The sequence below is a fragment of the Impatiens glandulifera genome, chromosome 1 (genome assembly GCF_907164915.1).
Source record: "Impatiens glandulifera chromosome 1, dImpGla2.1, whole genome shotgun sequence".
NCBI lineage: Eukaryota > Viridiplantae > Streptophyta > Magnoliopsida > Ericales > Balsaminaceae > Impatiens > Impatiens glandulifera.
This window is the reverse complement of record NC_061862.1, coordinates 4849249-4910196: the sequence shown is the minus strand read 5'-3', so window position 1 is coordinate 4910196 and position 60948 is coordinate 4849249. Positions and strand designations below refer to the sequence as shown.

General features: G+C 34.8%; 2 protein-coding genes, 6 non-coding genes and 2 pseudogenes across 8 annotated transcripts; 2 read left to right on the top strand and 8 right to left on the bottom strand.

Annotated features, from left to right (window-relative positions):
* Positions 1–522: 522 nt before the first annotated feature.
* Positions 523–1470, bottom strand: LOC124930595 (uncharacterized protein K02A2.6-like). Its single transcript, XM_047470951.1, has 2 exons — positions 1163–1470; positions 523–718 (listed from the first exon to the last, which is right to left on the bottom strand). Exons 1-2 carry the CDS (start codon positions 1468–1470, stop codon positions 523–525), a joined length of 504 nt encoding a protein of 167 aa, XP_047326907.1.
* A 4510-nt stretch (positions 1471–5980) lies between these two features.
* LOC124922915 lies at positions 5981–6096 on the bottom strand. Its single transcript, XR_007097963.1, has one exon. It is a non-coding gene; the product is annotated as a U5 spliceosomal RNA (small nuclear RNA).
* Positions 6097–7649: 1553 nt separating this feature from the next.
* On the bottom strand, positions 7650–7745 carry LOC124923042 (annotated as a pseudogene).
* An 884-nt stretch (positions 7746–8629) lies between these two features.
* LOC124922926 lies at positions 8630–8744 on the top strand. The gene has a single exon (XR_007097972.1). It is a non-coding gene; the product is annotated as a U5 spliceosomal RNA (small nuclear RNA).
* Positions 8745–11634: 2890 nt separating this feature from the next.
* On the bottom strand, positions 11635–12236 carry LOC124930498 (annotated as a pseudogene).
* A 15043-nt stretch (positions 12237–27279) lies between these two features.
* On the bottom strand, positions 27280–27391 carry LOC124922967. Its single transcript, XR_007098011.1, has one exon. It is a non-coding gene; the product is annotated as a U5 spliceosomal RNA (small nuclear RNA).
* A 5575-nt stretch (positions 27392–32966) lies between these two features.
* Positions 32967–33081, bottom strand: LOC124922961. The gene has a single exon (XR_007098005.1). It is a non-coding gene; the product is annotated as a U5 spliceosomal RNA (small nuclear RNA).
* A 923-nt stretch (positions 33082–34004) lies between these two features.
* On the top strand, positions 34005–34107 carry LOC124923023. The gene has a single exon (XR_007098064.1). It is a non-coding gene; the product is annotated as a U6 spliceosomal RNA (small nuclear RNA).
* A 515-nt stretch (positions 34108–34622) lies between these two features.
* LOC124922974 lies at positions 34623–34738 on the bottom strand. The gene has a single exon (XR_007098018.1). It is a non-coding gene; the product is annotated as a U5 spliceosomal RNA (small nuclear RNA).
* Positions 34739–59485: 24747 nt separating this feature from the next.
* Positions 59486–60433, bottom strand: LOC124930414 (uncharacterized protein K02A2.6-like). Its single transcript, XM_047470785.1, has 2 exons — positions 60126–60433; positions 59486–59681 (listed from the first exon to the last, which is right to left on the bottom strand). The coding sequence occupies exons 1-2, from the start codon at positions 60431–60433 to the stop codon at positions 59486–59488; spliced, it is 504 nt and encodes a 167-aa protein (XP_047326741.1).
* Positions 60434–60948: the final 515 nt, after the last annotated feature.

The window sequence follows — 60948 nt, the reverse complement described above, 5'->3', positions numbered from 1 at the left end:
CAACGCTCGCTTTTCAATATAAGTTTGGATGGGCTCAAAACAAGGTTTACTTGAAACATCATCATTATCGACCACTAGCTTCACATAAATTCAATTGCGTCTTTGTAGTATCTTGAGTGGCTTGATCTTGATTCCATCTGGATTTTGAGTCATTGCCGCAAGTGTAGTAAGGGCATCAACAAATCGATATTGACACCTTGGAGCATGAATGAAAGTGACACTCTCAAACTTGGCTATCAATCGCATGAGGAACGAGTGATAAGGTTGATTATCGACTTTAACTTTCCAATCTCCACTAGCTTGTGAGATTACGAGGTTTGAGTTCCTGATAACTTCCAATCTACAAACTCCTTTCTCCTCATCTAACTTAATTCAAATAATGCAGGTTTCATACTCAGCTTCGTTGTTGGTGACACTATAACCCAATTTAACAGAAGTAGGGTTATACGTGCTAGAAGGATCAATCAAAAGAATACTAATAACGTAGCCATGCTTGCCGGACGCACCATCGAACATCAGCCTCTATGCTTCAAATTGAATGGTCATAATCTCGTCATCTGGGAAAATCATCTCTTCGTCGTCATCTTCAACAGTAATTAGCTGATCATCTAGGAAATCAGCTAACACACTACCCTTGACTAATTTCTGAACGGTATATGAGATATCATATTCTGAAATCCTCATCATCCATTTGGTCAGACACGGCAAAAGAATGATTCTTTGAAACAAGAAACGAATGAGATCAAGTCTTGACACTAGCTTGATTGAGTGAGCTTGCATATAATGGTATAACCTCTTCGTTACCCAAGCTAGTGCCCAACAGACCTTCTCCACGGAATAGTAATTTAACTAATAATCAATCATCCTTTTACTGATGTAGTAGATTACCACCTCTTATTTGATTTCATTCTCCTGGACTAGCATTCTCCCCATGGATGAGTCGGTGATAGTGAGGTGAAGAATCAAAGGAACTCCTAACCTCAGAGACATAAGGATAGGAAGGGATTACAAATACGCCTTCACCTTCTCGAAGATATGTTAATAAGTATCACTCCAGACAACTTTTGATCCTTCTTCAAATCTTGAAGAGAGGATCGCAAGTGCATGTGAGCTTACTAATGTATCGACTAATTTATTGGATTTTGTCCAAAAATTCACGAACTTTCGCTCATTTCGGGGTGTTGGCATGGCTGTGATGGCTGCAATCTTGCTAGAGTCGACTTCTATTCCTCTTTGAGTAATCATAAATCCCATCATCTTACTAGTAGTAACACCGAAGGTGCACTTCATTGGATTTAAACGAAGATGGTATTTCCGAATCCTCTGAAGGAATTTCTCCAAGTTTGCGATATGTTCAACTCGATTCTTAGATTTGACGATGATATCATCAACGTAGACTTTGACTTCCTTGTGGATCAAGTTGTGGAGAATAGTTGCGACTTGTGGTTGCTTTCTGATACGTAGCTCCATTGTTCTTCAGTTCAAAAGGCATCACTCGATTGCAAAAGGTACCGACCTCTGTGATGAGAGTAGTTTTTTCCTTATCCTTAGGCACCATCGGGACCTGATTATATCCCGAGAAACCCTCCATTAATCTAAATTTTAAAAAATACATATTTGTTATTACTAAACAAATACTATTAATAAACTAATTAAAAAAAAACTTAAATATACATTGTAAAGTTATTGCAAATCATGCTATTAAATGGCTAAAATTATTGTTAAAATATAAGATATAAATTTTATATATATGACAAAATATATATCAAGTAAATTAAATATATAAATTATTTAAAAAATACCTATTAATTGCAAATGGTCTTCAAGATAAGTTTGTAAATTAAGTGTGAATATTTAAAATATATAATTGTTATGTATTGTAAAATATGTTCATTTAAAATTACTATATTTATTATTAAGATATATGAAATTATTGTAAAAATGTTGTAGAATATATGGCTAATTAAATTAATAAAATATAAAAAACATTAATTGATAAATTATTGAAATCATGTTGTAATAATAATTTTAAATATTTTTAAGAAATATTTTTACCAACATAAATGTTAATACAATTTTTGTTAAAAAAAATGAATAAGTCATTATCAAGCAAATTCTTAATAAATTATATTATAATAATTATTATAAAATAAATTATAAAATACAAAATCATAAATAAAATCTACAATGCAAATAATGTGGTAATATATATTATAATATTAATAATAGTTTTCAATAATATATGTTGAAAGTTGAAACAAAATATTTTTACTTATAAATATATTTATAAAAAAGAGTGACAATATAAATTATAAATTTTGTAACTTAAGAATAACATATTTGATTTGTGTAATACTAAATTAGTTCATAATTACTTATTTTAATACTTTTTCATTTGAAAAGAGCATTTTTGAAAACATCCTATCTTTGTAGTGTAATCTTGTACTAAGACAATCACAATTGAGAGATCTAATATTTGACTTAGAGTTGTTCATCATATTGTGATGTAATACTATTACGTTATTATCACCGAAAAATTGGTTGGCATTAAACATATTCTTTTAGTATGTTTTAAACACTAAGTCTATACCTATTTTTTTAAAACACGATATACTCAAATTTCTTTATCAAAAAATTTATTAATAAATTATAATTTAAATATTTTATTTATTTATTTTATAATAAAAGAAGACGATCAATCCAGCAAGAAGAAAGTCAGATCCTGGACCGGGTATGGCTGTTGATAATTCAAGAGCAGCTTAATTTCAATCTTTGATCTCAAAACAACTCAGTCAGAAACAACAAATAAACAACAGTTTTCAAATAAAGAAACAACCAACCTATAATAGTTCTGGCTATCCATCTGTAAATCTCTCAAGTACACTCAGGAACAATCATAAGAAAAAACAAACAGTTTATAATCTACTATTTGGGGGTGGGGTGTAAGTTAAGATATCACTTTAAGTTTTCTAGTTTCAGCTTCAGCTTCAGCTTCTTCTTCTTGCTGCTTTTGAAGAATAAGGCCATCTTGGGTTGCGGCTGGGTCAAGATCCCAACAGCATTCTGGCAGATCATCAGTCTTCTCTGCACCTCTAATTCGCCAGCAAGGAACACAATGTGAGAATCTCAACATTTACTTCTTCAAAACCCTACAAATGGAACCCTCATCTGGGTTACTCCCATTCACAGTCCTGTAACCATCTACTTTCACCGGTGGACTCATGCAAACCCCATCTTCTTCGTCATAATCCATCATAATTTCCATCATCTCATATTGATGCCTAACCTCAGAGGGGGGTCTCCCTGTTCCATTCCGATGACCAGTTCTTGTATATGGCCCATATATCTCCGCTCCTAGGATAAATTCTAAGGCATCTTCCCCGTGTTGAGAAAGACTACAATGGAGCATGTACCTATGCTTTGAGAGCTCAGATTCTTTGTCCCAGCTTGGAGGGTATAAAAGAAATGAAAGCTACATTTGATGTTTATGCTACATCTGAGACAAAATTCAAAGGGGAAATTGATTTCTATGCAATTTTGTCTAAAATCATCTGCCGTTAAGGCTAGGCTCATCAAACAGTTTACGTATATGTGTGGTCTACTTAACCCTTATTACAATAAAATTGTTGGGGCAGATGGGGGCATTTAAGCTTCTATCGAAACATGGAATATATTGTCTTTCCTCAGTGAACGAACCGAGGAGGAGAGGTGGTGGTTTCTAACCAGCCTAGCACTGCCACAATTTCTGGCACAGTGGAGCTTCAATCAGTGGTGACGAGGAGGGAATCAATGCCCATGAAGGTTCCTATCTCTGATTTTCACAATTTTGACAATGATAGGTCTAAGCAATGCTTTAAGGCGAAGCTGATATGGGCGATCTACGATGAAGAAGATGCTATGCCACGTCTGTACTGTCTGATTGATCAAGTGATTTCAGTCTCACCGTTTAAAGTTGCAATCAGTTACATATATAATTTTTATTTAATTTTTTAAGGAGATAAAAAAAGAAATAAAAAAGTTATATATATAGATGATATAATATATATATATTTAATATGAAAAAAAGATAAAAAAAAGAAAAATGATATTAATAATATAATATATAATTAATTATACTATTATATTTGAAAATTTTGAGGCCACATAAAAGTGAGCCCTATGTAACTACATAGGTTGTTTTACCCCACGGCCGACTCTGGACGTATGGGTACGAGTCACTGATTTGATTGTTGGTTCGGGTGCATGGACGCGGGTCACTAGGCATATAGTAGGAAGGGTCGCGGGTCAAGGGTGAACCGCAATTGTGGACTGATTCTGTGGGTTGAATGATCTTCTCTTTCCTCTAGGGGAACGTAAAAAACAAAGGGCTTTTCGGTAAGGATTGTTTGAAATTTTGAGAGAGAAAATAATGATTGATGATAATTTTAAGGTGATTATGATTTTTTTGGATAAAAACCTTAATGATACTGATATATATAAGTAAAAATAAATAATCATAATTTTAAATATATAATATTTTAATATTTTAGTTAATGAATTGATAAATGAGAAGGAGTAAAATAATGTTTTATTTTTTTGATTATTTAAATAACTCAAAACCGAATCAGACCAAAGAAAATATCGAACTTACCGTTTTCCTCTTTTTTTATTTGTTTTCTTGCTAGCTGAACTTCAATCTAAATGACTAGAAGTCTTCTTCACAACATACTAAACATTCCTAGACTAAGCGAAGACGTCATTCATCTTGTATGGGTATGGTCAGAGCCTTGTCGGAGAAGACACGCCCGTCACCAGAAAAAGTGCATTGTTCAAATCAAACCAAAATCGATTTGGCTCTTTGACAAATTGATCTCTAGTACATGTATGAACTTCATGCAAGCATAACATTTAGAACTCGAATCAAATAGCTAAATGAGAATTCTAAATCAATCATAACATTTCTATAACTTGATACTGAAGAATGAAGCAATATAAACGAAGCTCAAAACTTAAATGCTAAAAAATCTAGTTTAGTTTATAAAGTCAATTACAAGAAGATGGACATTTACAATTGATCGGGAATGCTTCCTAGAAGATTTTTAAAGCTTTCAGGGTGCTTGTCCTGCTTTACTCCACCTGAAAAAAAAAATATCTTGGTTGAAGCTTTAATGGAGAATTGATATCCAAGCTCTCTCGCTTTTAAACTTTCCCACCCCTGAAATAAAACTCTATGATGCTTTTTTTAAATGATTCATGCAATAATATTATGAATGGATAGTGGTTTACACATAACTACAAAAACTTTAAATTTATAAAAAAAAAATCACACAAATATTACAAAATTAACATATGCGGAGATCTTCCAAAAAGGAAATGAGCTCTCCGACTGAATCTACCGGCTTCCCACATCGAACATCATATAATGTTAGGATGATAGCATTGTGTTGGATCCGCAACGGTCATTTAAGATTGTTGAAAGATCTACGATTTCTCTCTAACCAAATTATCCACCAAATTATCCACCAGAAAATAATAGAGATATAACCTCATTGTTTCAAACCCGCAAATCTAGCTACCTCAATCCACGATTCTCAATACGCACCAATGATTCCCGACATAACCCAAAAAATACCAGTAATACTCCAAATAATACACTAAATACCAGCGACACATACTACATCGTCTCCACCTCCTTAAGACACATACTACATCGACTAACTAAGATAAGACACTTTCCTATGTATTTATCATCAGTTAAAATACCATTGTGGATCACACTTCTCTAACTAAATGATTGAGTCTTCGTGAGAGAAGGTGCAAGAGAAGATAAGGTCCCTAGTCATGCACAAAACAATTAGGCAATATGTTGTCAGATAAAGAGTGAAATACTTTTATTTATTACAACTTTTTTTTAAGTATCATTCAAATAATACATTAATAAATAATATGAATTAAATTTTCGTAGATAAGAAAAATTCAAAGTTTAAACTCAATTGTAGGGTGCCTTCGATTAGAGGACCAAACAAAAATAGGTGTATGCCACGTATTGCAAAGAACACACGGTATTCTTTAGTAAAAGGCGAAAGAATAATTCGCTTTGTGTTCAGTGCTTGTCTTCATAATTTTTTGAAATCACCAACTCCCCTCTTATAATAATATCGAATCTCTATTTTCACTTCATCTAACAATGTGGGACAACACACTTTTTTGTCATTATTGAGGCTAATGGTGTGTTTTCTTCTTTTATTTAAAGAATAAGATAATTCAATAATACTTTCAAGAATTTGGTACTTTTAACTATATATTATTTTATCAAAGGTTAATAACAAACTATTACAATGATTTATTAGTATAGCTCCAATAAAAAGAGTTTTATTTTTAACATTTGATTTTCACTAAAAACGCTTTAATTTGGATTGAAGTTATTACTATGATAGTGGTTATAACTCGTACTTTCAAACAAGGTATATGACTCGTATTTGATATTTAATAAACTTATGTTATAGTCATTATGACGAATGTTACTTAGATTAACAGAGGCATCGACACCTTCAAGGGAGTGTCTATGTACAGCTCGGGTAACTCCAAACAGTTTGTATGCGAATGTAAATAACGACGGGGAGAAATATCGTCGCTATTGAGTTCTCCGGTCGATTCAAGTGTTGATGAAGGCGATACCTGCAAATGCATTCACCCTTAGTTTTGAAATCATCATTTTGTAAAATAATAATTATTACTGAATACAAACTTTCTAGTCTGACTCTTTATTAGAATTATTGGAGAATAAGATTAGGAGAATTTATTGGAGAAAACCTACACCCACATGGATAAATGATTGTATCGTTAACTAATGTGGGAATTTTAAAATATTCGTTCAAAATATAATCCTTCTATTAAATAATCAACCTTTATATAAACCCTGGTAACATTATATGGAAAAACATAATCTACTAATGGTGCGACAACAACTGTCCATCTGATCCAACAGACACAAGTTATATTTATCCATTGGTTAAAAACTAAATTTTTTAACAATACTATGTAACCCTAGTTATGTTATAGGCCTTTCCATTGATATAATATAAGCATAATGACAAAACATAATATATTAATAGTGCGACAACTGTCCATCTGATCCAACAGACACAAGTTATATTTATCCATTGGTTAAAAACTAACTTTTTTAACAATACTATGTAACCCCAATTATGTTATAGGCCTTTCCATTGATATAATATAAGCATCAATGGTAGGATAGTTTCAAACATTCTATTCACTTTGGTGACTAGTACTCGTTTTTTGTACCCTGTATAAAATTGATTTTATAAGTTTATACATATCAAACAAAAAAATACTCAATAAAGATAAGAACGTACATTGACAGGTGATAGAAAATTAAAGGAATCCAATTAGGAAAAATTAAAGGAATCCAATTAGGAAAAACCAAAGAAGCCTTGACCGGGCATAGAGGAGCGAATGAAAAAGGGACGAAGACCCTACTAACTAGGAGCCACAACATGTCTTTTATTTTTCCATCTTAATAAGTTAGTTAGTTTGAGAAAAAAAAATCAACAAATGTCATTATGTGCAAACCGGTAAAGTACACATCAAAAAACTACACTATTTTCCCTCCGGTCGCCGGCGTACGCTTCGGAGAGGAAAAAGGGTAAAAAAAATTTGGACCATTCTTGCGTGTCATTCTTGCGCAGGGGCCATGCTAATCTTCTCTGTATCGTTCAAATTTTATCGAATGTCCCTGAAGAGACATAACCATCTCTCATTCTTAAAAAGACTTCATTCTTAAGTTAGAGGAGCGATGTGGGATCAATTTTAGAAAATGAATGGACAACTGCTATTTTTTGTGATCGACTGTTAGAGTGTTTTTCGAGGAACGCATGTGTTCTTTATAGAGAATGAGGATCTTTCAAAATATTCCCTTGATTTATAGGGTTTTTTCTTTTGAGGGAATATTGATTTTATTAGAGAAAAAGAATGGGGAGCTACCCATTATGTCATGTTGATAAGGTGTCCAAGGGCCGAGCTAGGATTTAAAATCTAGTCGGGATAAGTTATTTCCATAAAATTTACCCGGCTAGAATGATAATAATATGAAAAAAAAGTATACGTAGTTTACGGTCGTTAGGTCCCTTCATCGACGGGAGAACTCAATAGCGACGATATTTATCCCCGTCGTTATTTCCATTCGCATGCAAACTGTTTTGAGTTACCCGAGCTGTACATAGACATTCGTCATAATGACTATAACATAAGTTTATTAAATATAAAATACGAGTCATATACCTTGTTTGAAAGTACGAGTTATAACCACCATCATAGTAATAACTTCAATTCAAATTAAAGCGTTTTTAGTGAAAATCAAATGTTAAAAATAAAACTCTTTTTATTGGAGCTATACTAATAAATCATTGTAATAGTTTGTTATTAACATTTGATAAAATAATATATAGTTAAAAGTATCAAATTCTTGAAAGTATTATTGAATTATCCTATTCTTTAAATAAAAGAAGAAAAAACACCATTAACCTCAATAATGACAAAAAAAGTGTGTTGTCCCACATTGTTAGATGAAGTGAAAATAGGGATTTGATATTATTATAAGAGGGGAGTTGGTGATTACAAAAAATTACGAAGCCAAGCACTAAAAACAAAGCGAACTATTCTTTCGCCTTTTACTAAAGAATACCGTGTGTTCTTTGCAATACGTGGCATACGCCTATTTTTGTTAGGTCCTCTAATCGGAGGCACCCTACAATTGAGTTTAAACTTTGAATTTTTCTTATCTACGAAAATTTAATTCATATTATTTATTAATCTATTATTTGAATTATACTTAAAAGAAAGTTGTAATAAATAAAAGTATTTCACTCTTTATCTGACAACATACTCCCTAATTGTTTTGTGCATGACTAGGGACCTTATCTTCTCATGCACCTGTTCTCACGAAGACTCAATCATTTAGTTAGAGAAGTGTGATCCACAATGGTGGATAATTTGGTTTGAGAGAAATCGTAGATCTTTCAACATTCTTAAATGACCGTTGCGGATCCAACACAATGCTATCATTCTAATATTATATGATGTTCGATGTGGGAAGCCGATAGATTCAGTTGGAGAGCTCATTTCCGTTTTGGAAGATCTCCACACATGTTAATTTTGTAATATTTGTGTGATTTTTTTTTATAAATTTAATGTTTTTGTCGTTATGTGTAAACGACTATCCATTCATAATATTATTGCATGAATCATTTAAAAAAAGCATCATAGAGTTTTATTTCAGGGGTGGGAAAGTTTAAAAGCGAGAGAGCTTTTAAAGCTTCAACTAACATTAAAAATTTCAAAAAAATAAAATCCTTCATTTTTATAAATTAAAATATGAATTCTTTGAAAAGCTAACTCATATTTTTGCAATCTTTCCAGGTTCCTACCCTTTCTTATTCACAACTCACAAGTGCGTTTGAATTTCTCTAAAATTCAGTATTTTTTTATATCGCAAAATGACGAACCCAGACGCATGCCTTAAGAATATATGAGTACAATAATTAAATCTAGTTTAGGAAATAAGCTAGAGCCTTAGACATGTGGATATGATTTGAATAAATTATCAAATAAAAGTATAAAAATCATATTTTCAAAAAATGACAAAACGTTTGTAGTAGAGATCATTCATTTCGGTGGGAACTTGAGACATAATATTGATGACTTTTCTCACGTGTAACTAAACACCGGACCAAATCGAAATTTCTAAGTCGTGTTTGACTAAAAAAAAAATTTTTTTCCTACCTAATTTCTCGATGAGTAAATTAAGTAACAACTTTAAAAGAGTCAAAGCTAGTATAATTTTGTTTAAGTCCTATTTGTGCTTTATCATCACACACTTAGGCAAATTCGAGAGAGTCATTTCCTCGTCTCGTTTTACGAGATTCAATATAAATGTAGGCCACAAGACTTAGCAAAACATTGACAAATTAAAATTTAATTATAGTCGCACTCACTATTTTGGTTCTTATCTCATTCGAGATTCGAGAGAAAAGTGAGTTCTAGGGCGTAAATTATCGAGTCTGAACGTTTCGAAAAATGTCGATAAAAAGACATTAGAGTACCAAAGGCTAATGTGCTAATATAAGAACTGGAAATAGTTCGGGACAATGTGCTCTAATTTTTTCCCATTAATCGAATACTTTTGAGAGAAACCAAATAAGGCCAGATGAATCACTAGCAGTGAAAATCTTAAAAAATTATTGTTAAAAAGAGTAGGGTATTAATAACATTTTTTTAACTTTTTTCTCATTAACAAAGTGAAGTTTTTAAAAAACTTACAAATTAATTTAGAATGTTCAATCAATCATTATATGTACTCATTTTAAACTATCACAATAGATTATCCTTCCGTGAGGGGAAATGAAATTTGAGGAAATGACCTCACTAATAGGGTGAATAGCGGATAGTGTGAGTGCATAATTTAAATAGCGTTGTTGACCCTCTTTTTTTAATGACAATTATACCCTTGCGTAACGCAACTCCAGTTGCGTGACGCAACCGAATTTTTTTTTATTTTTTTTTCTATTTTTTTTCGTCTCGCGATTGCGTGACGCAACTGGGGTATTTTCGTTCAAAAAAATTCATAATTAAATTTTTTTGAAAAATAAAAAAATAAAATAACTGAGGTTGCATGACGCAACGGGGGCATTTTCGTCTAAAAACAGTAAAAGGGGTCACTAGCGCTTTTTTTTTAACTCTGCACTTTCCGCATTTAAGACATTATTGAGGGTCATCTCCACAAATTCCCCCCTTGAGGAGAGATTTATGTTTTATTTCGATTTATTTTTTAATTCATTTGTTTATTTTATTTTATTTTATTACAAAATATAAATTTTGATTAGAAAAATGCATTAGCTTCTTTTGAATATGCTACTTTTTATATATTTTTATTATCCTAATTATTTGTTTTATAATATTATGTTAAACATTATGAATCTATGATTAATTATAAAAGTTCATAAAAAAACATTAATCTATCCAAAATAAAAAAAAAGATTTGATTTTCAATATTAACCGTTAATTTATAGTTTAGTTGTTACATACACAATTATATCTCTTTACACACTTAAAGTATTCTCTTGAATATGATTATTAAAACAAAGCTATATATAATGTGCTCTATATAAGAGAACACAATTAATATGGTTTGAATCAAGAAATTCAAGAATAAAGACATTCACACCTCAGAAAGAGGATTTCTCTTATTTATTAGTTTTACTGCCAAGAAATTTCATTTAGCTGGAGCGGAGAAACAACAAACAAGACTATATATTAGTTGTAAGTGAAGATCAAATCTCATTGAAAGATAAAGACAAACATACATCAATTATAAAATATAAATTCATTCATATTTGTATTTTTATCCCAAATCAAGTCAACCACAGGGAAAAGGAAATTAACCCACTGTTCAACTTTAATTTGACATGTAGAATAATTCTCACATGTCAAAATCAAAAACATCATCAACAACAATGAAACAACCTATAATAGTTTTGGCCATCCATCTGTAATCACTCAAGTACACTGTCAGGAACAAACAATCATAAGAAACAACAAACAGTTCATAATCTTTTCAATTGGGGGATGGAATGTAAGTTAAGATATCACTTTATGTTTCCCAGCTTCAGCTTCTTCTTGTTCTTGCTGCTGTTGAAGGATAAGGCCATCTTGGGTGGCGGCAGGGTCCAGATCCCAACAGCATTCTGGCAGATCATCAGTCCTTTCTCCACCTCTAATTCGCCAACAAGGAACACGATGTGAGAATCTCAACATTCCCTTCTTCAAAACCCAACTAATGGAACCCTTATCTGGGTTCCTCCCATACACAGTCCTGTAACCATCTACTTTCACCAGTGGACTCATGCAAACCCCATCTTCTTCATCATAATCCATCATAACTTCCACCATCTCATATTGATGCCTAACTTCAAAGGGGGTTTCCCTGTTCCATTCCGATGACCAGTTCTTGTATATGGCCCATATATCCCCGCCCCTAGGATAAATTCTAAGGCATCCTCCTCGTTTTATTTTTTCTCTGCTCAATACATGAGAAAAGATGTTCTAAATTTTCCACAATATTTCGTAAAGCCAGATTTTATCCAATTCACTGACCCGAACTCCGCGTCAGTTTTGGAGTTCATGTAACTAATTGCAGTTTTAAACGGTGAGACTGAAATCAGACAGTACAGACGTGGCATAGCATCTTTTTCATCATAGAGCGCCCATATCTGATTCGCCTTGAAGCATTGCTCAGCCCTATCATTGTCAAAATTGTGAAAATCAGAGATAGGAACCTTCATGCACATTGATGCCCTCCTCCTCACCACTGATTGAAGTCCAACTGTGCCAGAAATTGCGGCAGTACTAGGCTTGTTAGACACCACCACCTCTCCTACTGATTTTCCTGCTGCTGCTGCTTCTTTCTGAGGTAAATTTGCTAGGTTTTTCTTCAGTGCAGCTACTTCAGCATCAGCTTTCCTTATCTCTGGCAACTTCTTTCTTAATTCAGACAATGCCCTATTAATTAATAACTTTTTTGAGTCAAAAATTGACATTGATGGTCCCATATCTGATAGATTATTTAAGACGTTTCTACGCATGTGTCATCAAGACTCTTTCTCCTTGAGGGCTTGCCCAGTTTGGAAGGCTCGTGAAGAGATCTCGTGTTTTTATTGCCATTTCCTATAGGGTGTGCCTCGAGAGGGATGGTTATATTTGTATCAACAACCTCCACTGAAGATCCAGAATACGATTTCCGCTTAGATTTAGATACAGCGACTCCATTTGTGGTTGGGATATTTGTAATAGTCCCAAGTTGATTTGCATAGAAGTTTTCAGGAGCAGGAAAATGTTGACAATCAAGAAAAGGATACGAGCCATCTGGAGGTCCTATCCCTTCGTTAATTGCCATGAAAACACCACGACAATTCTTGCAGGATAGTTTTTTTTTTCACGTACTTCAGGAGATACTTATACCGAACGTTACAAGTTGTGCATTTTGTCCAAAAGGAATCACCCCTTTCATAGAAAAAAAAGACTTTATTAATTGTCATCAACAAAGCAAATATAGCAAATATTTAGAATAATTTCATTAAAAGAAAGAAATGATTTAGAATAAGGCCTTGTATGTTTATGGGTTATTTGGATAACCAATAGACAGGGCCACTCGGGGTACCCTAGGCCGACCTTGTTTGGGAGTATCGTAAGAAAATATATGATAAATGAAAGACAACAAAAAAAAAGATAGACCAAAATAGGGGCAAAACCCTTTGACCTTGTATTTCTCCAGATATCGTACAAGGTTCGTTCACTTAGGTCGGACAATATATTCCATGCTTCCGAGAGAAGGTTAAATGCCCCCATCTACCCCAACAGTTTTGTTGCAATAAGGGTTAAGCAGACGATACATCTCCGTAAACTGTCTGATGAGCCTAGCCATAACTACATATGGTTTTAGACCAAAAATTGCATAGAAATCAGTTTCCCCTTTGAATTTTGTCTCAGATGCAGCATAGACATCAAATGTAGCTTTCATTTCTTTTATACCCTCCAAGCTTGGACAAAGAATTTGAGCTCTCAAAGCATAGCTACTTGCACCATTGTAGTCTTTCTCAACAAATCTTTTCTCAGCCTCCTCCCTTTCTGTCCTGTGAACCGACACAATTTTCCTACACCGGAGTGAGTGTCAGCTTCTTTTTTCCTTCATTTGTTTCTCAATTCATGTCAAAATGCAATTCATGAACCAATTGCGAGCTTCAGCTACAGATAGGCGATTGATTTGATTTAGATTGAAATTCATGAAACTTTGATATAGGAAGACGTGATACTTATATATCTAATTAGTTTTCATCGAACTACTGTAGGTTTATTAGCTTAGTTTTGTGTATCTGCTGTGGCCTCAGTGTGCAATTCGGATGTTTCATTTTATTTCAAAAGTTTTAATCTGAGTGTTGGATTTACAATTTTGTGGATGCTAATCTGAGTATTGGATCTACAATTTATTTGGTTCTTGTTTGATCTATGGAAATTAACGAAGAGGTGGCTCCCAGGGCGAAAGAGGAGGAGGTTCACATGACAGAAGGGGAGGCGGCTAGACTAGGGCGGAAAAGGAAGAGGCTCATATGGCTGTAGAGGAGGCTCTTATGGCGGAAGAGGAGGCTGCTAGGGAGGTAGAGGTGGCACCTATGGCGGAGGAGGCTGCTAGGGAGGAAAAGGAGGAGGCTCCTATGGTTTTAGAGGAGGCTGCTAGGGAGGTAGAGGTGGCACCTATGGCGGAAGAAGAGGCTGCTAGGGAGGAAAAGGAGGAGGCTCCTATGGCTGTAGAGGTGGCTCCTATGGCGGAAGAGAAGGCTGCTAGAGAGGTAGAGGTGGCTCCTATGGCGGAAGAGGAGTCTCCTACAGAAATTAAGGAAATTAAGGAAGAGGTGGCTACCAGGGCGATAGAGGAAGAGGCTACAATGGAAGTAGAGGAGGAGGTTTGCAGGGCAGAAAGGGAGGAGGTTCCTATGGCGGTAAAGGAGGTTCGCAGGACAGAAAGGGAGGAGGTTGAGAAAAGATTTGTTGAGAAAGACTACAATGACGCAAGTAGCTATGATTTGAGAGCTCAAATTCTTTGTCCAAGTTTGGAGGGTATAAAAGAAATGAAAGCTACATTTTATGTCTATGTTGCATCTGAGACAACATTCAAAGGGGAAAATGAATTCTATGCAATTTTTGGTCTAAAACTATTTGCTGTTAAGGCTAGGCTCATCAAACAGTATACGAAGATGTGTTGTCTATTTAACCCTTATTGCAACAAAACTGTTGGGACAGATGGGGCATTTAAGCCTCTATCGGAAGCATGGAATATATTGTCTGATCTCAGTGAACGAACCGAGAAGGAGGAGAAGGAGAGGTGGTGGTTTCTAACCAGCCTAGCACTGCCACAATTTCTGGCACAATGAAGCTTCAATCAGTGGTGAGGAGGAGGACATCAATGCGACATGACGGTTCCTGACTCTGATTTTCACAACTTTGACAATGAAAGGTCTGAGAAATGCTTGAAGGCAAAGCAGATATGGGCAATATACGACGAAGAAGATGGTATGCCACGTCTGTACTGTCTGATTCGTCAAGTGATTTCAGTCTCACCTTTTAAAATTGCAATCAATTACATGAACTCTAAAACTGTTTCGGAGTTTGGGTCTGGCTTTACGAAATCTTGTGGAAATTTTAGGACATAAAACATTGATGTGGTTGAAGAAGTGAACATCTTTTCTCATATACTGAGCAGAGAAAAAACAACACGGGGAGGATGCCTTAGAATTTATCCTAGGAGCGGAGATAAGGGTTCCATTTGTAGGGTTTTGAAGAAGGAAATTTTGTGATTCTAGCATTGTGTTCCTTGTTGGCGAATTAGAGGTGCAGAGAAGACTGATGATCTGCCAGAATGATGTTGCGATCTTGACCCAGCTGCAACCCAAGATGGCCTTATTCTTCAAAAGCAGCAAGAAGAAGAAGAAGTAAACTGTTTGTTTTTTCTTATGATTGTTCCTGAGTGTACTTGAGAGATTTACAGATGGATAACCAAAACTATTATAGGTTAGTTGTTTCTTTATTTGAAAACTGTTGATTATTTGTTGTTTTGAGATCAAAGTTTGAAATTAAGCTACTCTTGAATTATCAATAACCATACCCGGTCCAGGATCTGACTTTCTTCTTGCTGGATTGATTGTCTTATTTTGTTATAAAATAAATAAATAAAATATTTAAATTATAATTTATTAATAATTTTTTGGGATAAAGAAATTTGAGTAGATGGTGATTTTAGAAAATAGATACAGACTCAGTGTTTAAAACATACTAAAAAAAAATGTGTTTAATGTCGACCGATAATAACGTAATATTATTACATCACAATATGATGGGCAACTCTAAGTCAAATATTAGATCTCTCAATTGTGGTTGTCTTAGTACAAGATTACACTAAAAAAAATAAGATTAAAAAAAAAAATGCTCTTTTCAACTTTAAAAAGTATTAAAATAAGTGTTTATGAACTAACGTAGTATTACACAAATCAAATATTTTATTCTTAAGTTGCAAATTTTATAATTTATGTTGTCACTCTTTTATAGATATATTTATAAATAGAAGTATTTTGTTTCAACTTTCAATATATATTATTGAAAAATATTATTAATATTATAATACATATTACAACATTATTTGCATTGCAGATTTTATTTATGATATTGTATTTTATAATTTATTTTATAATAATTATTATAAATATGCTTAATTTTTAAAGTGTCCGGATTATCGAGTCAATAATTGTGGTTAATTTGAATATTTATTTGAGAGTAAATGGATACTTGAGTCGGATTGTGGGTGGACTCGCACATAAACTTAAAATGGTTAAAATAAAATTAAAAATGTTATTTGTATGTTTTGAACTTGCAACCTAACCAAATAAGTACAAACTTTTAACCAACTAGGCTAACAACACTTTATATGTTAGATTCAACACTAGATTTGATGAACACGAGACATTTTAACAATAAAAGTTCAAATTTTTAACTAACTAATCTATATATATAATGATGCTTAATTTTTAAAGTGTCTAGATTGCTGGGTCGAGAGCTATGGTTAATTTGAATGATTATTTGAGATTAAATGGATACTTGGGTCGGATTGTCGGTTGACCCGCCCATAAACTTAAAATGGTTAAAAATAGAATTAAAAATGTTATTTGTATGTTTCGAACTTGTAACCTAACAAAACAAATACAACCTTTTAACCAACTAAGCTAACAACACTTCATATTTAAGATTTAACACCAAATTTGATGAACGCGAGAGATTTTAACAATAAAAGTTCAAATTTTTAACTAACTAATATATAAATATATATATATATAATGATGCTTAATTTTTAAAGTGTCCGGATTGCCAGGTCGAGAGCTGTGGTTAATTTGGATATTAATGTAAGAGTAAATTGATATTTGGGTCGGATTGTGGGTTGACCCGTCCAAAAAACTTGAAACGGTTAAAAATAAAATTAAAAATTCTATAGTTATGGTTCGAAATTGCAACCTAACAAAACAAGTACAATTTTTTAATCAAATAGGCTAATAACACTTTATATTTTAAATTTAACACCAAATTTGATGAACGCGGTAGTTCATCAATAGTTTTTAATTGGTCATAATTCTCTTTTGACTCTGCGCTACAGATTTAAATATTATTAGTGAGCAATAATGGAAAAGTTTCATCATATTTATAGAGATAAGGGACATAATTCATATGGATATTGTAAGTCTCGTTTGGGGTATTTTAATGATAGTCTTTACATTTTTTCTTTCACTCGTAGTATGGGTAAGAAATGGACTCTAGAGGTGAAACTAAATGAGTTGAAGAATCAAACTGTATCAATTGTTTTAGAGATCGTTCTGCAATGTGAGAGTAAATGAATACTTGAGTCGAATTGTGGGTTAACCCGCCCTTAAATTTAAAACGGTTAAAAATAAAATGAAAAATGCTATCACATTTTTACTGTAATAACTTTTTCACGGGTTTATTATATTATTATTCGTACAAATGCACATAATAAATGTTAGCTTTCTTAATAATGACTTATTTATTAATGACTTGTTTAATATTAATTAATTTATTTTTTCTAACAAAAATTGTATTAATATTTATGTTGATAAAAATATTTTTTAAAAATATTTAAAATTATTATTTCAACATGATTTCATTAATTTATAAATTAAATTTTCTTTTTATATTTTACTGATTTAATTAGGCATATATTCTACAACATTTTTACAATAGTTTCATATATCTTAATAATAAATATAGTAATTTCAAATGTACATATTTTATAATAGATAACAATTATATATTTTAAATATTCACAATTAATTTACAAATTTATCTTGCAAGACCACTCGCAATTAATAGGTATTTTTTTAAAATAATTTATACATTTAATTTACTTGCTATATATTTTTTCATATATACAAAATTATATCTTAAATTTATATATAAAATAACATGATTTGAAATAACTTTACAATGTATATTTAAGTTTTTTTTTTTCAATTAGTTTATTAATAGTATTTGTTCAGTAATAGAAAATATGTATTTTTTAAATTTAAATTAATGGATGATTTCTCATGATATAATCAGGTCCTGATGGCGCCTGAAAACAAGGAGAAAACTACTTTCATCACAGAGGTCGGTATCTTTTGAAATCGAGTGATGCCCTTTGGACTGAAGAATAATGGAGCTACGTATGAGAAAGCAACCATAAGTCACAACTATTCTCCACGACATAATCCACAAGAAAGTCAAGGTCTACGTTGATGATATCATCGTCAAATCAAAGAATCGAGCTGAACATATCACGAACATGGAGAAATTCCTTTACAGGATTTGGAAATACCATCTCTGTTTAAATCGAATGAAGTGCACCTTCAGTGTCACTACTAGTAAGATGATAATATTTCTGATTACTCAAAAAGGAATAAAAGTCAACTTTAGCAAGATTGCGGCCTTCACAGCCATGACATCACCCCGAAATGAGCGAGAGGTTCGAAGATTTTTGGATAAAATTCAAAATATTAGTCGCTACATTAGTAAACTCACTTACACTTGCGATCATCTCTTCAAGCATCTTAAGAAGGGTCAAAAGTTGTCTGGAGTGATACTCATTAACATGTCCTCGAGAAGGTGAGGCATATTTGCAATCCCTTCCTATCCTCATGTCTTTGAGGCCAGGAGTTTCTTTAATTCTTCACTTCACTATCACTAAGTTATTTCTATAAAACCTACCCGACTAGAATGATAATAATATGAAAAAAAATATACACAGTTTACGGTCGTTAGGTCCCTTCATCAACCGAATAACTCAATATCGGTGGTATTTCTCCCCGTCGTTATTGCCATTCGCATGCAAACTATTTTGAGTTACCCGGGGCTGTACATAGACCCTCCCTTGAAGGTGTCGATGCCTCTATTAATATAAGTAACATTCGTCATAATGACTATAACATAAGTTTATTAAATATCAAATACGAGTTATATACCTTGTTTGAAAGTACGAGTTATAACCACTCTCATAGTAATAACTTCAATCCAATTTAAATAGTTCTTAGTGAAAATCAAATGTTTAAAATAAAACTCTTTTTATTGGAGCTATACTAATAAATCATTTTAATAGTTTGTTATTAACATTTGATAAAATTATATACTTAAAAGTATCAAATTCTTGAAAATATTATTGAATTATTCTATTCTTTAAATAAAAGAAGAAGAAAAACCATTAGCCTCAATAATGACAAAAAAGTGTGTTGTCCCACATTGTTAGATGAAGTGAAAACAGGGATTCAATATTATTATAAGAGGGGAGTTGGTGATTAAAGGAAATTAATAAGCCAAGCATTGAACACAAAGAAGCAGACGATACATCTCCGGTTTTATACCAAAAAGGGAAACTGATTTCTATGCAATTTTTGGTCTAAAACCATCTTCCGGTATGGCTAGGCTCATCAGACAGTTTATGGAGATGTATCGTCTGATCAACCCTTATTGCAACAAAACTGTTGGGGGCAGATGGGGCATTTATTCTCTTATAAGCATGGAATACATTGTCCAACCTAAGTGATCGAACCTCATACGATATCAGGAGAAATACTAGGTATGTGCATTTGCATTCTCAGTTTTGCCAAGCAAATCTTTGTTTTGATAATGACAATTATTCTAAGTCTTATTATAATTCTTTGTTTGGTTAATCACAATGAGACCTTTTGTGATACAAGGTCAAAGGATTTTAACCTATTTTGGTCTATCTTTTTTTTGTTGTCTTTCATTTATCATATATTTTCTTACCGATACTCCCAAACAAGGTCGGCCTAGGGTACCCCGAGTGACCATGTCAATTGGTTAACCAAATAACCCATAAACATAAAAGGCCTTATTCTAAATAATTTCTTTATTTTAATGAAATTATTCTAAATATTTGCTTTGTTGATGACAATTCTTTTTATCTATGAAAGGGGTGATTCCTTTTGGACAAAATGCACCGCTTGTAACGTTCAGTATTTTTTGAGACAAAATGTCATAGGATTTGACCCCTATTTTGGTCCATCTTTTTTGTTTTATTTCTTTGTTGATGTCTTGATGACAATTAATTGAGTATTTTTTTTATGAAAGGGGTGATTCCTTCTGGACAAAATGCACCACTTGTGGCGTGCAGTATGAGTATCTCCTGTAGTACGTGAACAAAAAACTATCCTGCAAGAATTGTCGTGGTGTTTTCATGGCAATTAACGAAGGGATAGGACCTCCAGATGGCTCGTATCCTTTTCGTGATTGTCAACATTTTCCTGCTCCTGAAAACGGTTATGCAGATCAACTTGGGACTATTACAAATATCCCAACCATGCACAAATGGAGTCGTTGTATCTAAATCTAATCAGAAATCGTATTCTGAATCTTCAGTGGAGGTTGTTGATACAAATATAACCATCCCTCTCGAGGCACACCCTTTAGGGAATGGAAATAAAAGCACGAGATCTCTTCACGAGCCTTCCAAACTGGGCAAGCCCTCAAGGAGAAAGAGTCTGGATGACACAGGCGTAGAAACGCCTTCAAATAATCTATCAGATATGGGACCATCAGTGTCAATTTTTGACTCAGAAAAGTTATTAATTAATAGGGCATTGTCTGAATTAAGAAAGAAGTTGCCAGAGATAAGGAAAGCTGACGCTGAAGTACCTGCACTGAAGAAAACCTAGCAAATTTACCTCAGAAAGCAGCAGCAGCAGAATCATCAGGAGGAGAGGTGGTGGTGTCTAACAAACCTAGTACACAAGACGATTCCTAACTCTGATTTTCACAATTTCAGCACAGTTGGGCTTCAATCAGTGGTGAGGAGGAGGGCATCAGTGCACAAGACGATTCCTAACTCTGATTTTCACAATTTTGACAATGATAGGTCTGAGCAATGTTTTAAGGAGAAGCAGATATGGGCGATCTACGAAGAAGAAGAAGAAAGCCGAAGCTGGAAACTTAAAGTGATATCATAACTTACACCCCACCCCCCAATAGTAGATTATAAACTGTTTTTTTTTCTTATGATTGTTCCTTATTGTGTACTTGAGAGATTTATAGATGGATGGCCAAAACTTTTATAGGTTGGTTGTTTCTTTGTCTGAAAACTGTTGTTTCTTTATTGTTGCTGGTGTTTTTAATTTTGACATGTGAGAATTATTTTACATGTCAAATTAAATTTGACTGGATAGATAGAAAATGAAAATATGAATGAATTTATATTTTATAATTGAAGTATATATTTCTTTAGTTTTCAAATGAGATCTCATTTGATCTTCAGCTTTCTAATATAGTGTTGGGATTCTTTGAAACAAGAAACGAATGAGATCAAGTCTTGACACTAGCTTGATTGGGTGAGCTTGTTGTATATAATGGTGCAAGCTCTTCTCTACCCAGGCTAGTGCCCAACAAACCTTCTCCACAAAAGAGTAATTTAACTCATAATCGGTGGTCATCATTTTGCTGATGAATGGCGCAACCTCTTCGTTACCTAGGCTAGTGCCCAATAGACCTTCTCCACAGAAGACTCATTTAACTCATAATCGGTCATCATTTTGCTGATGTAGTAGATTGCCACCTCTTCTTTGATTTCATTCTCCTAGACTAGAATGCTCCCCATGGATGACTTAGTGATAGTGAAGTGAAGAATCAAAGAAACTCCTGGCCTTAAAGACATGAGGATAGGAAGGGATTACAAATACGCCTTCACCTTCTCGAGGACATGTTAATGAGTATCACTCCAAACAACTTTTGACCCTTCTTAAGATGCTTGAAGAGATGATCGCAAGTGTAAGTGAGATTACTAATGTAGCGACTAATATATTGAATTTTGTCCAAAAATCTTCGAACATCTCGCTCATTTTGGGGTGATGTCATGGCTATGAAGGCCGCAATTTTGCTAGAGTCGACTTCTATTCCTCTTTGAGTAATCAGAAATATTATCATCTTACCAGTAGTGACACCGAAGGTGCACTTCATTTGATTTAAACAGAGATGTTATTTCCAAATCCTCTAAAGGAATTTCTCCAAGTTCGTGATATGTTCAGCTCGATTCTTGGATTTGAGAATGATATCATCAATGTAGACCTTGACTTTCTTGTGGATTATATCGTGGAGAATAGTTGTGAATTATGGTTGCTTTCTGATACGTAGCTCCATTGTTCTTCAGTCCAAAGGGCATCAATTGATTGCAAAAGACACCGACCTCTATGATGAAAGTAGTTTTCTCCTTGTTTTCAGGCGCCATCAGGACCTGATTATATCCCGAGAAACCATCCATTAATCTAAATTTAAAAAATACATATTTTCTATTACTAACAAATACTATTAATAAACTAATTGAAAAAAAAAAACTTAAATATACATTGTAAAGTTATTGCAAATCATGTTATTAAATGGCTAAAATTATTGTTAAAATTTAAGATATAAATTTTATATATATGACAAAATATATAGCAAGTAAATTAAATGTATAAATTATTTAAAAAAATACCTATTAATTGCAAATGGTCTTGCAAGATAAGTTTGTAAATTAATTGTGAATATTTAAAATATATAATTGTTATGTATTATAAAATATGTACATTTGAAATTACTATATTTATTATTAAGATATATGAAACTATTGTAAAAATGTTGTAGAATATATGGTTAATTAAATCAGTAAAATATAAAAAGAAAAATTAATTTATAAATTAATGAAATCATGTTGAAATAATAATTTTAAATATTTTTAAGAAATATTTTTACCAGCATAAATGTTAATACAATTTTTGTTAGAAAAAATAAATTAATTAATATTAAACAAGAAATTAACCCACTGTTCAACTTTAATTTGACATGTAGAATAATTCTCACATGTCAAAATCAAAAACATCATCAACAACAATGAAACAACCTATAATAGTTTTGGCCATCCATTTGTAATCACTCAAGTACACAGTCAGGAACAAACAATCATAAAAAACAATAAACAGTTCATAATCTTTTCAATTGGGGGATGGAATGTAAGTTAAGATATCACTTTATGTTTCCCAGCTTCAGCTTCTTCTTGTTCTTGCTGCTGTTGAAGGATCCAGATCCCAACAGCATTCTGGCAGATCATCAGTCCTTTCTCCACCTCTAATTCGCCAACAAGGAACACGATGTGAGAATCTCAACATTTCCTTCTTCAAAACCCAACAAATGGAACCCTTATCTAGGTTCCTCCCATACACAGTCCTGTAACCATCTACTTTCACCTGTGGACTCATGCACTCCATCTTCTTCATCATAATCCATCATAACTTCCACCATCTCATATTGATGCCTAACTTCAGAGGGGGTCTCCCTGTTCCATTCCGATCATAGTTCTTATATATGGCCCATATATCTCCGCCCCTAGGATATATTCTAAGGCATCCTCCCCGTTTTATTTTTTCTCTGCACAATACATGAGAAAAGATGTCCACTTCTTCAACCACATCAATGTTTGTTGTCCTATAATTTCCACAAGATTTCGTAAAGCCAGATTCTATCCAATTCACTGATCCGAACTCCGCATCAGTTTTGGAGTTCATGTAACTGATTGCAACTTTAAACGGTGAGACTGAAATCAGACAGTACAGCCGTGCCATAGGTGCCACCTCTACCTCCAAGTGATTTCAGTCTCACCTTTTAAAATTGCAATCAGTTACATGAACTCTAAAACTGTTTCAGAGTTTGGGTCGGTGAATTGGATAGAATCTGGCTTTACGAAATCTTGTGAAAATTTTAGGACATCAAATGTGGTTGAAAAAGTGAACATCTTTTATCATGTACTGAGCAGAGAAAAAACAACACGGGGAGGATGCCTTAGAATTTATCTTAGGAGCGAAATTGAGAACGGTAATTGTAATATTCCTTCCATAAGCTTCTAAGGCCTACCTACCTTCTGATACTTCCTATCCTATGATCAGGACCCGTCCAGACATTGTGTTTTAAATTAAGTCTCAAACTCAGAAACAAATATTCCTCAAATTCTCTATTCTATCTTGCACAATAAGGGTTGAAAAATAGATGATTCATTCTCCTGCAAAATTCAACCAGAACTGTTGTAAAGAATCATCCTTTACTCTTTTTCAATGCTAGGACAAAAGAATATTACATAATTCTGGGCCATGTTTGATGAAAGGTTATTTAGAAATAATACAAATATTTCCCACCATGAATTAATTCATTCAAATAATCAACCAAATACTTTATTTTTATAATATTTTAAACATTTAACCCAAATGACATAAGTTAAGAAGGTTTGAAAGACATCCTCATAATCACCTCCGGAAATAGGGTCTTCCTCATAAGTTGAATGTACTCTAATTCATCCTTAAAACAAAAAAGTATAACCATTTCTCACTCATAAAGATGGTTTAATCATCTAGTGCAGCGATAACAACCTAGCATCAAAATTCAACTAAAAATAACTGAGAAATCCAAAACACTACAACAAGGGGAAAATCTATGAGCCAGACATGAAAAATAAAACTAGTGACCTAAATAAATTGCATATAAACCTCGTTGCATCCTTAAAACAGATAAGTAGAACCATTTATCGCTCAAAAGACTTTCAAGACCCGCAGATGAAGGAAAACCCTAATGGTCGGAGAAGAATGTAACTAACCTCGTGGGTGCGACAATCTGGCTGCGGAGAGTCAAGGGATGATAGTGCAGATGAAGGCAAGCCCTAATGGTTGAAGAAGAATGTAACTAACCTCGTGGGTGCGACAATCTGGCTGCGGAGAGTCAATGGATGATAGTGCAGATGAAGGCAAGCCCTAATGGTTGAAGAAGAATGTAACTAACCTCGTGCGCACGACAATCTGGCTGCAGAGAGTAGAAGGATGATAGCACAGAAATCTGGCTGTAGAGAGTAGAAGGATGATAGTCTGATTAACACAGGCAGAAAGATTTTTTAGGTTAGAAAGAATTGGTCAGCGTAGAAAGAAAATGTATTAGACTTGATAATTAAAAACCGATTCTAGTTTTAAAATATATATATATATATAATTTAAAATTTTATTATTAAATATAATATTATTAAATTTTTTTATAAACATCTGTCTTTTATTTAAGTATTTAAAATTAATTAAATAAAAAATAAAAAGTAATATAAACCAAAAATAAATAAATTAAACATTATATTATATTTAATAATAAAATTTTAACTTATATATATATATATATATTTTAAAACTAGAATCAGTTTTTAATTATCAAGCCTAACTCGTTTTCCTTGGAAAATATGAGCAAATGACCCTAGAAACAGGGTGAAATGCGGAAAGTGCGGGTGAATAATTTAAATACCGTTGGTGACACCTTTTAATGTTTTTGGACAAAAATGCCCTGTTGCGTCACGCAATCTTAGGTTGCGTGATGCATTTTTTTTTTTTTTTTCAAAAAATTTTAATTATGAGTTTTTTTTGAACGAAAATGCTCAAGTTGCGTCACGCAACCCCAGTTGCGTTACGCAATCGCGTCACGCAACCCCAGTTGCGTTACGCAATCGCGTCACACAACCCCAGTTGCGTCACGCAATCGCGAGACAAAAAAAATTTAAAAAATAAAAATAAAAAATATGGTTGAGTCACGCAACTGAAGTTGCGTTACGCAAGTGTACAATTGTCATTAAAAAAAGAGGGTCACCAACGCTATTTAAATTATTCACCCGCACTTTCCGCATTTCCCCCTGTTTTTAGGGTTATCTGCTCAAATTTCCCTTTTCTTTCTACGCTGACCAATTCTTTCTAACCTAAAAAATCCTTCTTCCTGTTAATCAGACTATCATCCTTCTACTCTCTACAGCCAGATGTCCGTGCTATCACCCTTCTACTCTCTGCAGCCAAATGGTCGTGCGCACGAGGTTAGTTGCATTCTTCTTCAACCACTAGGGCTTGCCTTCATCTGCACTATCATCCCTTAACTCTCTGCAGCCAGATTGTCGCACCTACGAGGTTAGTTACATTCTTCTCCGACCGTTAGGGTTTTCCTTCATCTGGGAGTCTTGCAAGTCTTTTGAGTGATAAATGGTTCTACTTATCTGTTTTAAGGATGCAACAAGGTTTATATGCGATTTATTTAGGTCACTGGTTTTATTTTTCATGTCTGGCTCATAAATTTACCCCTTGTTGTTGTATTTTGGATTTCTTAGTTATTTTCAGTTGGATTTTGATGTTAGGTTGTTATCGCTGCACTAGATGATTAAACCATCTTTATGAGTGAGAAATGGTTATACTTCTTTGTTTTAAGGATGAATTAGAGTATATATTTGACTTATTTAGTTGAACCATCTTTATAAGTGAGTTGTTGTACTCTCCATACAAATTACAATTTACAAGCGCACTCACATGTATATAGTTTGTATAAAATCCAGATGATTAGTTCGCAACCTTTAATTTCCCAAGTCATAATATGTTTTCCCTTGATTTGTTTGTGTAATAATATTTGTGCCTGCGTTATAGTGTGATGATGAAAGTGGTCACATAATTCTAATTTAGCTACAGGGATACAACTTGAACTAATTTGAATCCCAACAAATTAGGGCTGAAGCAGTATCCTTTATCATGTGTTTGGATTCTACATCTGTTTATAAATCATACAAAATAGTATATTTGTCTTTCAATTAAACTGAGACAGAGGTTGTTTATAATCAGACAACAAACAAAAGTCCTGGTATTAGATTAGCGTCTAAGAATACATATCTTTTTCGAGGATCTCTTAACATTGTTCGTCTCTACAAGAAACGATTTATTCTTTGTTGTATGCACATGTTTGACGAATTTAGATATATATGAATTTGGTATTTTCTGGTATAGTGGTATTACCTAAATGATTGAGTCTTCTCGAGAACAGGGGCAAGAGAAGATAAGGTCTCTTAGCATGCCTAGAACAATTAGAATGTAAGAATTTATTTTTGAAGAGAATTAACTATTGTGTAAAAAATTAATTTGCGCATCTAAACGAAAATAATTTTGAAGGATTACAATTAAAAGGGAGTATGTTGTCAGATAAAGAGTGAAATACTTTTATTTATTACAATTTTATTGAATTATAATTCAAATAATACATTAATAAATATTATGGATTAAATTTTCGTAGATAAGAAAAATTCAAAGTTTAAACTCAATTATAGGGTGCATCCGATTAGAGGACCCAACAAAAAAGGCGTATGCCACATATTGCAAAGAACATGTATTCTTTAGTAAAAGGCGAAAGAATAGTTCGCTTTGTGTTCAGTGCTTGGCTTCGTAATTTTTTCTAATCACCAACTCCACTCTTATAATAATATCCGATCCTTATTTTCACTTCATCTAACAATGTGGGACATCACACTTTTTTTGTCATTATTGAGCCTAATGGTTTTTTCTTCCTTTATTTAAAGAATAGGATAATTCAATAATATTTTCAAGAATTTGATACTTTTAAGTATATTATTTATCAAACTTATATATAAAGGTTAATAACAAAAATATTACAATGATTTATTAGTTTAGCTCCAATAAAAAGAGTTTTATTTTAAATATTTGATTTTCACTAAAAACACTTTAATTTTGATTTTTTTTTTCTCAAACTAACTAACTTATTAAAATGAAAAAAATAGAAGACATATTTTGGCTTCTAGTTAGTAGGGCCTTTGTCCCTTTTTTATTCTCTCTTCTAACTAAATGACATCTCAAGAGCGGGGGCAAGAGAAGATAAGGTCCCTTGTCATGCATAGAACAATTTGGATGTAAGAATTTTATTTTGAACACAATTAACTATGATGTAAAAAATTAATCTGCGCATCTAAACGAAAATAATTTTGAAGGATTACAATTGAAAGGAAGTATGCCAAATAAAGAGTGAAATACTTTTATTTATTAAAAAAAAAAAAAAACTATAATTCAAACAATACATTAATAAATAATATGAATTAAATTTTCGTCAATAAGAAAAATTTAAAATTTAAACTCTGCTAAATTAAAAAAATATATAAATATTCCAAAACTTGATTTGATAAGATTATAGTTGTGTTTACAAATATAGATTTTATAACTTAATTTAATCATATCCTAGACCAGCAAAGTAAGGTCTTTGTATAACTCAATTTAATCATATTATAACTCTTATATAAGATACTTGAAAAAAAATTGAATATTGGTAAAACATTATTAGTTTTACAATAAGTTAAATTTAAATATATAATATTATTATAATTTTCATTAATTTATTTTATGACAAAAGAGAGGTTAATAATTAATAATTGTGAAAGAATGTAAAGAAGTCCCACATCGGTTCAAAAACAAAAAACAAGCAGAGAAAGAACACAATCTAATCGATTTTTTTTAAATCAGGTTTACCAACCGATGTTGAAGTTGCATAAACTATTTGCATTGTGCTCTTTGTTGACGAGAAACTGATTCAATTCGTAGTTCAATTCAACCTCTCATTAAAAAAGATATAACTTGGTTATATTTCATCTCTACAACAAATTTAATAATAACATAATTGTCCTATCGTTCCGGAACAGGTATTAAAAGTGATTATAGAAAAGAGAATTGAGGGTCCTAAATCAATATTGTAATTAAGAAACCATTTTTTGGAATATATATTTCGAATAAAAAAGCAACTTTGACAAAAAAAAAGTGATTAGATAAAACAAAACGAAGTAGTGTCATTGACATAACAGATGTCACAAGTCTTTGTCAAAAGATGAAAAAGTCCATTTATTCGCTTAGATAGACACTTCGAACATAAACTGAAATATTCTAGAACTACAAAGATAATTATTAAATCGTTAGCACCGCATAAAAGCATTGCTCATAAAGTATGTTTAATTGGTTATAATTCTCTTTTGAGTCTGTGCTATTGATTACACTATTATCCGTAAATAATAATAAAATAATTCTATTATATTTATAGACCATTGTTTATTTTCTCGAAAATGCACTACAACAAAACATACTTTCAGCCACCTTTATATGCCAACGCTTATTAAGTCGTGGGTAAAAATTAAAAAAGTAAAAACTTTTGCCACATTTATATTTTACAACCACCTTTATTTTTTTATATATACAAACTTTGTTAAAAACCTTAAAATTTAACTATTATAAATTTAATATTTTTTATGTTTTATTTTTAAACTTTATAAATATTTTATTTCACTATTTTAAAATTTTAAAATAAAATTTGACTTAAAATTTTATTTACACTAAAATTTAGTTAATAAAATTTAAAATTTTTATAACATTATTAATTTTTTTATTAACATCTGTCTTTTATTTAAGTATTTAAAATTAATTAAATTAAAAGTAAAAAATAATATAAACCAAAAATAAATAAATTAAACATTATATTATATTTAATAATAGAATTTTAACTTATATATATATATATATTTTAAAACTAGAATCAGTTTTTAATTATCAAGCCTAACTCATTTTTTTCTACGCTGACCAATTCTTTCTAACCTAAAAAATCCTTCTCCTATTAATCAGACTATCATCCTTCTACTCTACAGCCAGATTTCCGTGCTATCATCCTTTTACTCTCTACAGCCAGATTGTCGTGCGCACGAGGTTAGTTACATTCTTCTTCAACCATTAGGGCTTGCCTTCATCTGCACTATCATCCCTTGACTCTCCGCAGCCAGATTGTTGCACCCACGAGGTTAGTAACATTCTTTTGAGTCTTTGGGTCTTGAAAGTCTTTTGAGTGATAAATGGTTCTACTTATCTGTTTTAAGAATGCAACGAGGTTTATATGCGATTTATTTAGGTCACTGGTTTTATTTTTCATGTCTAGATCATAGATTTTCCCCTTGATGTAGTGTTTTGGATTTCTCAGTTATTTTCAGTTGGATTTTGATGCTAGGTTGTTATCGCTGCAACAGATGATTAAACCATCTTTATGAGTGAGAAATGGTTATACTTCTTTGTTTTAAGGATGAATTAGAGTATATATTTGACTTATTTAGTTGAACCATCTTTATGAGTGAGCCGTTGTACTCTCCATACAAATTACAACTTACAAGCGCACTCACATGTATACATGTATATAGTTTGTATAAAATCCAGATGATTAGCTCGCAACCTTTAATTTCCCAAGTCATAATATGTTTTCCCTTTATTTGTTTGTTTGTGTAATAATATGTGTGCCTACATTATAGTGTGATGATGAAAGTGGTCACATAATTCTGATTTAGCTACAGGGATACAACTTGAACTAATTTGAATCCCAACAAATTAGGGCTGAAACAATGTCCATTTTTGTGTGTTTGGATTCTACATCTGCTTATAAATCGTACAAAATAGTGTATTTGTCAACTGAGACAAAAGTTGTTTATAATCAAACAGCAAACAAAAGTCCTGATATTAGATTAGCGTCTAAGAATACATATCTTTTTTGAGGATCTCTTAACATTGTTCGTCTCTACAAGAAATGATTTATTCTTTGTTGTATGCACATGTTTGAAGAATTTGGATATATATGAATTTGGTATTTGCTGGTATAATGGTATTAAGAATCATCACAAGAAAGGAAAATGTGGATGAATTCCTTGTAATTTTACCTGTTTATGGTGACATTTAATATAGGTTTTATTAAGAAGGGTGTTATGAATTCCCCAATCGTTATCAAGTCTTCTTTGGTTGTTCCTAATTGGATTCCTTTAATTTTCTATCACCTGTCAATGTACTTTCTTGTCTTTATTGAGTATTTTTTTGTTTGATATGTATAAACTTATAAAATCAGTTTTATACAGGGTACAGAAAATGAGTACTAGTCACCAAAGTGAATGGAATGTTTGGAAACTATTCTACCACCGGTGCTTATATTATATAATGAAAAGGCTTATAACATAACTGGGGTTACATAGTATTGTTAAAAAAGTTAGTTTTTAACCAATGGATAAATATAACTTGTGTCTGTTGGATTAGATGGACAGTTGTTGTCGCACCATTAGTAGATTATGTTTTGCCATTATGCTTATATTATATCAATGGAAAGGCCTATAACATAACCGGGGTTATATAGTATTGTTAAAAAAGTTAGTTTTTAACCAATGGATAAATATAACTTGTGTCTATTGGATCAGATAGACAATTGTTGTCGCACCATTAGTAGATTATGTTTTTCCATATAATGTTATCAGGGTTTATATCAAGGTAGATTGTTTAACAGAAGGATTATATTTTGAACGAATAGTTTTAAAATGCCCACATTAGTTAACGATACAATCATTTATCCATGTGGGTGTAAGTTTTCTCCGATAACTTCTCCTAATCCTATTATGCAATAATTTTAAGAAAGAGTCAGAATAGAAGGTTAGTATTCAGTAATAATAATTGTTTTACAAAATGATGATTTCAAAACTAAGGGTGAATGCATTTGCAGGTATCGCCTTCATCAACACTTGAATCGTCATTTGAGTCCCTCCATGTGAAGAAATTTGATAGTATTGATATTTCTTTCGCCAAAGGTATGTTGGTTTTGATTTCATGGTGATTATGACTTTGTTTCAATGGGAAATATAAAAGAGAACTTTGTAGGGAGGAGAGTATAGATTTCCACACTATTCATTTATTGCCTATAACCTAGGGATCTATTCTCATTTTATAGGACCTGAAATAAATATAAAATAAATATAAGTTGTTTAGTATAAAGGACAAAATTGACTGGATATTGGTATGCTAATAATTACAGTGTGTTGTTATCCTTTACTCTTACATCTCTTTGTGAAAATTTTCTTGTTATGATCCATATAGATTGCATTGACAGGATGGTGAATTCCATAGGCATGTCGTAGAAGATTTCTCCCTCACTCAAGCACATAGTGAATATATTTGATGAAAGTAGTCAAAGGTCACCAATTATGTTTACTTCATTTGATAGTATAAATGAAGAATTTCATGAAACTTACAATTGATCGGGAATGCTTCCTAGAAGATTTTTAAAGCTTTCTGGGTGCTTGTCCCGTTTTACTCCACCTGAAAAAAAAATATCAAAATGTTGGTTGAAGCTTTAATGGAGGATTGATATCTAAGCTCTCTCGCTTTTAAACTTTCCCACCCCTGAAATAAAACTCTATGATGCTTTTTATAAATGATTCATGCAATAATATTATGAATGGATAGTCGTTTACACATAACGACAAAAACTTTAAATTTATAAAAAAAAATCACACAAATATTACAAAATTAACATGTGCGGAGATCTTCCAAAAAGGAAATGAGCTCTCCGACAGAATCTACCGGCTTCCCACATCGAACATCATATAATGTTAGGATGATAACATTGTGTTGGATCTGCAACGGTCATTTAAGATTGTTAAAAGATCTACCATTTCTCTCTAACCAAATTATCCACTAGAAAATAATAGAGATATAACCTCATAGTTTCAAACCCACAAATCTAGCTATCTCAATCCACGATTCTCAATACGCACCAATGATTCCCGACATAACCCAAAAAATAGAAGTAATACTCCAAATAATACACTAAATACCAGCGACACATACTACACCGTCTCCACCTCCTTAAGACACATACTACATCGACTAACTAAGATAAAACACTTACATATATATTTATAATCAGTTAGAATACCATTGTGGATAACACTTCTCTAACTAAATGATTGAGTCTTCGTGAGAGCGGGTGCAAGAGAAGATAAGGTCCTTAGTCATGCGCAAAACAATTAGGGAGTATGTTGTCAGACAAAGAGTGAAATACTTTTATTTATTACAACTTTTTTAAGTATAATTCAAATAATACATTAATAAATAATATGAAATAAATTTTCGTAGATAAGAAAAATTCAAAGTTTAAACTCAATTGTAGAGTGCCTCCGATTAGAGGACCTAACAAAAATAGGCGTATGCCACGTATTGCAAAGAACACACGGTATTCTTTAATAAAAGGAGAAAGAATAGTTTGCTTTGTCTTCAGTGTTTGGCTTCATAATTTTTTGTAATCACCGACTCCCCTCTTATAATAATATAGAATCCCTATTTTCACTCCATCTAACAATGTGGGACAACACACTTTTTTGTCATTATTGAGGCTAATGGTGTTTTTTCTTCTTTTATTTAAAGAATAGGATAATTCAATAATACTTTCAAGAATTTGATACTTTTAACTATATATTATTTTATCAAATATTAATAACAAACTATTACAATGATTTATTAGTATAGCTCCAATAAAAAGAGTTTTATTTTTAACATTTGATTTTCCCTAAAAACGCTTTAATTTGGATTGAAGTTATTATTATGATGGTGGTTATAACTTGTACTTTCAAACAAGGTATATGACTCGTATTTGATATTTAATAAACTTATCTTATAATCATTATGAATAATGTTACTTAGATTAACAGAGGCATCGACACCTTCAAGGGAGTGTCTATGTACAGCCCGGGTAACTCAAAACAGTTTGCACGCGAATGGAAATAACGACGGGGAGAAATATCGTATCAATTGATTTCTTCGGTCGATGAAGGGACCTAACGACCGTAAACTACGTATATTTTTTTTCATATTATTATCATTCTAGCTGGGTAAATTTTATGGAAATAACTTAGCTCGACTAGATTTTAAATCCTAGCTCTGCCCCTGGACACCTTATCAACATGACATAATGGGTAGCTCCCCATTCTTTTTCTCTCATAAAATCAATATTCCCTCAAAAGAAAAAACCCTATAAATTGAGGGCATACTTTGAAATATCCTCATTCTCTATATAGAACACATGCATTCCTAGAAAAACACTCTAGTAGTCGATCACAAAAAATAGCAGTTGTCCATTCATTTTCTAAAATTGATCCCACATCGCTCCTCTAACTTAAGAATGAAGTCTTTTTAAAAATGAGAGATGGTTATGTCCCTTTGGGGACATTCGATAAAATTTGAACGATACAGAGAAGATTAGCATGGCCCCTGCGCAAGAATGACACGCACAAATCGAGAAATGGTCCAAATTATTTTTACCCTTTTTCCTCTCCGAAGCGTACGCCGACGACCGAAGGGAAAATAGTGTAGTTTTATGTTGTGTACTTTACCGGTTTGCACACAATGATATTTGTTGATTTTTTTCCTCAAACTAACTAACTTATTAAGATGGAAAAATAAAAGACATGTTGTGGCTCCTAGTTAGTAGGGTCTTCGTCCCTTTTTCATTCGCTCCTCTAACTAAATGAATGAGTCTTTTCGAGAGCGGGGCAAGAGAAGATAAGGTCCCTTGTCATGCATAGAACAATTAGAATGTAAGAAGTTATTTTTGAAGAGAATTAACTATGGTGTAAAAAATTAATCTGCTGCACATCTAAACGAAAATAATTTTGAAGGATTACAATTAAAAGGGAGTATGACAGATAAAGAGTGAAATACTTTTATTTATTACAATTTTTTTGAAGTATAATTCAAATAATACATTAATAATTATTATGAATTAAATTTTTGTAGATAAGAAAAATTCAAAGTGTAAACTCAATTGTAGGGTGCCTCTGATTAGAGGACCAAACATAATTAGGCGTATGCCACATATTGTAAAGAACACACGAGATTCTTTAGTAAAAGGTGAAATAATAGTTCGCTTTGTGTTCAGTGCTTTGTTTCCTAATTTTTTCTAATCACCAACTCCCCTCTTATAATAATATCGGATCCTTATTTTCACTTCATCTAACAATGTGGGACATCACACTTTTTTTTTCATTATTGAGCCTAATGGTTTTTTCTTCTTTTATTTAAAGAATAGGATAATTCAATAATATTTTCAAGAATTTGATACTTTTAAGTATATTATTTTATCAAACTTATATATAAATGTTAATAACAAAACTATTACAATGATTTATTAGTTTAGCTTCAATAAAAATAGTTTTATTTTAAATATTTGATTTTCACTAAAAACACTTTAATTTTGATTTTTTTCTCAAACTAACTAACTTATTGAAATGAAAAAAATAGAAGACATGTTGTGGCTTCTAGTTAGTAGGGCCTTTGTCCCTTTTTTATTCGCTCCTCTAACTAAATGACTTCTTAAGAGCGGGGGCAAGAGAAGATAAGGTCTCTTGTCATGCATAGAACAATTAGGATGTAAGAATTTGATTTTGAACACAATTAACTATGATGTAAAAAATTAATCTGCGCATCTAAACGAAAATAATTTTGAAGGATTACCATTCAAAGGAAGTATGCCAAATAAAGAGTGAAATACTTTTATTTATTACAAAAAAAAAATATAATTCAAACAATACATTAATAAATAATATGAATTAAATTTTTGTCAATAAGAAAAATTTAAAATTTAAACTCTGCTAAATTAAAATAATATATAAATATTCCAAAACTTGATTGATAAGATTATAGTTGTGTTTACAAATATAGATTTTATAACTTAATTTAATCATATCCTAGACCAGCAAAGTAAGGTCTTTGTATAACTCAATTAAATCATATTATAACTCTTATATAAGATACTTGAAAAAAAATTAAATATTAGTTAAAAATTATTAGTTTTACAATAAGTTAAATTTAAATATATAATATTATTATAATTTTCATTAATTTATTTTATCATAAAAGACAGGTTAATAATTAATAATTATGAAAGAATGTAAAGAAGGCCCACATCGGTTCAAAAACAAAAAACAAGCAGAGAAAGAACACGATCTAATAGATTTTTTTTAAATCACGTTTACCAATCGATGTTGAAGTTGCATAAACTATTTGCATTGTGCTCTTTGTTTACGAGAAACTGATTTAATTCGTAGTTCGATTCAACATCTCATTAAAAAAGATATAACTTGGTTCTATTTCATCTCTTCAACAAGTTTAGTAATAACATAATTGTTTGTCCTATCGTTCCGGAACAGGTATTAAAAGTGATTATAGAAAAGAGAATTGAGGGTCTAAATCAATATTGTAATTAAGAAACCATTTTTTGGAATATATATTTCGAATAGAAAAGAAACTTTCACAAAAAAAAAAGTGATTAGATAAAACGAAACGAAGTAGTGTCATTGACATAACAGATGTCACAAGTCTTTTTCAAAAGATGAATAAGTCCATTTATTTGCTTAGATTGACACTTCGAACATAAACTGAAATATTCTGGAACTACAAAGATAACTACAAAGATAATTATTAAAAGCATTGCTCATAAAGTATGTTTAATTGGTTATAATTCTCTTTTTACTCTTCGCTGTTGATTTCACTATTATTCGTGAGTAATAATAGAATAATTCTATTATATTTATAGACCATTCTTTATTTTCTCAAAAATGCACTACAACAAAACACACTTTTAGCCACCTTTATATGTCAACGCTTATTAAGCGTGGGTAAAAATTAAAAGAGTAAAAAACTTTTGGCAACCTTTATACTTTACAACCACATTTATTTTTTTATATACAAACTTTATTAAAAACCTTGAAATTTAACTATTATAAACTTAATAATTTTTATGTTTTATTTTTAAACTTTATAAATATTTTATTTCACTATTTTAAAATAAAATTTGACTTAAAATTTTATTTACACTAAAATTTAATTCATAAATTTTAAAATTTTTATAACATTATTAATTTTTTTATTAACATTTGTCTTTTATTTAAGTATTTAAAATTAATTAAATTAAAAGTAAAAACTAATATAAACCAAAATTAAATAAATTAAACATTATATTATATTTAATAATAAAATTTTAATTTATATATATGTATTTTAAAACTAGAATCAGTTTTTAATTATCAAGCCTAACTCATTTTCTTTCTAAGCTGACCAATTCTTTCTAACCTAAAAAATCCTTCTGTCTGTGTTAATCAGACTATCATCCTTCTACTCTCTACAACCAGATTTCCGTGGTATCATACTTTTACTCTCTGCTGCCAGATTGTCGTGCGCACGAGGTTAGTTACATTCTTCTTCAACCATTAGGGCTTGCCTTCATCTGCACTATCATCCCTTGACTCTCCGCAGCCAGATTGTCGCACCCACGAGGTTTGTTACATTCTTCTCCGACCATTAGGGTTTTCCTTCATCTGCGGGTCTTGGAAGTCTTTTGAGTGATAAATGATTCTACTTATCTGTTTTAAGGATGCAACGAGGTTTATATGCGATTTATTTAGGTCACTGGTTTTATTTTTCATGTCTGGCTAATAGATTTGCCCCTTGTTATAGTGTTTTGGATTTCTCAGTTATTTTCAGTTGGATTTTGATGCTAGGTTGTTATCACTACACTAGATGATTAAACCATCTTTATGAGTGAGAAATGGTTATACTTCTTTGTTTTAAGGATGAATTAGAATATATATTTGACTTATTTAGTTGAACCATCTTTATGAGTGAGCTGTTGTACTCTCCATACAAATTACAACTTACAAGCGCACTCACATGTATATAGTTTGTATAAAATCCAGATGATTAGCTCGCAACCTTTAATTTCCCAAGTGATAATATGTTTTCCCTTGATATGTTTGTTTGTGTAATAATATTCGTGCCTGCATTATAGTGTGATGATGAAAGTGGTCACATAATTCTGATTTAGCTACAGGGATACAACTTGAACTAATTTGAATCCCAATAAATTAGGGCTCAAACAATATCCATTATCGTGTGTTTGAATTCTGCATCTGCTTATAAATCATACAAATCTTTCAATTAAACTAAGACAGAGGTTGTTTATAATCAGACGGCAAACAATAGTCCTGGTATTAGATTAGCGTCTAAGAATACATATCTTTTTCGAGGATCTCTTAACATTGTTTGTCTCTACAAGAAATGATTTATTCTTTGTTGTATGCACATGTTTGACGAATTTGGATATATATGAATTTGGTATTTTCTGGTATAGTGGTATTGAGAATCATCACAATCACAAGAAAGGAAGAGGTGGATGAATTCCTTGTAATTTTACTTGTTTATGGTGACATTTAATATAGGTTTTATTAGGAAGGGTGTTATGAATTCCCCAATCGTTATGCCCGATCAATGATTCTTTGGTTGTTCCTAATTGGATTGCTTTAATTTTCTATCACCTGTTAATGTACTTTCTTGTCTTTATTGAGTATTTTTTTTGTTTGATATGTATAAATTTATAAAATCAGTTTTATACAGGGTACAAAAAACGAGTACTAGTCACCAAAGTGAATGGAGTGTTTGGAAACTATTCTACCACTGGTGCTTATATTATATCAATGGAAAGGCCTATAACATAACTGGGTTACATAGTATTGTTAAAAAAGTTAGTTTTTAACCAATGGATAAATATAACTTGTGTCTGTTGGATCAGATGGACAGTTATTGTCGCACTATTAGTAGATTATGTTTTTCCATTATGCTTATATTATATCAATGGAAAGGCCTATAACATAACTGGGGTTATATAGTATTGTTAAAAAAGTTAGTTTTTAACCAATGGATAAATATAACTTGTGTTTGTTGGATCAGATGGACAGTTGTTGTAGCACTATTAGTAGATTATGTTTTGTCATATAATGTTATTAGGGTATCAAGGTAGATTGTTTAACAGAAGGATTATATTTTGAACGAATAGTTTTAAAATGCCCACATTATTTAACGATACAATCATTTATCCATGTGGGTGTAGGTTTTCTCAAATAACTTCTCCTAATCTTATTCTCCAATAATTCTAAGAAAGAGTCAGACTAGAAGGTTAGTATTCAGTAATAATAATTGTTTCACAAAATGATGATTTCAAAACTAAGGGTGAATGCATTTGCAGGTATCGCCTTCATCAACACTTTAATAGTCATTTGAGTCCCTCAATGTGAAGAAATTTGATAGTATTGATCTTTCTTTCGCCAAAGGTATGTTGGTTTTGATTTCATGGTGATTATGACTTTGTTTCAATGGGAAATATAAAAGGGAAATTTGTAGGGAGGAGAGTATAGATTTCCACACTATTCATTTCTTGTTTATAACCTAGGAATCTATTCTCATTTTATAGGACCTGAAATGAAATATAAAATAAATATAAGTTGTTTAGTATAAAGGACAAACTTGACTAGATATTGGTATGCTAACAATTACAATGTGTTGTTATCCTTTACTCTTACATCTCTTTGTGAAATTTTTCTTGTTATGATCCATATAGATTGCATTGACAGGATGGTGAATTCCATAGGCATGTCGGAGGAGATTTCTCCCTCACTCAAGCACATAGTGAATCTATTTGATGAAAGTAGTCAAAGGTCACCCATTATGTTTACTTCAGTTGATAGTGTAAATGAAGAATTTTATGAAACTTACAACATTAATGATAATGCTGAGTTGGATGATACTGGAATTGAAGATTTTGCAACATGGGGTTTCGAGAATGAAGATCCAAATTGGGAAGACCCTATTTCCGGAGGTGATTATGAGGTTGTCTTTCAAACCTTCTTAACTTATGTCATTTGGGTTAAATGTTTAAAATATTATAAAAATAAAGTATTTGGTTGATTATTTGAATGAATTTATTCATGGTGGGAAATATATGTATTATTTCAGAAAATACATATCATGAGTACAACATTGTTTTTTTTGTATTTATATTTAAGCAAGTATTCTATGGCATTGTTTTTGGATCCCTAGTTTTCATATTATGGGCATTTTTGCAAATGCATTTAAAAAAACTTTTCAACGTGATTGCAAAGGTCAAGTTTCTAAAAACAAGGGATTTAAGTGTTCACTCTGTTCGGGAAAATCTTTGACAATCATGGCATAACGTGAAATGAAGAATTTTTTTAGAAAGAAAATAAAAATAAATCAAACACACGACATTTTCTCCATTTCAAACATAATATTTCTTGAGCATATCAAGATTAAAAGGGGATGAGCATTCATCGCCATCGAGAGAAGTGAAACGCACAACTCCTCTTGAAAAGATATGTTTGATGACAAAAGGTCCCTCCCATGGCTGTTGGAACTTCCCTCTAGGATCCTACAACTTTCAGGTCTTCTTGAAAACAAGATCTCTGACAACAAGATGCCTAGGCTTGACCATCTGGTTGAACTCCCTCGCCATGCGTCTCAGAAGAGTCATTTAACTCATAATCGGTCATCCTTTTTATGATGTAGTAGATTGGCACATTGTTAGGATCGGGGACGCCCTTGGAGGACCGGGGTGAATTCCGGTTTTGAGTAAGGGAGGCCGCTTACAACAACACACACAACTTGGTGATAGTCCGGTTCGAGACTAAAACCGTTCTCAGCACTGCACAGCCTGTCACAGACTCTTGAACCGGTATTCAAGGGCGGAAGTGTCTGTTTCAAGTTGAAGCAACGTTTGCGACTTTTAGATGATGTTTAAGGAGGAAGATGTTTAACGAGAGTGAGTGACCGGTTTTGGAAGTATGATTGGTTTGCGGTTTATGGTAAGACAGCAGGAAATGAAAGCGAAATGAAAGAACACAAGACAAGGAAATTTGTTTATGGATGTTCGGAGCAAACTCTCCTACGTCACCCCTTCTTCCCAGATTATGAGAAGGATCTCCACTAACTCTTTAGAGTTACAATTTACACTTCCGGTCGAGCCCAACTTCGCTACTCGCCGGTTACACCAAACTCACACTTTGATGTAATACAACAACTCAATACAATGTCACACAAGTAACTTCCGGTTTTAGGCAAACCGACTTTAGAATATAGAACTTTATCTCTCTAGAATTGAATGCTTTATGACTTTCACAATTTCAACTACTCGATTTCTTGTATTCACAACTGCTTTAAATGAAGACGTTTGATCTTCCTTTTATAGCTGAAAGTAGCTAACGGCTACTTTCTTCTCTCTCTTGCAGATTGGTTGATCATTAGCACGCCTATCTGCAGGAGGATTTCTTGCACGCTTCAACTTCCTCAACACCTGGCATTCATGCAGGTGACTCTGAGCAGATGATAACATGACCGGTTTTCAGATTGATACACGTGTTGAACATCCGCTTCCGGTCGTCAGCATTGGATCACCAAGGCATCATTGCTTTCCTCCCATGCTTCTGATCGGATCCGATCTTCTTTTATCTTTTCGAGACACGTTTCTTCCGTCACAGTACGTCACTCTTGAGATTTGAATCTTCTGACTTTTGATCTGTACTTTCCGGTTTCTGTGTCTTTGTGCATTATGATCCGGTTGAAGTGTAGTCTTCTGTTCTTTGCTAACCGGTTGCTTGAGAAAGTGAAGCCGGTTCCTGTGATCATTGACCTTGATCACTTGAAGCCGGTTTCTTTGAAGTGATAGCAACCGATTATTGATGCAGGATTTCCGGTTCCGGTTCGTTCAGTACCTGCACATGAAATTTAACTTCTGTTTAGTTTGTCTGGCCGGTTCCAAAATTAATCTACTTAATTTTTCTATCAATTTCTCCCTTTTTGATTATTTAGAATAAATATTCAAAAATTGTAATGTGTGGCCGGTTTTAAGAAAATTAACTTACTTAATTTTTCTATCAATTTCTCCCTTTTTGATTATTTAGAATAAATATTCAAAAATTAATGAAATCTATTTCATTAATTGAAGTCTAAAACCGGTAGTACATCAAAAGTACCGGTTTTGTAAGGAAAAGAAAGACAAGGGAAAGAACAGGTTTAGACGTTCGATGATTCAGCTGTTTGAGCGGTTGAAGCTTCAGCCGCTTGAATCTTTCTGGCTTTAACCGCTTCCCACCGGTCGATCATCTCCTGTACTCGTTCTTTGGTGAGCACGTGCCTTGGATGCAGAGTGACGAACGCTCCAGAATGGATCTCCAGACTTGCGCAGAAACCGCTTAGCTGAGGAGCGTATCCGGTTTTGTTGGAGAGAATCATCCTCTTCAGGTTGCTGAAGATGATCCAGGACCAGTTGACCGGTGTCCCAACCGTTACCGCTATCATCATTTCGAAGACCCTCTGAGTGTAGTAGTAACTTTTCTCTCTGCATAACACAGATTTTCCCAGAATCTCGCAGAGAATTTGGTACTTATGAGAAAGTTTACTCTTAGCACCCCAGGGCTTAACCGGGATGTTAGATCCAGAAAACCGGCGACACATCTCTTCCATTGTCACCGATGAATACGTTAGGTCGGTTACCCCTTCATTGGGTAAACCGCAGTATACAGCGAAATCCGTCTCGCTGAAGAGGAACTTTTGCCCGTAAACCTGTGCAACGAGTATCTCTCGATGCACCTCTTTTGCGGTTTCGAACAGTTCTTCGACTACAAGGTAGTCGATGATGAACCTGTTCTCAAGGAAACTTCTCAGCCCGCTCCTTTCAATGGCTAAGAACATTTCCCTGACTTCATGGTCCTCATACTGGTAGATTGATTCAAAATCTGCCAGTAAGATCTTCTTGGCTAAAGGGTTGGAGTTCATGTTTGTTTTGAGAGAGACAAGAGGGTTTTATCTCAAGGATGATTCTTGTGAATAGTGAACTTGTGATGTTTTGACAAAGATTAAGCATGGTTTATATAGCCCGTGGATTCGGCTTGGTATTAAATGAAGTTAAGCATGCCTGATGATGTCATTGCCTATTAAATAGACTTAACTTGTTGAAGTAACTAATGGTTATTTCCAAGGTAAATCTAATAATTACTAAGATAGCAATGATGAAAAATATCTATTGACAAGATGTAAGTTTCCCTCTCTTGATGATGGACACATGTCGTCATCTTGATTGTGGTAAACTTGTCTTTAATTTATCATAGGCTTCATTTATCAAAGCATGCACGAAAACTCGGTTAGTCATCTCAGGTTAACCGGAAAAATTCATTTCATCAGATCAGGGTGCATACGTACTAAGCGGTTTTCCATAACCGGTTTTAGTAGAATATTTCCGTTTTATGAAAAATAGTTGATTGATATCAACAATTGTTCAATTTTGGATTTATCTTATCCACTTCAACCTGGTTATTTCAACCCCATAGTAAACATACAGTTGATGTGAAATTTGAAGTAATCGGGCATAACCGGAGTTTTCCTCCCGGTTAGCATATTTGATTTATTTAATGGCCTATTTGAGTATGGTTTGAGAAGTTTTTAGCTTCTCCCTGAACACATATTCCGGTTTTGTATATAAGCATGCATCATGATTATATCAATTGACTTAAATTTGTAAGACCCAGAATATTTCGAAAATGTGAAAACTTAGCTTCCTGTAGCGGTTTTGTGAAGATGTCCGCTACTTGTTGCTCGGTTGACACATATTCCAGCCGGATGTGTTTCTCCTGAACATGCTCCCGGATGAAATGATGTCGAATGTCGATATGCTTCGTTCTTGAGTGCAACACCGGATTGTATGTAATTGTTATGGCGCTGGTGTTGTCACAGAAAATTGGCGACTCCTTTGCTTCTATTCCGAAGTCCCTGAGTTGCTGTTGAATCCAGAGGAGTTGTGCACAGCAGCTTCCAGCCGCTAAGTACTTCGCCTCTGCGGTTGACGTTGCAACGGACGTTTGCTTCTTGCTGCTCCAGGTAACTAACCGGTCACCCAGAAACTGACAGGTTCCACTTGTACTCTTTCTGTCGATTTTGCATCCCGCGTAATCGGCATCGGAATAGCTTATTAGATTGAAGCTCGAGTCTTTTGGATACCAGAGTCCCACTTCTTGAGTTCCCTTCAGATATTTTAAAATTCTCTTAGCCGCCGTATAATGAGATTGCTTTGGATTTGCCTGGAACCTCCCGCATACTCCAACCGCAAACAGAATATCAGGTCGGCTGGCTGTGAGATACAACAGCGAACCAATCATTCCTCGATATGCTGTGATGTCAACGGCTTGACCATCTTCATCTTTGTCCAGCTTCACGGAAGGACTCATTGGCGTAGCCGCTTCGGCACAAGTATCCATCCCAAATCTCTTCAGCAGTTCGGCTGTATACTTCGGTTGGCTTATGAAGATTCCGGCTTCCATCTGCTTAACCTGAAGTCCTAGAAAGAAACTCATTTCCCCCATCATACTCATTTGAAATCTACCAGTCATCATTTTCGAAAATTTGTCACATAGCTTTGGATCGGTTGATCCGAATATGATGTCATCAACATAAATCTGAACAAGTAAAATTTGCTCTTTTCTTTCAAATTTAAATAAGGTTTTATCTACTGAACCGATTGTAAATTTGTGATCAAAAAGAAATTGAGTCAAAGTATCGTACCAAGCTCTTGGTGCTTGTTTCAAACCGTAAAGAGCTTTATTCAGCCGGTAGACGTGATTTTCGTGTTCTGAATTTTTGAAACCTGGAGGTTGATTAACATACACCTCTTCATTTACTTTACCGTTTAGAAAAGCGCTTTTTACATCCATTTGATAAACTTTAAACTTTTTGAAAGCTGCATATGCTAAAAATATTCTAATGGCCTCAAGTCTAGCTACAGGTGCGAATGATTCTTCAAAATCAATGCCTTCTTCCTGTTTATAGCCTTGAGCCACTAACCGGGCTTTGTTCCTCGTAACTAAACCGTTTTCATCGAGTTTATTTCTGAATACCCATCGTGTGCCTATAACCGGTTTATTTTTCGGTCTAGGAACTAGGTACCAGACTTTATTTCTCTCAAACTCGTTTAATTCCTCTTGCATTGCCAAGATCCAATCTGGATCTGACAGTGCTTCATCCACCTTTTTCGGCTCAATTTGTGATATGAAAGCAGAGTTTCCATAGTGATCCAAATTTTGTTGCCTAGTTCGGACGGGTGAGGATATGTTACCTATTACTAGTTCAAGAGGATGATTTTTGTTCCTTCTGAGGTTAATCCGAGACGTGTCTACCAAGCTTTCGGCTGGCTGATCAAGGTTAGACTGATCGGTAGGTTGAACAGAATCAGACCGACCGATTTCTTCAGTAGAAACTGAAGCGTCAACTTTCTGCGGTAAGGCAGCTTGATCAGGTTGAATTTCAACATCAACCGCTTGGTCCTTGACAAAACGTCTAAAAACCGGAACCTCGTCTTCATCATCAGAATAGATATTGAAATTTTCCATTCTGTTGTGAAGGTCGAAGGGTAATGCAGTGTTTCGCTCAACCGATTCATCGAAAACAACGTGTGCGGTTTCTTCAACTGTTAAAGTCCTAGTATTATATACTCGGTACGCTTTACTTACAGCTGAATATCCCAACATTATTCCCTCATCGGATTTAGCATCAAAAGCGGTCAAGTACTTCTTGCCGTTATTGTGAACAAAGCATTTACTACCAAAAATTCGAAAATACCGTACATTTGGAATTTTGTCAAAATAGATTTCAAAAGGAGTTTTTGAAAACCGTTTAGTTACTAGAGATCGATTTTGTGTATAACAAGCAGTGTTGATAGCTTCAGCCCAAAACTTTTGAGCGATACCCGAATCAGCTATCATTGACCTTGCGGCTTCCTTGAGAGTTCGGTTTCTTCTCTCAGCCAGGCCGTTTTGTTGAGGAGTTCTGGCACTAGACAACTCGTGCCTAATACCGGAATCATCAAGAAAAGTAGTTAAATTGCTATTAATGAACTCAGTTCCTCTATCACTTCTAATTTTGTTTACTCGAATAGATTTTTCATTTTGTATTCTCAAAATCAGTTTAATCAAGTTTGAAGCAGCTTGATTTTTAGAAGCTAGAAAAGTAACCCAAGTAAATTTAGAATAATCATCAATAACTACCATAGTATAATGCATGCCTCCTAAACTAGTTACTCTAACCGGACCGAACAAGTCCATGTGCAACAGTTCCAAACATCTTTCAGATTGATAATTTCCTTTACTTTTAAAAGATGATTTCACTTGTTTTCCCATTTGACATGCAGCACATACTTTATCTTTTGAAAATTTAACATTTGGAAAACCGTGAACCAGTTCCTTGGAACAAATAAAGTTAATCGTTTTGAAGTTCAAGTGGTTTAACCGTTTATGCCAAAGCCAATTTGGATCATTTCCGGCTATCATACACACAGGTTTTTCGAAATCTGTTTTCCAGTTTACTTTGTAAATGTTTCCTATCCGGTTACCGGTTAATAGAGTTTCATAATTTTGATTCTTGACTAAGCATGAGTTTTTATGAAATTCAACCTTAAATCCCACATCGCACATCTGACTTATACTTAATAAATTAAAACTCAGCTTTTCTACCAATAACACATTATTTATGGAAAGTTTACCATGGACAATCTTACCCTTGCCCACAGTTTTACCTTTTGAGTTATCCCCGAATGTGATGAGTGCTCCGGTTTCGTACTTGATGTCGGTCAGTAGCTCCTTGTTTCCGGTCATGTGCCTTGAGCATCCACTGTCCAAGTACCATTCAGAATTCTTCAACCGGTTGCTCCTCCTAACCTGCAGCAAATAATTATTTACAACTCTTTGGTACCCACATTTAGTTGGGTCCATGGTTGATTAGTCCCTTTGGGATCCAGACTTGAATTAGTCGGATCACTTTCCCGGTTATTGTTTTGATAATGTTTGGCTTAACTTCTTGGTCATTGCTCAAGAATGCCTTATGTGGTGATGGACTTCTTTGAAGTCGGTTTTTATTATTTTTATTCGGTTTCCGGTTGGCTTTCTTTCTCTCAGGATGAAGCCATTTTTCAGATTCGTTGGGACCTACATACTTAAGCGTTTCTTCCGGTTTTAGTTCATTTTCTGTTTGTGAACTTTTGACAAATTTTATGAACGGAAGATTATTTTTCGTTAGTTTCATCCCGTTAGATTGTTTTACTTCATTTTGTTTACTTGGATCATAACCGATACCATATCTACATTTCGGATGTCGTTTATAGTTATACATTTGTTTTACTGCTTGACGTGATCTCTCCCACGCAGCCGTAACGTACATTGCTCGCTCATCAGTTTCCATTCCCGGTTGAACTGTCTTCTCATCATCCGAGAATAGTTCATCCGGTTCATGTGTTTTAATCTTATATGTTTTATCGTTTTCATCATTTATTTGTTCGTTTTTAGTTTCTACAGATGCTGGCATATACGCAGATATATTTCTGAACTCAGCAACCATTTGGTTGAGTGCAGAAACTAGATCTTCCTTAGTAAATTCATCAGAAGAGAAATCAAATACCTCTTCGTCGTTTGCCATGAAGCATGTTACTTTCTCATCACCATCTTCATTGTCGGAATATGCCCATTCACTTCCACCGTCTGATGCAATGAGAGCTTTTTGGATCTCCTTTCCTTCATCAGCACGTTGATCATCATTTCTTCGGTAGTCGTTTCGTTGGTTATTGTTGTTTCCCCGATAATTGTTTCCTTGATAATTGTTTCCCTGATACCGGTTGCCTTGATAATTATTCCCTTGATAGTTTCCTTCCGGTTTTCTATCATCTCTTCTTGGTTTTCTACATTCCGACCTGAAATGTCCAAAACCATCACAGTTATAGCATCTTTTGTTTGATTTATCTACATAGTTATAATTAAAGTCATTATTAGATGGTGGCTGGCTCTTCTTCATGAATTTTCCGAATTTCTGGGCTAGCATCGCCATCACATCATCGGTTATTTGATCGGTATTTTTGACTGGAGCCGGTGCGGTTGATACTGGAGCCGCCGGTTCCACCGATGTAACCAAAGCTCTTGTTGCGGTAGATGTTGATGTTTCATCTTCGATCCGAGAATTGATCTCGAACTCGTAGGCTTTCAAGTCCTCAAACACATCGTGCAGCTTCATCTGCCCAAGGGTGTTGGATTCCCTCATCACCATGGTCTTGATATCCCACGTGCTTGGCAAGGATCTTAGAGCTTTGATTATCACTTCTCGGTTGTCATACTTCTTTCCGAGTGTCTGAAGCTCGCTTACTACGCTGGTGAACCGGTTGCTAAATTCTTTCATATTTTCTCCCGGTTTCATCCTTATGTTCTCATACTTCTGCGTAGCCACCAAGATTTTATTTTCCTTGGTTCTTTCGTTTCCCTCGTGAATCTGGATAATCGTTTCCCAGGCTTCCTTTGCATTTTCGCACTCTGATATTTTGTTCAAAGTGTTGTTATCTATGGCTTTATAGATGTGCCTCATGCAATGGTTGTCCAGGTTGCTTCTTCTCCGATCTTCACTTGTCCACTGGCTTTCCTCCTTGTTAATCTTGATCGGTCCTTCTTTCAGGACTCGGCTCATCTCATCATCTAGCGTTATCAGATGTAGATACATCTGCTTCTTCCAACTGCTAAATGCTTCGCTGTTTAGCATTGGCGGCTTGTCGCTGTGAGTCATGCTTCCCACCATTTTGGTTGCTTGAGTGCTAAGAACCTCGCTCTGATACCACTTGTTAGGATCGGGGACGCCCTTGGAGGACCGGGGTGAATTCCGGTTTTGAGTAAGGGAGGCCGCTTACAACAACACACACAACTTGGTGATAGTCCGGTTAGAGACTAAAACCGTTCTCAGCACTGCACAGCCTGTCACAGACTCTTGAACCGGTATTCAAGGGCGGAAGTGTCTGTTTCAAGTTGAAGCAACGTTTGCGACTTTTAGATGATGTTTAAGGAGGAAGATGTTTAACGAGAGTGAGTGACCGGTTTTGGAAGTATGATTGGTTTGCGGTTTATGGTAAGACAGCAGGAAATGAAAGCGAAATGAAAGAACACAAGACAAGGAAATTTGTTTATGGATGTTCGGAGCAAACTCTCCTACGTCACCCCTTCTTCTCAGATTATGAGAAGGATCTCCACTAACTCTTTAGAGTTACAATTTACACTTCCGGTCGAGCCCAACTTCGCTACTCGCCGGTTACACCAAACTCACACTTTGATGTAATACAACAACTCAATACAATGTCACACAAGTAACTTCCGGTTTTAGGCAAACCGACTTTAGAATATAGAACTTTATCTCTCTAGAATTGAATGCTTTATGACTTTCACAATTTCAACTACTCGATTTCTTGTATTCACAACTGCTTTAAATGAAGACGTTTGATCTTCCTTTTATAGCTGAAAGTAGCTAACGGCTACTTTCTTCTCTCTCTTGCGGATTGGTTGATCATTAGCACGCCTATCTGCAGGAGGATTTCTTGCACGCTTCAACTTCCTCAACACCTGGCATTCATGCAGGTGACTCTGAGCAGATGATAACATGACCGGTTTTCAGATTGATACACGTGTTGAACATCCGCTTCCGGTCGTCAGCATTGGATCACCAAGGCATCATTGCTTTCCTCCCATGCTTCTGATCGGATCCGATCTTCTTTTATCTTTTCGAGACACGTTTCTTCCGTCACAGTACGTCACTCTTGAGATTTGAATCTTCTGACTTTTGATCTGTACTTTCCGGTTTCTGTGTCTTTGTGCATTATGATCCGGTTGAAGTGTAGTCTTCTGTTCTTTGCTAACCGGTTGCTTGAGAAAGTGAAGCCGGTTCCTGTGATCATTGACCTTGATCACTTGAAGCCGGTTTCTTTGAAGTGATAGCAACCGATTATTGATGCAGGATTTCCGGTTCCGGTTCGTTCAGTACCTGCACATGAAATTTAACTTCTGTTTAGTTTGTCTGGCCGGTTCCAAAATTAATCTACTTAATTTTTCTATCACACATCTTCTTTGATTTTATTCTCCTGGGCTAGAATGCACTCTATGGATGACTCAGTGATAGTGAAGTGAAGAATCAAAGAACTCCTGGCCTCAGAGACATGAGGATAGGAAGGGATTGCAAATACGCCTTCACCTTCTCTAGGACATGTTAATGAGTATCACTCCAGACAACTTTTGACCCTTCTTCAAAAGCTTGAAGAGAGAATCACAATTGGAAGTGAGCTTACTAATGTAGCGACTAATATATTGAATTTTGTCCGGTAGGATGATCAGTTCCGGTAGGATGATCACCATTTTCGAGAAAATAAAGAATGGTCTATAAATATGATGGAATTATTCTATCATTGCTCACTAATAATAGTGAAATTAATAGCGCAAAATCAAAAGAGAATTGTAACCAATTAAACATACTTTGGAGCAATACTTTTATGCGGTGATAATGATTTAATAACTATCTTTGTAGTTCCAGAATATTTCAGTTTATGCTCGAAGTGTCTATCTAAGCGAATATATATAAAAAATAGTTTAAGGAATGTATAACTAAATAAATGGACTTATTCATCTTTTGACATAGACTTGCGACATTTGTTATGTCAATGACACTACTTCGTTTTGTTTTGTCTAGTCACTTCTGTTAGATAAAATAAGACCGGTTAAATAGAACTTAACAAAAACAAACTTCCTGTGCAGGAACGGTTAAAGAATCAGGATCGGTCAAGTTATCCAACCGATCAAGCAACCCAACTGGCCAAGAACATAACCAATCAGGAAAACAAGACAGGTTAGAAGACAAGGCAAAAGATGTAACCAAAACCGAACAAACCTGAAGCTATGAAAAACCTAAAGTCATCCGGTTAACTCAAACAACCGGTAGACATTCTAAACCGAAATACATCAATCCAGAAAACTAATGAAGAAGCTACTTAGAGAAAGAAGCCAAGAACATCAAACTAAGTACAATCTACAAATCGGTGCAAACAAACACTTTGAGTATCTGCGGAAGATGATACCAAAGAGACAAACTGTAACATTGCCCTATCCATACAAGTCTGAGGATACTCTACAGGATGCAGACAACTGTCTGAAGAAGATCTTTCCATTCTGGGATAAGTCAGAGGCACAACATTTCAGGTGCCGGCAACTGTCCAACCGATAGTGCTACATTAAGTAAAAGACAAACCTAGCCGGTTTGACCTACGCACTAGAAGCCTAAACCGCCAGGTCTGAATCACTAAACCTCTGCTCAACCAATCAGATTCAAGGAAAAGAAATGTGACCGTTGGCACATTTCACCTATAAAAGAAGGAGCTGAAGAGGAGTAAATGCAGTTACAAGTTACAAGAGAAAATATTTAAGAGCTACACCAACCCATGTTATAAGTGGTCTTTATCTCTCTAAATTAAAAGAGCTTAAGTGTGCATTTGAAGTGAGATTACAATTTCGGTGAGAATTGTACGAGTGTTATCGAGCAGCAAATAAGTCTCGATCGGATTGTGCGTATGTATTCCTTAGTGAATATCCTTCTCGCGGTTTCGAGAAGAAGGGGTGACGTAGGAGTTTTATCTCCGAACATCCATAAAAACTTGTCTTGCTCTTTACTTTCTGCTGGATTTACATTCTAACCGATCCATACTAACCGACCCATACCACCCTAATCGATTTACATCACTTTTATCAATTTACTAAGTCTCAAACCGACCTTCTAATCTCAAACCGACTTTGATCAGACACCGGTCCTCCATCCGCGACCTAAATCCTAACAATTGGTATTAGAGCAGTTAGTTTCAATACCCAAGCAAGCATGACTCTCGATAAGCCTTCAATGCTAGAAGGTGATGATTTCGTCAACTGGAAGGCACGCATGCACCTGCACTTAATCACCATGGATGACGAGATGCAGTTCATCCTGACTGAAGGACTGATAAATATTGATAAAGATAGGGAGGAATGTACAAAAGAAGATAGGAGAAGAAATAATCTGGAAAACCATGCTAGAAACCACATCATCAACGGTTTGGACAGGAATACCTTCTGTAAGCATATGAGTTTGAAATGAGATCTAGGATTGAAGATGAAGTCTCAGCTTCAACCTCTACAAAGGCCTTATTCACATCCATGGAACCGGTTGCTCCTGCACCGATCAGAACCGCTGAACAGTTCATCGAGGATGTTATGGCAATGCTTGCACAGAAGTTTGGCAAATTCATGAAGAGAAGCCAACCGACAAACAATAACTACGGTGATAAATCTAATGTTATATGCTATAATTGCAATTGTTTGGGATATTTCAGGTGGGAATGCAGAAAACCAAGACGGGATGACCGGAAACCGGATGATCAAAACCACCGAAATAACTACCAACAAACCGGTGAAGGAAAAGAAATTCAAAAAGAACTGATAGCCGATGATGGAGGAACTTTATGGGCTCACAGTGACAGTGATAATGAACTCACATGTCTCATGGAAAATGAGGAATAGGTATTTGACTCTCCCTGTGAAGAATTTACTAAAGATGAGGAACACGTATTTGACTCTCCCTGTGAATTTACTAAAGAATTCACTAATTAACCGCATCGGGACCAATGACTGAAAACCGACCGGTTTGAATATAATATATTTTGGATTATTTGGTCTCCTAACAAAAGCGGAACAACTGTCTGGGTTTAGATGTATCTGTTTTGAAAAGATACTTTTTCTAAGCAAAATAGTCATACCTTAAAAGACGTTAAGATATGATATCTCTCACCGTCAAGGCCTATGACTCACACCTTAGGTTTTAGACATACTTAATTCATGCAAATCCTTTTATCCTATGGTCAATAGACTACATTAACTGCTACCTACTGGATAATACTATCATCCTTAAACTAATATATAAGTTAGATGAATATCAACCAAATATCCACAAACATCAAAAATCATTTCACTAAGACAAAAATATCTCAGTTCCAAAACATTCTCCAAGTTGATTTTGATTTCACTCAATGGACAGAGCATTATGAGATTTTTAAAATGATCAAGTCTCTTGGAAACATCGGTCTAAAACCCTTCTTAGATGACAAACATGTCATCTTCCCTGAAACCGTTCAGGAATTCTTCCACAACACAAGGGTTTTCCGCGGTACTCCATACTTTGATACCCTCATTCAATCTAGTGTTGGAGGAACCGTGTTTAATTTTTCTGAGTGTGACTTTGCTAGATGTTTCGACCTTCCAAAGCAGGTCTCACCGATCTGGATGTTCCGTCTGAACTAAAAGCCGAAATATCTCTGAACTTCGGTCGAGCCATCCTGGGAAAGGATGTCAAGAACACCTACTGCACCACCGTCTTCAACATGATGACCGCTATCACAACCGATACCCTGGTCAACTGGTCAAGGGTGTTGTTCGACATCCTGATCTGGATGATCACCACTCGTCATACCGGTTTCATTCCCCAGATCAGCTCCCTACTCATGGAACTCGGAGTTCCACTATGTCCGGGCGAGGGGCTGAACCAGTCCCAAGTTGTGACCAGGGAAATCAACGACTCCTTCTATGAGCGGTTCGAGAAGGCCTGGAAGAAGAAGAACCGACATCTCAACTCCTCCGGAAATTAAGTCACTCCTTCTTACAACCGGTCATTTTGTTGTATGTACTGGTTGTATTGTCATCCTACTCCATTATGATCTTTTCGGTTAATCTATGTGTTTCCTTCGGTTTGTTGTAACTCCACTTTCATTAATGAAAAGTAACTTTTGAATTCCAACCACATGGGAAACTACACAAACCTAGTTACTTCCCAACTAGATTCCCCACCTCGAGCTCCGCAACCGGTCAAAAATAACTCCTTCCCAAGGAGTTTTGGAAACATAAATATTCCCAACATTAATAAGACAAAACAGAATATTAGCATTAAATGGTCATATTTTCCCTCCAATTTCAAATATATATAAGGAACCTCCCTCTATCATTCCACATACCTCCAAACAACTTATAATTTCTTAAGCTCTCTCTCTCTTAGCAAGATTTGAAAGAATGTCTAACCGTATCCTAAGGAATTATCTATGCATTGATTTCGACTCCGTCCTCAACATGGAGGATGTTGAAGTGAGGGAAATCCTCTTTGAATCCCTCAACGATACCGGCCTTCGTGATTTTCTCGAAGAATCCGAACCCATGTTCATTCCAGAAGTGATGGAATTCTTCAACAATGCAGCCATGTTCGGCGATGCCATTACTTCCGTCGTGAAAACCCACATTTTTGTTCTTCATGAAAGTGGATTCTCCCGGATGTTCAATCTGTCCACTGAAGGGTTCTCCGATTTCCCATCCCGGGTGGGGAGTGCAGAAGTTGACTATGCCGAAATGTTCTCCGGAACCGAAGTATCGGTGGAGAACTACAGTCTGAAAACCCGCCTCGCCCGTCACATCCAACTCCTTCACGAGATTGTCAATCGATTGATCATCTGTCAATCTCCGAACCAGAACTACTCTAAGAAGGTCTTCGACATGATGACCTACATCGTCAGCGACATCCCCATCAACTGGTCATCGGTCATCTTCAATAATTTGAAGACCATGGTCGAGACAAAGAAAGGTTTCGGCTATGCTCCCCACATAAGTCGACTTCTTTGTACACACCATCCAAATCTTGGACCGGGTACCCCGGTGAACCCCTCGAATGTCCTCAACGAGGAAGTGGCGATTGACAAACTCACTAAAATGTCTGTTATGTAATTTTTATTTCCTTTTTGCGTATCTCAAACCGATCTCTGTATCGGTATCAATTATGTCTTTCAATCATACGGTCAGTTAAATTATTAAGTTCGAAAATCGGCTCAAGCTCACAAAGTTAAAATATCGGTTTAAATGTTCAACCGGTTAAAATCGCTAACCGCTTCATCACCGGTTAAATAACCGCCTCATAAATAAAACGGTTACACTAAAACACCGCTCTCTTAATCAACGGTTACAAAAATAACCGCATTCCCGCTCAATCTTATCGCTCAAAGTTTCCCGCCCATCGCTTGCCGCCCAATGATATTTTGGAGGGAAATCTCCCGCCTAATCCTGATGTGACGGTCCGCGGCGGTTGGAATTCCATCCCGCGACTATAAATACGTTCTTTAGCCATTTTATTTCATTCTTCCGCGAAACTGCTTTCTCTCTCTAGCTCTCGAATCTCTCAAGCTTTCAAACTCTCAATCTCTCTGTCTCTCAAACTCACAATGAGTCGCGAATCTGTGCTTTTTACCCACATCTTCCAAGTCGATTTCGAAGAAATTCGAGCAAATGGATCGGCGGAAGCTAAACGAGTGTTAACTCAAATCTCTGAGTCCAGTCTTGAACACTTCTTGAATGGACCGTTCATTCTGTATCAAGAAGCGGTCAATGAATTCTTTCAAACTGCCGTACACAGCGAAGGAACCATAACCGCAATAATCGGCGGAAAACTGTTCAAACTCACAATGGAGTCGGTTGCTGAGGTTCTCCACTTACCAGTGGAGGGGAGCAACTTCTCGGTGCCTACGGACGAGGATACATTACAAGAGGTTTACCGGGATGTTTCGGATACCGATGTACCGATAGCAGTATCCAGTAAGAAAAACTCCCTCAAACCGGAATTTACACCGCTCTGCGAGATTCTATCAAAGTTGGTTCAAGGACGGAGAGGCAACTATGATAGCCTCACACGATTGAAGATCGATATGATTGTCGGTTTAGTCAACGACACTAAAATCAACTGGGCCAAGTTAATCTTCTCTAACCTACGTGAGATGGTGGATCCATCATCCAAACGGTCGTGGGGTTACGCCGTTCCACTCGGCAAACTGATACGCCATTTCAACTCTGAAACCGGCCTAGGCGTTTTCATCTCCCCCAGCAAAATCATAAAATCCCATCACTTTTTGAAACCGGAGGATAAACCGGGCAAGACAAAGGTCTCCGCCCGCAAAGGGAAATCTAAGCCTAAGAAGAAGAAGGCTCCGGTAGGTGAACAGTCCGGAAGCAAGGCAGCCTCGCAACCGACCAGGTCGGCTAGTATTCAGACTGACACACTTAATCCAGAAAACTTGGCTTCAAGCTCTAGCCGGACTCTCTCACACAGCACTGAGGCGGATCGGTCTAGCAAAGGGAAAGAGAAGGTGGTCGAAGAACAATCGGCCAGAAATGATGATATTGATACCGGTTCGGGCAGGCAACCACAAAGAAATGAATCCTCGGATGAACACATTCGGCAACTGGGAGAGGATCTCGTCTCCAAAATATTGGATCAACTACACGTTCAGGCTCACGCTGCAAGCGACGTCTATTTTCAATGGGCTCTGATTCGGCAGGAAACCCTCTTTGCTAACATGTTACCGGAGCATCCCGATGACCGAAGGTATGAGAAGATGATTGACATGGAAGCGGCGGTGCTCAAACTTACAAGAGCCAAGGACGTGGTGACCGCTCTTCGAAGAGGAAGGATGGTCGAACCGCATGCACGGTTGATAGAGCTTTCTGACCATATCCTTCATCTTCGTAAAAAATATGTCCCTGGGACGGAGGATTCCCCGTTCCAGGCTTAGTGCTGGACATGCTAACGGTTAAAGAACAGGAACTAACCGATGAGCTGGCACAGTTAGAATCGGAACCCGCTCACAAAGAGGCGTCACTTTTCTCCAGATCTCATCTTGAGGATGATGGAGGTCCGAATCCGAACGAGGCCGAACATACCTCCCCTCCACCGGAACCCATAATCAACAGCACCGAAATCGAAATGGGTACACCGCCCACTGATCGGCTAGGATCTCCGCAAACCGACAATGCATTGGTGCCGGCTGTAATAGAGGATAGGGTCAAGGACATTATCGAGGAATTTGTCAATGAATCCATCCTGCCGTGGCAAAAGAAAATAAAGGAAGCCACAGCAAAATCTATCGAGTTAATTGAATCTACCGATAAACAGCTGGAAGCCACGGTTGAACGGATTACGTCCGTTGAGGAAAAATACGGTCTTACTGATCTTCTGTTCGGCGAAACAACTGAAAAAACTAAGACATTAGAGGCCGTAACTAAGAAGTTGGAGACCGATATTGTTCATACCAACCAACAGGTCGGTTTGGTAAATCTCCACCTAATAACAACAAATCAAAGGCTGAATACTATTGAAGGGAATCAGTCTCAGTCCGGTGTCCAGGCCGGATCCATACTTGAAAAAATAACATCGCTTGAGGAGAAGAATGCCAAGACCGAAGCCGATCTAAAGGCGGTCACCGAACAACTGGCGGAGATGGTAGCAGCAAAGCTGGAAGCCGACAAAGCACTTGAAAAGACGAATGAAATCGCGGCTCAAAAGATTTAAGATGCCGAGGACGAGCAAGTCCGGATTCAAAAGGAAACGATACAAGCGGATGCAGACCTGGCCCAACATATCCAAAGAGTTGAAGATGTTGCACCGGCTATAGCGGTTCAACGAAATGAGGATGCGACTCGACTACTCGACCAACAACTTACATTCGAAGAGCTCGCTGAAGCCCAGAAGAAATCAAAGGCGTCTGCTTCTGATTTTTGTCTTCATTCTGAAGTCTTTTCCAGGCTCTACAATTTTTCTTTATGTGACCTTCTTTACCACAGTGATAACACTGTCTTCCCTTAGATTTTGATCTGCCTCTGGACTTGCTATGGCCTCTTGATTGTTGTCGGTATTCAGCTTTTCCCCTGTTCTCTGTGACAAGGGCCTGTGCACTATTTGTATTAGTTGACTTCCTTCTTGTCTCCTCATTGAACAAGCTGCTAGTAACTATACTCATAATAAGAACACCATTCAGAGCTGCATTATTGACTGTCACAACCAATGTCTCCCAACTGTCGGGCAATGATCCCAAGAGCAATAAAGTCTGCAACTCATCTTCTAAGGTCATCTCCATCACTGACAATTGATTAATCAAGCTCTGGAACTCATTTAAATTCTCAGCAATACCAGCACCTTCTCTGAATTTCAGATTTACTAACTTTCGAATCAGAAACGCTTTGTTACCTGCTGTTTTCTGCTCATACAATGACTCCAGCTTCTTCCACATCTCATGTGCACTCTTCTCACTTGCTACATGGTGGTACATGCTATCATCAAGCCACTGTCTAATTGTGCCGACTGCTTTCCGGTTCAATTTTGTCCAATCACTGTCAGACATATCTTTTGACTTCGCACTATCTCCTTCAACCGGCTCATACAAGTCTTTACAGTAAAGGATATCCTCCATCTTGGATTTCCAAATCTGCCAGTTATTATTTGTCAACCTGATCATTGTTCTATTGCCTTCCATCTCAACCTACAAAAGTACTCTTCAAAATAAACCTAACAACTCTGATACCACTTGTTGGGAATTTTGAAATGAAGATTATTTTTATACTGTAATCTAGCAATGTGAGATGGGTAAATGCACGGGTTATCCATGTCTAAAACAGAAGATCAAACACAGAACAAAACAACACCAGATTTACGTGGAAAACCCTCTCAACCTGGAGGGTAAAAAACCACGGGGCCAACCAGCAAATTTCACTATAAGCAAGAAACAGATACAAATGTTCTTCTCAACTTTAAACCCAAAGTTGAGGCATACAAACAGAGAAAACCAATTTCATTTAGACTCAAGCTAGTCTAGATATAAGACAACAAAAATTGGAACCTGAAGGTGAAAATGTAAGAGATCTACTACCTCCTTATCTTCTTCTTCCTCTGTTTCTTCTCCTTTGTTTCTTCTCTTCTTTGCAGAATGGCTTCTCTCTCTAGAAGTGATAGAATGAGCAGAATTCTTAGATTTTGCTTGTTTTATTAAAATCCTAATTGGGCTGGACCCAAAGGCCCAACATGTTTGTGTGGTTTTCTTCAAGATTGAGAGCACATTCTTGTTAGAAGCCTCGACCGCTTCATTGGTTTGCGGTGCCATATGAGAGAATTTGAGGACTTTGAACGAAGAAGCATCAACCCACTTGGTGAAATAATTGATAGCAACTAGAATGAACTCATGACTATTGAAAGCGTAGGGGTGAATTTTTCCGATGATATTGATTCCCCATGTGGAGAATGGCCATGGAGAGGTCATGTTATAGAGAAAAGAGGCAAGAGTGTGTTTCAGAATGGCATAAATCTTTCATTGATGACATTTCTTGATAAACACAATACAATCTTGTTCTAAATTTTGATAAAATTATCCTAGCCAAATGATTTTTTTAGCAATGGACATGTCATTCATATGAGAACCGCAATTCCCAACATGCACTTCTTCTATGATGGTGGTAGATTCTACATGATCTACACAAAGCATATTTTGTCCATCGAAAAATCTTCGATAGAGAGAACATGCCACAACCACATAACTAGTGGAAAACTGACAAAGGGCACAACGCTCCCTTTTCAATATAAGTTTGGATGGGCTCAAAACAAGGTTTACTTGAAACATCAGCATTATCGACCACTAGCTTCACATAAATTCAATTGCGTCTTTGTAGTATCTTGAGTGGCTTGATCTTGATTCCATCTGGATTTTGAGTCATTGCCGCAAGTGTAGTAAGGGCATCAGCAAATCGATATTGACACCTTAGAGCATGAATGAAAGTGACACTCTCATACTTGGCTATCAATCGCATGAGGAACGAGTGATAAGGTTGATTATCGACTTTAACTTTCCAATCTCCACTAGCTTGTGAGATTACGAGGTTTGAGTTCCTGATAACTTCCAATCTACAAACTCCTTTCTCCTCATCTAACTTAATTCAAATAATGCAGGTTTCATACTCAGCTTCGTTGTTGGTGACACTATAACCCAATTTAACAGAAGTAGGGTTATACGTGCTAGAAGGATCAATCAAAAGAATACTAATAACGTAGCCATGCTTGCCGGACGCACCATCGAACATCAGCCTCTATGCTTCAAATTGAATGGTCATAATCTCGTCATCTGGGAAAATCATCTCTTCGTCGTCATCTTCAACAGTAATTAGCTGATCATCTAGGAAATCAGCTAACACACTACCCTTGACTAATTTCTGAACGGTATATGAGATATCATATTCTGAAATCCTCATCATCCATTTGGTCAGACACGGCAAAAGAATGATTCTTTGAAACAAGAAACGAATGAGATCAAGTCTTGACACTAGCTTGATTGAGTGAGCTTGCATATAATGGTATAACCTCTTCGTTACCCAAGCTAGTGCCCAACAGACCTTCTCCACGGAATAGTAATTTAACTAATAATCAATCATCCTTTTACTGATGTAGTAGATTACCACCTCTTATTTGATTTCATTCTCCTGGACTAGCATTCTCCCCATGGATGAGTCGGTGATAGTGAGGTGAAGAATCAAAGGAACTCCTAACCTCAGAGACATAAGGATAGGAAGGGATTACAAATACGCCTTCACCTTCTCGAAGATATGTTAATAAGTATCACTCCAGACAACTTTTGATCCTACTTCAAATCTTGAAGAGAGGATCGCAAGTGCATGTGAGCTTACTAATGTATCGACTAATTTATTGGATTTTGTCCAAAAATTCACGAACTTTCGCTCATTTCGGGGTGTTGGCATGGCTGTGATGGCTGCAATCTTGCTAGAGTCGACTTCTATTCCTCTTTGAGTAATCATAAATCCCATCATCTTACTAGTAGTAACACCGAAGGTGCACTTCATTGGATTTAAACGAAGATGGTATTTCCGAATCCTCTGAAGGAATTTCTCCAAGTTCGCGATATGTTCAACTCGATTCTTAGATTTGACGATGATATCATCAACGTAGACCTTGACTTCCTTGTGGATCAAGTTGTGGAGAATAGTTGCGACTTGTGGTTGCTTTCTGATACGTAGCTCCATTGTTCTTCAGTTCAAAAGGCATCACTCGATTGCAAAAGGTACCGACCTCTGTGATGAGAGTAGTTTTTTCCTTATCCTTAGGCACCATCGGGACCTGATTATATCCCGAGAAACCCTCCATTAATCTAAATTTTAAAAAATACATATTTGTTATTACTAAACAAATACTATTAATAAACTAATTAAAAAAAACTTAAATATACATTGTAAAGTTATTGCAAATCATGCTATTAAATGGCTAAAATTATTGTTAAAATATAAGATATAAATTTTATATATATGACAAAATATATATCAAGTAAATTAAATATATAAATTATTTAAAAAATACCTATTAATTGCAAATGGTCTTCAAGATAAGTTTGTAAATTAAGTGTGAATATTTAAAATATATAATTGTTATGTATTGTAAAATATGTTCATTTAAAATTACTATATTTATTATTAAGATATATGAAATTATTGTAAAAATGTTGTAGAATATATGGCTAATTAAATTAATAAAATATAAAAAA

Coding starts and splice junctions, on each gene's coding strand:
- LOC124930595 (XM_047470951.1), bottom strand. CDS start 1,470: ATGGAGCTACGTATCAGAAAGCAACCACAAGTCGCAACTATTCTCCAC. Junction 719..1,162: donor ACACCCCGAAATGAGCGAAA/GTTCGTGAATTT, acceptor CTTGTTTCAAAG/AATCATTCTTTTGCCGTGTC.
- LOC124930414 (XM_047470785.1), bottom strand. CDS start 60,433: ATGGAGCTACGTATCAGAAAGCAACCACAAGTCGCAACTATTCTCCAC. Junction 59,682..60,125: donor ACACCCCGAAATGAGCGAAA/GTTCGTGAATTT, acceptor CTTGTTTCAAAG/AATCATTCTTTTGCCGTGTC.